The sequence below is a fragment of the Scardinius erythrophthalmus genome (assembly GCF_964197995.2).
Source record: "Scardinius erythrophthalmus genome assembly, chromosome: 1".
NCBI lineage: Eukaryota > Metazoa > Chordata > Actinopteri > Cypriniformes > Leuciscidae > Scardinius > Scardinius erythrophthalmus.
This window is the reverse complement of record NC_138221.1, coordinates 14228774-14300862: the sequence shown is the minus strand read 5'-3', so window position 1 is coordinate 14300862 and position 72089 is coordinate 14228774. Positions and strand designations below refer to the sequence as shown.

Genomic DNA, 72089 nt, shown 5'->3' with positions numbered 1-72089 from the left:
TGCTAAAAACGCACATAAACCGATCACTTGTTTAGCGTTCATGTACGTTAAACACTACATTCAGATTCACCGATTTGAATGAATTCAGTCCGATTGAAACAACACTGTCACGGGAAGTCAAAAGGTGAGGCGAGGATTCAAGTGCAGAAAGGAATTTTAATGAATAAACAACAAAACAGACCAAAAACCAAAACTCCCTCGTGGGGGAAAAACAAGGCAGGCAAATACTCAAAACATAACACAGGGGAAAACAGAGACAACGATCCACACAGACTGCAAACAAGAGGGAACTAATAAAGGGAAACTAATCAGGGGGAACAGGTGGGAGAACTCAAACAATAATCAGATAACAAGTAGGGCGGGGCTAACAATGACACAAGCACATGGCACAACATAACAAACACCCAAGTGCAGAACAAGACAAGACAGACATGTGACATAACCCCCTCCATAAGGAGTGGCTTCCAGACACTCCACTAGAACGGGGGGGACAGACCAGGGCGGGACGGAGGGACAGGCCAGGGCGGGACGGGAGGGACAGAACAGGGCGGGACTGGAGGAACCAACCAGGGCGGGACGGGAGGAACAGACCAGGGCGGGACGGGAGGGACAGAACAGGGCGGGACGGAAGAGACAAACAGTCCATCAGGCGGCCAGGGTGGAGCAGATTGTCCATCGGGCGGCCAGGGCGGAGACTCTCCCTCGGGTGGCCAGTGCGGAGACTTTCCCTCGGGCGGCCAGGGCGGAGACTTTCCCTCGGGCGGCCAGGGCGGAGACTTTCCCTCGGACGGCCAGATCGGAGACTCTCCTTCGGGCGGCCAGGGCGGAGAAGACCCCTCGGGCGGCCAGGGCGGAGAAGACCCCTCGGGCGGCCACGGTGGTGAAGACCCCTCGGGCGGCCACGGCGGTGAAGACCCCTCGGGCGGCCAGGGCGGTGAAGACCCCTCGGGCGGCCAGGGCGGAGAAGACCCCTCGGGCGGCCAGGGCGGAGAAGACCCCTCGGGCGACCACGGCGCAGGAACTGGAACAAACCCCACCGGCTCAGGCACTGGGACTGGCACCACCGGCTCAGGCCCTGGAACTGGCACCACCGGCTCAGGCACTGGAATTGGCATCACTGGCTCAGGCACTGGAACTAGTCCCACCGGCTCCGACTCAGACACCACCGGCCCAGGAACGGACATAGACACAAGAACAGGCACCAGAACAGGCACAGGAACAGACACAGGCACTGGAACAGACACTGGAACAGACACTGGAACAGACACTGGAACAGACACTGGAACAGACACTGGAACAGACACTGGAACAGACACTGACTCCTGTTCAGGAACAGACACTGGCTCCGGCTCAGGAACAGACACTGGCTCCGGCTCAGGAACAGACACTGGCTCCGGCTCAGGAACAGACACTGGCTCCGGCTCAGGAACAGACACTGGCTCCGGCTCAGGAACAGACACTGGCTCCGGCTCAGGAACAGACACTGGCTCCGGCTCAGGAACAGACACTGGCTCCGGCTCAGGAACAGACACTGGCTCCGGCTCAGGAACAGACACTGGCTCCGGCTCAGGAACAGACACTGGCTCCGGCTCAGGAACAGACACTGGCTCCGGCTCAGGAACAGACACTGGCTCCGGCTCAGGAACAGACACTGGCTCCGGCTCAGGAACAGACACTGGCTCCGGCTCAGGAACAGACACTGGCTCCGGCTCAGGAACAGACACTGGCTCCGGCTCAGGAACAGACACTGGCTCCGGCTCAGGAACAGACGCTGGCTCCGGCTCAGGGACAGACGCTGGCTCCGGCTCAGGGACAGACGCTGGCTCCGGCTCAGGGACAGACGCTGGCTCCGGCTCAGGGACAGACGCTGGCTCCGCCTCAGGGACAGACGCGGGCTCCGCCTCAGGGACAGACGCGGGCTCCGGCTCAGGGACAGACGCGGGCTCCGGCTCAGGAACAGGAACAGACATCACCGGCTCAGGAACAGACACCACCGGCTCAGGAACAGACACCACCGGCTCAGGAACAGACACCACCGGCTCAAGTGTGTGTGTAGCCCACACACACCACATGGCTGTGGCCATAATGGCCAGTGTCGCGGTCACTGAGGGCTCAGGCTCAGGAACAGACACCACCGGCCCAGACACAGGCTCGACGGCGGCCATCTTGTCCGAAGACCCAGTCTTGGTAGTGACCTTCTTGTCCGAAGACACAGGCTCTACAAGCGTAACGTGAACAGGTTCAGTGGTGGCCATCTTGTCCGAAGACACAGGCTCAGCAGACGTGACGGGAACACTCTCGGCGGCGACCATCTTGTCCGAAGACACAGGCTCGACAGGCGTAACGTGAACAGGTTCAGCGGTGGCCATCTTGTCCGAAGACACAGGCTCAGCAGATGTGACGGGAACACCCTCGGCGGCGGCCATCCTGTCCGAAGACACCGGCTCGGCAGACTTGACATGAACAGTCTCTGACTGGGCAGACGTGACGTGAACAGTCTCTGGCTGGACAGACGTGACGTGAACAGTCTCTGGCTGGGCAGACGTGACGTGAACCGTCTCTGGCTGGGCAGACGTGACGTGAACCGTCTCTGGCTCCTCCGCAACGGAATCCTCCGGGATATTGGGGAGGCCGGAGGTCTTCCTCCTCCTCCGCCGTCTTCGATGGTGAGGTGCAGGTTCAGGTCTGGACGGAGTTAATGGTGGATGGAGCTCTGGGCTGGGCAGCAGCGATGCGTTCTCTGGGCTGAGCAGCGGCGATGCATTCTCTGGGCTGGGCAGCGGCGATGCATTCTCTGGGCTGGGCAGCGGCGATGCATTCTCTGGGCTGGGCAGCGGCGATGCATTCTCTGGGCTGGGCAGCGGCGATGCATTCTCTGGGCTGGGCAGCGGCGATGCATTCTCTGGGCTGGGCAGCGGCGATGCATTCTCTGGGCTGGGCAGCGGCGATGCATTCTCTGGGCTGGGCAGCGGCGATGCATTCTCTGGGCTGGGCAGCGGCGATGCATTCTCTGGGCTGGGCAGCGGCGATGCATTCTCTGGGCTGGGCAGCGGCGATGCATTCTCTGGGCTGGGCAGCGGCGATGCATTCTCTGGGCTGGGCAGCGGCGATGCATTCTCTGGGCTGGGCAGCGGCGATGCATTCTCTGGGCTGGGCAGCGGCGATGCATTCTCTGGGCTGGGCAGCGGCGATGCATTCTCTGGGCTGGGCAGCGGCGATGCATTCTCTGGGCTGGGCAGCGGCGATGCATTCTCTGGGCTGGGCAGCGGCGATGCATTCTCTGGGCTGGGCAGCGGCGATGCATTCTCTGGGCTGGGCAGCGGCGATGCATTCTCTGGGCTGGGCAGCGGCGATGCATTCTCTGGGCTGGGCAGCGGCGATGCATTCTCTGGGCTGGGCAGCGGCGATGCATTCTCTGGGCTGGGCAGCGGCGATGCATTCTCTGGGCTGGGCAGCGGCGATGCATTCTCTGGGCTGGGCAGCGGCGATGCATTCTCTGGGCTGGGCAGCGGCGATGCATTCTCTGGGCTGGGCAGCGGCGATGCATTCTCTGGGCTGGGCAGCGGCGATGCATTCTCTGGGCTGGGCAGCGGCGATGCATTCTCTGGGCTGGGCAGCGGGGATGCAGGCGGGTCCGATGTATCCCACCGAGCACGATGGTGGAGATACTTAGCGAAACCCGGGAAGTCTAAAATTTCCAGCCCCTTCATCTCCCACTGAGGCAAGGGAACATCCAAACAAATATTAAATACATCTTTGAGGACTATATCCCCAAGCCCGAGTCCCTCTGCAGCCGCGCTGAATTTCCGGGCGAAATCCTTCACCCTGGTCCCCTGCTGTCGGAGGGAAACCAACCCGCTGAGTTTCATGATTCGCTCCAGGTGAGGGCAGGAATCCCTTTGCTGAATCCTCATTCTAGGTGGATCGTTCTGTCACGGGAAGTCAAAAGGTGAGGCGAGGATTCAAGTGCAGAAAGGAATTTTAATGAATAAACAACAAAACAGACCAAAAACCAAAACTCCCTCGTGGGGGAAAAACAAGGCAGGCAAATACTCAAAACATAACACAGGGGAAAACAGAGACAACGATCCACACAGACTGCAAACAAGAGGGAACTAATAAAGGGAAACTAATCAGGGGGAACAGGTGGGAGAACTCAAACAATAATCAGATAACAAGTAGGGCGGGGCTAACAATGACACAAGCACATGGCACAACATAACAAACACCCAAGTGCAGAACAAGACAAGACAGACATGTGACAAACACCTTGTGCATAAACATAATGAATAGCGACGGCAGAAAGTAAAAGCCGAATCCCGGACATTTTGGGTGATTCCGAAATCCAGATGACATGGCCGGGAAAAAGAGGACGTTGCATGGTCACCCTGGAGACATCATACGTGCTTTACATATACTGTCCTGTTTCACACAGGGACGCAAGAGGAAACCCGGCAGCTGATCCACTTTCGATCATATTTTTTTGCCTGTTATGTTTACTTTATTAGCCAATAAAGACAGATTTTTGTTAACAAAGAAAGTGTTTCTGAACATCAGTGACATTCAAAACAGTGATAACTGAAACAGATATCAAAACACCATGCAGTGAGTATAAAAAATATTAGTAACGATGTATGATGACGTAACCAAGTGGTGTCTCATTTCATAGGGGTTTGTTTTCACCCCTAGCGCTTACCACTCGGTTTCGAGGGACAAGGGCTAGGGGTAAGACGAAGGGGTAGGGGTAGGGGAAGGGGTAAGACAGAGAATTGGGATTCAGCCTAAGTGCTATAAAAGTGTCCCCGCGCGCCAGAGCGATTGAGTGCACGCACTGAGACGAGAGAGGTATGTATCAACTCGTCTTGGTTAAGGGAATGACAGTTTAATATGAAAAATCTGTGAAGTATCCCTTTAAGACTCTTAAAGGGGGGGTGAAACACTCATTTTCAGTCAATCTCATGTTAATCTTGAGTACCTATAGAGTAGTATTGCATCCTTCAAATCTCCAGAAAGTCTTTAGTTTTATTATATTTATAAAAGAAAGATAGACTGTACCGAGTCTTTCCGGAAAAAAACGAGCGGCTGGAGGCGTGCCGTGTGGTCGGAGCTAAAGCTGTGCTTATGCGCCGATAGCTAACAACACTCAGACAAGTGAAGCAGACAAGCAGTTTTACTCACCGCCTGCGGTTCCAACGCACGACCGTGAACCTTTATCATTGTGACTGCTCGATCCTTAAGCATTTGACAATCTGCAAATCCGTCGATCTGGGCTTTGTTTATAAAACAATCATCGTCGAAATGCAGGGAGCAAACAAGATCACTTGCACAACTCCGTTGATGCTCTGAAAAAACAAACTCCATCCACTGGTCCCTTAACGCCGGGTTCTTTGGGAATCTGTGCAGGGTTGTCTTGCCCTGGCAACCAAAAACACACTTCTTTGGTGACACTGACTTCCCTAAAGCCTTAGCCGAGCACAGCGCTTTGATGGGCGAACTGCTTTGGCTCTCTTCTCTTTCTGGTCTACGGATGCGCCTTTCTGGGAGAAGTGCCCTTAGGACCCATATAAGGAAATTCCGCCCCAGCTGACGTCACGCAGGCCCAACTGGCCGATACTCGAAAAAAACTTTCCGAAACTTGTGACAAACCGGAAGGAGAATTTTTGCCACAGAAATACTCCTTAAAATGTACAATTTCATTTTTGAAACTTTGTCCAATTCTTTAACAGTGTAAAAAACTCAGTATGCACGAAATAGCACCCCCCCCCCCTTAACGTGGATTAACAAAGAGATACCGAAGAACCAAATTTAGTACACAATATAGCCCTACCTTAATAATAAAGCATACTTTGTAGAGGCAAACAGATTAAATCAGATTATGAACAACACCCATAGAAAACCTTTGTAAAACACTCAACGTGCAATAGTGCATTGCATGTTCAATAAGGTGTATAGGCTACTGAGTTATAATATCACTGTCTTACTGCATTAACGTTAAGCTTTTTCTTTATGATAGGCTCTATGGGAGGAAAACTATATACAGACACACAAAGTTTCACGTTAAAGGCTTTTTCCTTCCTTAGAGCCTGTTAAAAAAGAAAAAGCTCAAGGTTAAAATTCGCAGTTGCGTTCATGTCAAGTCAAGTCATCTTCATTTATATAGCGCTTTTAACAATGTTGATTGTTCCAAAGTGGATTTACAGTGATAATATGAAATGACAGTAACAGGCCAGTTAAACGCGAACCTGTGAGATCGCTAATGGCGTGCACATGCATATTAAGAATGAAGTCTAAAGGTATGCACGTTTGAATATATGTGCTCTTTCCCTACAAATCAACCCTCAACATACTACTTATCTACTACATACATACTTATCGTAATCCAGCACCCGGGAACCTGCTGATTCCTCATTCCATTGACTCCCTTTCATTTCTGCGTCACTTTGACAGGGAATAACTTTACATCTGAGGCGTTTAAAGACTCTGTTTGTACATTGTTTTTTTCTAAAGAAACATGACAATGTATAAAAGGCTCTATTAACTTGTATCTTACGTTATGGCCCCGTAGAAGCCTTTTAAAAAAAAAATAGGCTAATGATTGCGTCATAACCATGTGACTCTCTGTCGTACAGCAGAAACATTACCATATAGACTAGAGGAGAAGCTCGCAGGCAGTCAGGGTGGACGTGGAGGCATAAAGTCCGATAAAGTCAAGGGAGACGCCCATAGAGAGTCATAAAGTTGCTCCTGCTCCTAGCTCATGGACAGCTTCTACTCACGCTCTCCGTCTCTGAAAGATTCGGAAGGGAATGATTCAGATTTCTCTCGGCACAGCTACTAGAAGACTTACAACTGTCAGACAGGTTGCTCACGTCACATCTACGTCGTCAAGCTAAGTTTGAGGCTGTGCAGTACGCTCAGCCATCAGGAAGAGAGTGCTTCTAATTAACTTCACTTTTCTCCATTGAAATCTATGGGGTGCTGTGTCCATTTCTTATACTGTCTATGATGATATCTCTCAAGAGTAGCATGTACAGAGTGAACAGCAACGGTCCTAGTACTGAGCCTTGTGGTACGCCATACTGAACTTGTGATTGATAAGACATTTCTTCATTTACTTCTACAAACTGATCACGGTCAGATAAGTATGATTTAAACCATGCTAGTGCAATTCCACTAATGCCAACATAATTTTATAAGTCTATTTAAAAGAATGTTGTGGTCAATAGTATATCTGCAGCACTAAGATCGAGTAACACTAATAGAGAGATACAACCATGATCGGATGATAAGAGCAAATCATTTGTGACTTTAATGAGAGCTCATATTTTAGGCTTATTTTGATCTAACTACTCTATACATAGTTTACCATCTTTGAAATTTGAACTTGGTTATAGCAGCTGTCTATTTTAATGTGCTTTCACTTCTTTTTATCTCTTTGTATTATTTGGATGAATAATAATATTTTTCTTTCATGTCAGACCTGATGGAAGTGAAGAAGGAGAGTGAAGAACTGAGTGAAGTGAAGGAGGAGGATGAAGAACTGAGTGAAGTGAAGGAGGATAGTGAAGAACTGAGTGAAGTGAAGGAGGAGAGAGAAGAACTGAGTGAAGTGAAGGAAGAGAGTGAAGAACCGAGTGAAGTGGAGGAGAAACATCATGTCAAACCTGGAGAAACACCTTTGAGTCGCTCAAAGACATATTTCACCTGCACTCAGTGTGGAAAGAGTTTCCCAACCAAACGGCGTCTTGATGTTCATATGAGAGTTCATACTGAAGAGAAGCCGTTCACATGCGATCAGTGTGAAAAGAGATTCAAGACCAAACAAAGTCTTGAGATTCACATGAGACTTCATACAGGAGAGAAGCTGTTCACATGCGATCAGTGTGGGACGAGCTTCACACAAAAACAAAATCTTAATGTTCACATGATGATCCACACTGGAGAAAAGCCTTACGCATGCGATCAGTGCGGGAAGAGTTTCACACAATCATCACTGCTAAAGAATCACATGAGGATCCACACCAGAGAGAAGCCGTTTACATGTGATCAATGTGGAAAAACATTTCTTAGGGCATCACAATTGAGGAGACACCTGGCAGTTCATACAAAGGAGAAGCCGCATTCATGCTCTGAATGTGGAAAGAGTTTTTCACTGCTGTGCAATTTAAAAGTACATCAGAAAATTCACACTGGTGTGAAAGAGTACATGTGCTTTGAGTGTGAGAAGACTTTTACTTTAGCGAACAGTTTAAAACTGCACCAGAGAATTCACACTGGAGGAAAACCTTACAAGTGTTCACACTGTGACAATAGATTCAGCCAGTTAATAACTCTGAAATCACATGAGAGAACACACACTGGAGAAAAACCTTACAAGTGTTCACGTTGTGACAAGAGATTCAGTCAGTCTGCAAATCTGAAAACGCATGAGAGGCACACGTCTGATCAGTGTGGAAAGATTTTCTGCCTTAAAAGACAATTGAAGCTTCACATAAAGATCCATGCAGTGGAGAAACCAGATCACCACTGTTTTCAGTCGAGTGAGTAAAGAAGATAACTGAAGGAACCTCTCTCCACATGGATCGGCACAGTTTGAGATCACAGTAAGTAGCTCATCTTTATGTGCTGAGCATTAAAGTCTCTCCTGTGTAAGTTAGTTTCCTAACATCCATGATAAGCAACAGGACATCTTGGTGGTTTCTTGCTATCTGCTTCACATTTTTCACATTATTATGAGATATTGAGTTATAATTATAAGAAAGTATCTCATTATTACGTAAAATTTTCATAATGAGAAAGTACCTCTTCTATTCTGACATGTGTTTGTTATTATTAATTTCATTAATTAGTTGCAGCCCTAGTTTATTTAAGTTGGTTTTGATCAGTTTAAACAATTGACGAAAAATAGTTTGTTGCTGTGGCTTCGACAAAACCTGATTATTCATGTTATACTGCGCGATTTGAAGATTTCGAGTTACAGATGTCACAATTCTGCATGCCCTACTATTTGAACTTATACTAAATATGTGTCCACAAGACTTTTGACTAATGGATGTTGTCACCTAGAGTTTTTACTTAAAAATGATCTGAAAATCATCCTGGCTAATCATTCACATAAAACAATACATTGGTTTAAATTTTGTAAGACACTTTTTGTTTGGAAAGGCAATATGCATGGGGGCGTGAATGATCATGAATAATGATGTGGTACACACCCAAGATGATAATGACCCGCATAATGACCCGCATAATGAGATTTCATTCAAGTGTGTCACTGAGCCACAAGAAAGAATGCAAGGACAAAAGAATATGTATATATATATATATATATATATATATATATATATATATATATATATATATATATATATATATATATATATATTAGTGCTGGGCAACGATTAAATTTTTTAATCGCGATTAATCGCATGATTTTCTGCGATTAATCGCGATTAATCGCAGTATGCGCAAAATTCAATAATGAATTCAAAAGTAGTGTATTACATACTTTTATTTTTTCAAAGTACTGCTATATGAACAAAAGTGCAATAACATTTGGTTTGTCAAAACTTTAAACAAATAAAGTGCTTTTTTTTACAGCAGTTAAAAGTTAGTAGCAGTTAACATATTTCTTGTAAATCTTAACTTAAACATTAATGTAATCAAATTAAAATTAATTATAAAACCAAAACTATTTGCCACTGCCAGGGCATTAACGTTTTGTTTAGTTTGTAAAAAATAAATAAATTCCAGAACCTCGATCATAACATTATAACTAGCCCCTTCCGAACAACAGTTATACAGGTTGAGTGGACAAAATTAACTTCATTTATCCATTCTTCCAACTTTACATTTACTTACTCATCTGCACCAAGCCAGTTGCTAAGACACACAAGGTCATTCACATTTTCAGATGATAAAGAAACTCTCTTCTTCTGTACAATATGACCAGCAAGAGAAAACAACCTTTCACAGGGTACGGATGTTGCAGGTGTGGCCAAGTACTTCTGTGCAATGGAGGCCAGCCTGCTGTGTGAGCCTGCATGTTTGGACCACCACTGTAATGGACAGGCCTCTGTACTGATGGTGGGCTCTTCTCTGTATCGACGCACATAGTTCTCAATTGAGTCTTCCTCGGGTTCAGAATCAGACTCTGATGAAGCAGCCAATAGGGCAAACTTTCTCTTTGGTGGCTTTGATGTTGTTTCTTCCACAGGTTCCTCTGCAACAACCCTCTGTTCCTTGAGTAAGTTAGTGACTGAGGCCCACACCTCACCTCTCTCAGCTCTGGGTATACACTTGAGGTCCTTGAATCTCGGGTCTAATGCGGTTGCAATCTTCAGATATGCAATGTTGGCATTTTCCTTGCGTGTCTCCAGGTCTGTTTTGAATGTAGACTTGAATTTGACCACATAGGCAGGGTCATCATCTGAGCTCGCCATCACCCGAGAGAGATGGCAAAAAGCAGGCAGAACCACAGAGCATGAAACATACTTTTCTCCTCCCAGAAGTTCAGTCACATACCTGCAAAAAGTCAAACCCATTTCACTCAAATGTTTTGCATTCACTTATACACAAAAAAAATGTCCTCATATTCATGCTTACACACACATACAGACACAGTATTTCTCTCTCACATGCACTCAGACAAGACAGTGAGAAATGACGTAAAATATACCTGCAGGGCTCCAGTAGCATTTCCAACCTTTGCAGTTTGTCCATTTCAGCTGTTGTTGGCATGGCGATCTTCGTGTTGTGTGTGGTGAGGACATCCCTCAGTGGCTGTTCGTTTCTGCGGACACTTTTTATCATGTCCAGAGTCGAATTCCATCTGGTTGGAATGTCTTGTATAAGCGACTCCTTCTTCTGTCCAAGTTCAATTTGTTTTTGTTCTAATTCTGCAGCACTTGCTGGGCTGTGTTTGAAATGGCCCACAACCTTTCTGCATTTGGCCAGGACATTGTCAAACGCGCTTGTGGCGAGCAGGACGAGGCCGAGGGCCGTGAGAGGGCGGCACGAGGCCGGTGGCGTGATTGCTGATGAGCGACACCTGCGCGACGCACCGGTCTCGAATCTCTCACGGAGGAGCGGAAGCATAAAGGAGGAGCGACGACAGTGAAGAGAGAGAGAGGACAGGCCTGATTTTTATTTGGATGTGTTGTTTCTGTTTTGTGTGTTGCCAGCAGTCGTCCGTGAGGGGCTGCTGGCTTTTACTTTCATTTTTGTATTTGTTTATTTGGTTATTAAAATGTTTAAGTGTTCGCCGGTTCCCGCCTCCTTCTTCCCGTAACAACATACCTCGTTACACTGGTGCCGAAACCCGGGAAGAAGGAGGAACGCGCTGTCAAAGAGCCCTCGCCGCTGTGGAATCCGCGGTGCCATCGAGCAGGGCGGGCAGTTTTCGTCGCCATGGACGCTCGAGGCGGGGCGCTGGAGTGAGTTGCCGGGGGGATGGACGAGCTCGCTGCCGGCCGCCTGGGTGCTGGAGGGGCGGCTGCCGTCCGTGAGGGAGCGGAGGAGTCGCCGCCGTTCGCCGTGAGCCGGAGCCTGCTGTCGTCCGCCATGATGGGGAGGAGCAGGGAACGGGGGACTCCTGCCGTTTGCCCGTGTCCGGAGGAGCCGTCGCCATCCACCAGGCGTCGGAGGAGTCTCGTGCCGTCCACCGAGGGCTATCCAGCGCCACCGCCAGGCACCGCGGAGAAGATCGCCCAGTTGGTGCAGGGCCAGATGGCAGCGCGTTGTGGGAACCGGACCAAGAATTTTTTTTTTTATTATTTTTTTTTCTCTTCTCTCCCCTCTCTCGTCTCTGTCGCTCCTCATGCTTCCGTCTCCTTTCTCTCGCCTCGTCTGTCCATACCCCCAGGTACCGCAGCCGCCGGGTCCGGTCTCCCCGGAGGAGGGGGAGGGGGGGAGTAGAGCGCAGTCTCGTGGGTACCCCCCGGCCTGCGAGGGGCGATGGGGGTATGTGGCGAGCAGGACGAGGCCGAGGGCCGTGAGAGGGCGGCACGAGGCCGGTGGCGTGATTGCTGATGAGCGACACCTGCGCGACGCACCGGTCTCGAATCTCTCACGGAGGAGCGGAAGCATAAAGGAGGAGCGACGACAGTGAAGAGAGAGAGAGGACAGGCCTGATTTTTATTTGGATGTGTTGTTTCTGTTTTGTGTGTTGCCAGCAGTCGTCCGTGAGGGGCTGCTGGCTTTTACTTTCATTTTTGTATTTGTTTATTTGGTTATTAAAATGTTTAAGTGTTCGCCGGTTCCCGCCTCCTTCTTCCCGTAACAACATACCTCGTTACAGCGCTGTTGTGCAGAGATACTGTGACAGAACGCTGGAGACTGTGCGCGACGCAGGGAACGTGTTCAAAAGGCAGATGTCTCGCAGCAGCGATCATATTTCTTGCACTATCTGTGCTAAGTGTGCTTACTTTATTTGAAACGTCCCACTGCTGTGCAACATGAATAAAATGTTCAGCACACGTTTCCGCAAAATGTCTCTCTTGCGTTTTCATTACAGTCAGAGCATGTGAATGCAGTTCCCATTGTTCATCAATGTAATGCACTGTAACTCCGAGGTAATTATGGTTACCCAGCGATGTCCAGTAGTCTCCGGTGAGGGCAACAGTTGGTGCACATTGTAACGCCGTCGCCTTTATAGTCCTCTCCTTTTCATACAATTCGTGTATTCTTCTTGCGATGGTGCGTCTTGGGGGAGGCTCACACGTGCAGTCATTCGCTGCGATCCTAATAACATTCTTCAGACCGACATCTTCCACAATACTAATCGGCCTGCATTTTGTAGCGACCCACTTCGCAATGGCATTTGTTAGCTTGTCTTTCTTTTGTTTGTCTATAGTTCGCCCACATGCTGCATCCAATGTAGTCTGCCGAAGCCTTCCTCCACTGTTTGTTTGAGGGTGTGATTTGCTGGCATCAACAGTGTGCATTGCATTTAAGTGATACTTCAGACTCGAAGTACTCCGATGATAAGAAAATTCAGCTTTGCAGTGGTTACAAATAGCTTTAGTTCTATCAACTCCACCATGTGGAAGAGGTTTAAAATAAAAATGTCCATTTAAGAGATCGGTACCTTTTTCCATTTTTCTTTCCGCACCAGATATTTTCTGTTTCGCGCTGCAGCTCTCTTAGGCTCACAACAAATGCTTTCATTGGTTGAGACGCGTGATGACACCCATCCAAAGCAGCCAGTAGCTTACTGAGAAACATCCCACCCCTCCTATGACCCATGGTTTGTGTTGTATTCGGTTGTATAGTCTATCTATGGTATGTGTATTCAGACGCAGTGAGCAACGGACTTTCAAAATAATACTAATAAAAAGTACGTTAATGCGCGATAAACTAATTGTCGGCGTTAATTAATTAATGCGTTAACGCGATAATAACGCGTTAACTTGCCCAGCCCTAATATATATATATATATTAGAGGTGGGCATAGATTAATTTTTTTAATCTAGATTAATTTTGAAATTAATCTAGATTAATCTAGATTAAAATGGCTCATTTGAATTCTGCCGAAGGCATTCAGAATATGTGTGCTACCCAAATAATGACTATAAAAGTAAGTCTTTGAGAACGGGTTTCTCAAGCCAGGTGGCGCATTAGACCAGGGGCTCATCTCCTGTTTCCAAAATGCATCACAAACTGCTTAAGAAAGCTGTTTTACATAGACTGTAAAAAGTTACTACTGTACTGTTACTGTCCGTAGGCAACATTAGGTAGGCCTATGTTATTATCAACTACTATAAGCTATAAATTAGGGATGGGCGATATGGACTAAAATCCATATTGTGATATACATTGCAGCCTCTTGCGATAACAATATTATAATAAAACCATTTCAGAACAGGTTACACAGACCCTGCTAAACAACTGCTAAATGTTTTTTTTTTTTTTTTAAAGGGTGCATGTAGTTTTGAGAACATATATTGTGCAAAACTGTAAGTATACAACATAATTTTAAGTACACCTAAGACGCAGGTGTACAACATAATAGCTGCAGAGACTTAAGTAGGTCTAATGTTTATTATGGCTTGGAGCTTATGAAACCCCAAATATAAAATTAGAATATTGTCTAACTCAGTGGTTCCCAAACCTGTCCTGAAGGCCCCCCAACACTACACGTTTTCTTTGTCTCCCTAATCAAACACACCTGATTCAACTCATCAGCTCATTAACTAAATTAATCTGGCTGCAAGTATACTTAGCATTTTTTTTCACCAGGATAGAGCAGTTTCACAGGCTTTTATCATGTATCCTGACTCAAATAATGTGTTTCTAACAGCAAACACTCAGAATAAAGTGAGATGATCTGCTGATGATCCTGAATGGCTTGTTGAATGAGTGTTGATAGTCTGAGGCTCATCAATATTAACAGATCTGCTGAAAACACTCTTTATTTCATGACAATAGTTCCTGTTTTCACCTCATTTATTATGCTGATGTCTTCAGATCTCCTGTAAATTGACACTCAAAGCTCATTTCATTGGTGTCAGCAGACTGATGGTATTTTTTTGCTTACTATATGACTGATTATTTCTGTCTTTTATGCTTTTAAATGTTTTTCTTACAGTTCTTTACTACTTTTCTAGACATATGCCGTTATTTTAACGAAATAAAAACAGAATAATGTTAGAATTTGAAATACAAATTGCTTTACGATAGACAGACAGATATAAATGCTTAACTGTGCAAATTAGTATATGGGTCACCGTCAAATACAAAAAGGGGTTTATATAGCAAAAACAACAACAATCTCTCACTCTCTCTCTCTCTCTCTCTCTCTCTATCTATCTATCTATCTATCTTTCTATATATATACACACACACACATATATATTTATGTTTAATTTCCAGTCATAGACCATATTTAGAACAAGAATCATTTGATGACACATTCAAACACTGTATTTTAGGATCATAGCACAGCCACAAAATTCTCATTAATTTTTAAGTCTTTATACTTTGCCACTATCCTTCAAACCACGTTTTTGTCAGCAATAAGTTTTTAATCATTTAAAAAATAATAAAATTTAGTATGATCTCTTATTCTTTTATACATTTTAAAAAAAGTCAGAATAATTATGTTGTTTCGTTTTTACATACAGATGTTACGCTGAATGATGATCCAACATTATTTCACCTATATTTTGACAGTTTGTTTTCACTAAAGTTATTTGAAACATTTGCATTTACTGGGTTTTCTATGTATACAAAATCACTTTTGTAAATGTAATATCAATCTGACACTAAAATTAAACATCTGGTCTTTAACCCTATTAAAACAAACTCAGTAATTGATATATTTTTGATTTTGGCAGATCAGCTCCTTCCGCAGCTATTAAATCATCTGTGAAGCCCCTCCCACAGCAATTACATCATCAGTGAAGCTCCTCCCACAGCAGTCACATGATCAGTGAAGCTCCTCCCACAGTAATTCTCCAATAAATGCTGTAAATTCCCATCAGCTGCAAGTGAAGACGAGCATCAGAGCATCAGGAAGAGCTGAAACCTGCAAAGACTGAGTTTATTAAAGAGGACAGTGAGAACATGAGTGATCCAGAACCCTGCAGAATGAAACACACTGAAGATCCTGAAGAACAAAGAGGTTGGTGTTTATTCTTCATTCATTCATGATGCTGGAGAACATTCATGTTAGAAACATTCAAGCACATTTAGATAAACAGTTAAACTATGAAATTGGATACATGGAACATTTCAACAAATGTTTTAGTAAAGGGGAAACTTTCATACTGATTGTCAATATCAGGTCAAACGAAATAAAATTTTTGCTCTGGTTTATATTTGGTTCGCAATTTTTGTTGGACATATCTCAATATACGTAGTTTAGTTTTTTTATTACTATTATTAGGGGCCAAGCACCGAAGGTGTGGAGGCACCTATTGTATCTGTTCCTGTTCTTATTCTTCTTCTTTCTGTTGTTCTTTTTCTTCCGACTGGGAGTCTATGGCAGCCCATAGAAACACTTGAGGTAAAGTTATGAAATTTGGCACACACAAAATTTGGCACACACAAAGGACAGTCTGAAAAGTCACCATAGCAAATTTGGAGTCTCCAACTCAATCCCTCTAGCGCCACCAACTGTCCAAAGTTTCACTCATGTTTATGCTAGTAACTTTTGAACCACAAGGGCTAGAAACAAAATCCCTTGGCTCAATCCGATTCGATAGCACCCTATGACGTCATCTTCAGTCATGGAAATTTGTCTGCCATTTTGAATTATCTTAAAAACCTACTTTTTAGAACTCCTTCTAGGCCGATTTTCACGATAATTGAACTAGATCATCTACAGACCATGCTGACAAAAAGTTATGGAATTTATAATAATTGATCAAACCGTTCTCTAGTACTGCACAAATTAATTTTACGTAGCGCTTGCGAACAGTCGTAAGGCTGCATCTCTGTAACGCTTTATCGGATTCAGACCAAACTTGGTACATGTCATCACAAGCATGACCTGAGGCTACATGCTACATTTCTACACAGCACCACCTACTGGTCCGGAGATATCAAAAATGGCTTATTTTGCCTATAACTTCTGAACAGTTTGTCCAAAAATCATAAAATTGTTACGAAACTTGGTATGGGTCATCAGCACGATGTCCTGAAAGAACCTGAGAAGTTTTGAAACAGTGCCACCTAGTGGTCAAAAGTTATAACAAAATTTACAAAAAGGCTGATAACTTTTGAATAAATCTGGCTATTGAAATGCCACTGGTCTTAATAGATTCCTTGAGTCAAGCCGGGAACATAGATACCAAGTTTTCCTTATTTGGTCGAACTTCCTGTCCGCCATCTTGATTTTCATTCAAAACCTACTTTTTCGAACTCCTCCTAGACTGTTTGTCCGATTTTCACCAAAATCCAATCGTATCATCTCCAGACTGTGCCGACTAAAAGTTATGGATTTTGTGTCGGTAGACGAAACCGTTTTCGTACACCGCAGCAGCAAATTTGAGGCATGATGCCAAAAGGACTATTCAGGCTTTATCCCTGCAATGCCTTAACATATTGACAACAAACTTTGTATGTGTCATTGTCACTTCACTCTGACCACATCACATCAGTTTTGTAACTGCGCAACCTATTGGTCGAAAGTGATAATCCATTAAATCATATTTTTAATTATTGTTTATGCTTTTTCAGCCATTTTGCCTAAAATCCTCTTAAAATGCCTTTAATTGCTCATTGTTGCAGTTGGTCTGACACTTTCAGGCAGGTCTTGTCATCTTATTCTGCTTGGCTCCGGTAACTGCTGCTTGCAGCTATATTTATTATTATATTTTTTAAGCAATAAACAGTAAACTGTATCAATTAAATTCAATTTCCAGGATGACAGGGTTGTAAGTGTAACTTAAGCCATATCTGATTATTTGTATAAGTTGTATTAATTAATCATAAATGATATAAGTCATAATCTTTGACTAATAATCATACTTATGAGTTTGTGACCGTGAGATCAGCATTATTGGCCGGGGTGAAACTCTAAGTGACACTGGAATCCAAATGAACCAGTAAAATATAATGTAAAGAGTTATATAGTGTAATCAAATGTAACACTTCTCTTTAAAATACAAACAAAACTTTGATTATTCTAACACATAAAACTAATATCTAACACAATTATCAGATCTTTTTATGTCCTTTCACTTCATATTCCTCTCTTTTAATTATTTCTGTTGTACTGAAAATGAAATCACTTTTTCTCTTTGATATCAGACCTGATGGAAGGGAGCGAGGAGAGTGAAGAACTGAGTGAAGTGAAGGAGGAGAGTGAAGAACTGAGTGAAGTGAAGGAGGAGAGAGATGAACTGAGTGAAGTGAAGGAGGAGAGTGATGAACTGAGTGAAGTGGAGGAGGAACATCATGTCAAACCTGGAGAAAAACCTTTGAGTCGCTCAAAGACTAAAAATACATTTTTAAAGAAAGAAAGAGCCAAAAAATCTTTCACCTGCACTCAGTGTGGAAAGAGTTTATCAAGCAAACAACATCTTGAGATTCACAAGAGAGTTCATACAGGAGAGAAGCCGTTCACATGTGATCAGTGTGGGAAGAGTTTCACACAATCATCAAGCCTTGAGATTCACATGAGGACCCACACTGGAGAGAAGCCGTTCACATGTGATCAGTGTGGGAAGAGCTTCACACAATCATCAAGCCTTGAGATTCACATGAGGACCCACACCGGAGAGAAGCCGTTCACATGTGATCAATGTGAAAAAACATTTCTCTGTGCATCAAACCTGAAGACACACCTGACAGTTCATACGAAGGAGAAACCGCATTCATGTTCTGTGTGTGGAAAGAGTTTTTCACGGCGATGTCATTTACATAGACATGAGAAAATTCACACTGGTGTGAAAGAGTACATGTGCTTTGAGTGTGAGAAGACTTTTATTACAGCGGACAGTTTAAAAAAACACCAGAGAATTCACACTGGAGAAAAACCTTACAAGTGTTCACACTGTGACAAGAGATTCAATCGGTCACAACATCTGAAATCACATGAGAGGATCCACAGCAGAGAGAAGCCGCACACGTGTGATCATGTGGGAAGACTTTCACTAAAAAGTCACTTAAAACTCGCCTGAAGCGACACATGAAGATCCACACAGTGGAGAAACCACATCGCCACAGTCACGGTAAGTAGTACCCCAGCTAACATAATTTTTTTATAAGAACGTTCTCCATATATTCAGAACAAAAAATATTCAGCAAATGTTGGTTCTGGGAACGTAAAAAATGTCCATGTTTTTATGTTAGTTGTTTTTAGTTATGTTTATGTTATGTTATCTTTATTTTAGACCTGATGTGAGAACCAGAGAGAAACCTTACACATGTGATCAATTCGAGAAGAGCTTCACGGATAAAGGAAACCTTAAGAGACCCACAAGGATCCACACTGGAGAGAGACCATACACATGTGGTCAGTGTGGGAACAGTTTCACAAGTAAACGCAAACTTAGGAATCATATGAGGATTGTTGTATTTGTATCCCGCTGTAACCTTATAAATCATTCTAAAACATTCCCATAACCTGTTACAATTATAAATTGCCCTTACCTACAGGTTAAAGAAGATCTAATTTCTAGGGATTGATCAGAAGAATTCACTTCTGGGCCTCTTGCCAATACGACAGCATCCACACCGGAGAGAGACCTCAATGCGGGAAGTTTCACTCAGGCTTTCACTCTGAAATCACATCTTCTAATTCTAAAGAAAGACCATTTATCTGTGATCAGTGCGGTAAACAGTTTCATTGGGCATCAGTCCTGAAGAAACACCTGAAGATTCACACAAAGGAGAAGATTCATTAGTAATATTACAGCAGAAAAGACACGGCGGTGTGTGTTTGTTACAAAGCGACCCCTCCGAAGGTCTGCTTTGGGAAACGTGAGGGTCCGTTTCTGAGAAAATAAATGATGGCTCTACCCACAACAGCACTATTGTGCAAGGTGTAATTTATTGTCAGCACCGAAAGATATATACAAAAAAAAACTCCCAAGATTGCTGGGGTGAAGATATTTACAGTGTGGCTTCAAACCCCCAAAATACAAAGTAACAAAGAAACAACAAACTGGAAAATAAAGATGAACAAATATAAATAAAATATTCAAAAAGGGTATCCTCAGTATACTCGCTTCACTGAATCACTCACGGCACCACAGTTGCACGCTTACGTTCGACTTGGTTAACAAGTCCTAAATGTGAGTCTGGCCTCCTCTTTTATAGGCCAGACTCCGCCCCCTCCATGGACATACCATTGCCTTAGTAATTAAACCATCAGTCTTTTAATTAGACTTTAACTATATAAATAATATATAGTTTTAAATAAATCCTCATACAAACAAAATAAACATATCAAACAAAAATAACAAAACAACAACACATATGTCTGACTCTCTTTCTTATTTGTCAGTCCCCCTACAAACAACAAAAATGGTTTAACCGGACTCACAGTGGTGTGCGCTGACGCGGCGCCAACAGTGACGTCATAAGTGTGCGCCGCTCATTCGATCGGGTTTGCCGGCGCCACCAGTCCGTCCAGCTACAACAAACCCTCGCGACACACGACAAACAAATCACACAATACATGACACATAACAAGATAACAGAGTGTGGTGTACTCTGTATGACCGGAAATATTATAACAGCAGGGGATTGTAGTACGTGAAACTGTCCATGGGCTATCGGGCTGCGTGTGCACCCGCACCGCCGACAACAGAGAAACAGAGAGGAGGGGAAAAGCATGATGGTGAGTATGTGTGTGCGGTACGGTAAGGGAGCATGTGTGTGTGTTGTACCCAGCGGGACCTCTACTTCATCACATCACCTCCCCCTTCTCTTGGCCGCGCACTGTCCGGGTACCGTGACAGGTAGTCGGCAACCACATTCTGTCTTCCTGGCCTGTGCCGTACCTGGAACTTATAGGGTTGGAGGCTTAGGTACCACCTCATCACTCTGGAGTTGTGGTCCTTCATGGTCTGGATCCACGTTAGTGCCCTATGGTCGGTCTCTAGATCAAACTCCCTCCCCAGGAGATAATACCTTAAACTTTCGAGGGACCACTTGATGGCAAGACACTCTTTCTCCACAGTTGAGTACCTGGTCTCCCTGGGTAACAGTTTCCTGCTGATGTAGACCACTGGATTTCCTCCCTGGACCAGGACAGCCCCAACTCCTGTGGCTGAGGCGTCTACCTGGACCAAGAATCTCTGGTTGAAATCAGGGTTTTGTAAGACCGGGCTCGAGCACATCTTCTCTTTGAGAGACCTGAAGGCTGCGTCACATTCCTCGGTCCACTCAATCGGGCTCCTTGCGGCTTTCGCCAGCAAGTTAGTAAGTGGTGTAGCGATGGACGCAAAGTTAGGGATGAACCTCCTATACCAGCCCACCAGGCCTAGAAAGGACCGCATGTCCTTCTTTGTCTTAGGCCTTTGGCTCCTTCGGATAGCTTCCACTTTGTCAACCTGGGGTCTCAGTTTGCCATTGCCCAGGTGATACCCCAGGTAACTGGTCTCCTGCCTGGCCCACTCACATTTCCTGACATTGAGGGTGAGTCCTGCCTCTTGGATTCGTCTCAGGGTATCTTTCAGGTGTTCCAGATGTTCCTCCCAGGAGTTACTGAATATCACAACGTCATCCAAGTAAGCAGCTGCCCACCCGTCACATCCCTGAAGCACTTGATCCATTAGTCTTTGAAATGTGGCAGGTGCCCCATGTAAGCCAAAGGGAAGGACCGTAAAATGGTATAGCCCCATCGGTGTTCTGAACGCTGTGTATTGTCTGGATTCATTGTCAAGGGGCACCTGCCAGTACCCCTTGCACAGGTCCAGTGTGGTAATGTATCGGGCCTGTCCGATTCTCTCCAACAAGTCATCTATTCGCGGCATGGGGTAAGCATCGAAACGGGACTGTGCATTTAGCTTGCGGAAGTCTATGCATACCCGTAGCGTTCCGTCTTTCTTTGGGACAATGACCACGGGACTGCTCCACTCGCTTCTTGATGGCTCAATCACTCCCATTTCGAGCATAGTCTTTACTTCCTCCTTCAATGAATCCACTAGCCTTTCCGGCACTCTGTATGGTCGCTGTCTTGACGGAATTGGATCAGTGAGGTGGATTGTGTGGCGAATTAGCTCTGTTCTCCCCGGCCGCTGGTGGAACAAAGCAGGGAACTGTTCCAGAAGGCATTGCAACTGAACCCTGTTGGGGTCCTTCAGGTGCTCCAGGTTCACCTCAGCTGGTTCTCTCTGTGCTTTTGCTTCGGATTCTGGTTCCTCATCAGTCACCTCCGTTACTTCCCTCACCATCATCGCCGTCCCTTGCTTTACAGATGGCTCCTTCCATTCTTTGAGCAGGTTGATGTGATATGTCTGCTTGGCTTTACCCTTATCTGGATGGTGGATCTCGTAGGTCACCGGTCCCATCTTCCTCACTACGGTGTACGGCCCTTGCCATTTGGCCAGCAGCTTGTTGGTCGACGTTGGCAGCAGTAGCAGGACCTTCTGCCCTGGCTGTAGCTGTCTCTCTCTCGCATTCTGGTCGTACCATGTTTTCTGAGCTACCTGCGCTGCTTTCAGGTTCTCTCTTGCCTGTTCTTGATAACGTTCAAGCCGCTCCCTCATCTCCAGCACATACTGAACGATACCCTTCTCCTCTTCTCTGCAAGCAGGAAGTTCCCAGCTCTTCCGTATCAGGTCCAGGGGTCCTTGAACTTGCCAGCCGTACAGGAGTTCGAAAGGGGAGAACCCGGTTGAAGCTTGAGGTACTTCTCGGTAAGCAAACAGCAGGAAGGGGAGCCATTTGTCCCAGTCCCGTCCCGTGTCTGACACAAACTTCCGTAGCATGTTCTTCAGTGTCTGGTTGAATCTTTCCACCAAGCCGTCCGTCTGCGGATGGTATGCACTTGTTCTGATGGCTGTGATACCCAACTGGCGGTGAAGCTGCCCCATTAGTCGGGACGTAAAGTTTGTACCTTGATCAGTTAGGATCTCCTCAGGGATTCCCACCCTGGAGAACAGCTGCACAAGGGCTTGGATGATCTTTGGGGTGGTAATGGAACGGAGTGGGAAAGCTTCAGGGTATCTGGTCGCGTAGTCACATATGACCAGGATGTATAGGTGTCCCGCACTGCTCCTCTCAAGTGGTCCCACAATATCCATGGCGATGCGCCTGAAGGGAGTAGAGATAACAGGGAGAGGGTACAAGGGTGCTCGGCCCCGCTGGGACACAGCACTGGTTTTCTGACATGTTGCACATGTGTTGCAGTATGTCTGTACGTCAGTGTAAAGTGAAGGCCAATGAAAACGTGAACTGATGCGAGTGTATGTTTTCTGCTGTCCTAAATGACCAGCCCATGGAACGGTGTGTGCGAGGTGCAAGACAAGGGGTCTACAACATTTCGGGACAATTAAACGAGTAACATCATCGGCCTGCAAGTACAACACATCATTCACAATCACAAACTGTTCATCACACAGATTTGACATTTTTCCACTAGCAGTTTTTTTAAACAATGACTTCAACGACTCATCTCTCCTTTGTAATTCCCCAATGTTCTCTGGGATCCTCCAGCCATCAGCTTCGAGACCATCCACTGAGGCCTCAGGGACTGGAGTACCCAGATACTTCTCAAACCGCCGTTGTCGGCGTGATTTTCTTGGGCCCTTGGTCCCGCCCTGCAGCAGACTACTGTGCAAGTCTGGCAGTGGCTGCAGACCTGCTCTAGCTTGAGCCCTGGTAACAACAGGACAGGATTTATGTACAGTGGCAGAGGTAAAAACAGCCTCGGGGTTCATGGTGGCTTGTAGTAATTCATAGAGTATGGGTAAGTCTCTTCCTAAAATCATATCCGCAGGCAAATCATCAACAATAACAACATTCATCAGAAATGACTGTTCTTGGGCACACACAACTACCTCTGCGCGGGGGTACTGCCTTACATCCCCATGAACACACTGGACAGTTGTGGTGGTTGCATAGTCAACATTTGAAACAAAGCCTGGCTTTAGGAGAGACAGGGAACTACCCGTGTCCAACAGTGCTTTCAGCAAATGTCCATCAACAGTTATATCACACAAAACTTGACTCTCCCCTCTAGAGTCATTTTCCTTGTCCTCTTCCCTAGGGACATAACAAAATCCTGTCAACTTCGCCTTTCGCATAGGACACACTGAAGCTTTATGCCCCTGCTGTTGACAGTAGAAACACACCAGTTCTTGTTTCACTGTAGATCTTGGTCTTTGTACGCTGTTAATGCTTCCAGCCGGACTTTGCACAGTACCTTTGAATGGTTGAGAGCGTGGACCCCCGCCGTGAGCATTCCCATACTGAAGAGCCAACTTCGCTGCTGCCAGTCCTGTTGTCGGTTCGTGTTCCCTTACCCAGGTTCGGCTGTCATAAGGAAGCACGCGAAGCAACTGCTCCAAGATGATGGTCTCCCCGATTTCCTCCTTAGTATGAAGATCAGGTCTCACCCACCGGCAGTAAAGGGTCCTCAGACGGTTGTAAGTCTCCGTTGGGGTCTCTCCAACAGGAATTGTGGATGCCCGGAATCGCTGCCGGTAGGTCTCTGGCGAGATGTTGAACTTCTCCAAGAGAGCCTCCTTCAGGTCAGCATACACTCCTGCTTGCTCCTCATCCATTGCCAAGTACGCCTCCAATGCCTGCCCGGTCAACAATGGAACCAGACGATAGCTCCACTCTTCCTCGTGCCAACCCCAAGTCTTGGCCAGGCGTTCGAATCGTCGAAGATAACTCTCGATGTCCTCCCCCTGTTGGTAGGCAGGTATCCTCGGTGGTTCACTCATTAGCCTCGGCTGGCTTGGAGCTTGACTTACTGAGGTGTCTGTGCGGCGATTGGGTGCGGTTCTAGGAGCAGCCGGAGTCGGAAGTTCCATCCGCAAGCTCTCGATATCACTAGGTGTCTCTGCAGGTCTAGCAGACTGCAGAACCGCGTCTCGTAGCCCCCGGAGTTCTAGCATATGCCGCTCCTCCCGTTTCTCTTGCGCCTCCAGGAAATGACGCATCAGGCTCACCAACCCCTCAGTGGATGTTGAACCCGTCACATCGGCTTTAATCTGCGGCGTAGGGGACTTGGAAGACACTTTAGGAAACACCTCCGCTCCTTCTTCGTCCTCCGTTGAATCAGCGGTGTCCCATACCGCATCCTCCTCTGTGACTGCTTTCATCCTTGAGCGTAATCCTTCTCTGGGTTTTTTCCCTTTCGGCGCCGTCTTGCGAGTAGCCATCCCACCGCTGCCACCAAATGTTACAAAGCGACCCCTCCGAAGGTCTGCTTTGGGAAACGTGAGGGTCCGTTTCTGAGAAAATAAATGATGGCTCTACCCACAACAGCACTATTGTGCAAGGTGTAATTTATTGTCAGCACCGAAAGATATATACAAAAAAAAACTCCCAAGATTGCTGGGGTGAAGATATTTACAGTGTGGCTTCAAACCCCCAAAATACAAAGTAACAAAGAAACAACAAACTGGAAAATAAAGATGAACAAATATAAATAAAATATTCAAAAAGGGTATCCTCAGTATACTCGCTTCACTGAATCACTCACGGCACCACAGTTGCACGCTTACGTTCGACTTGGTTAACAAGTCCTAAATGTGAGTCTGGCCTCCTCTTTTATAGGCCAGACTCCGCCCCCTCCATGGACATACCATTGCCTTAGTAATTAAACCATCAGTCTTTTAATTAGACTTTAACTATATAAATAATATATAGTTTTAAATAAATCCTCATACAAACAAAATAAACATATCAAACAAAAATAACAAAACAACAACACATATGTCTGACTCTCTTTCTTATTTGTCAGTCCCCCTACAAACAACAAAAATGGTTTAACCGGACTCACAGTGGTGTGCGCTGACGCGGCGCCAACAGTGACGTCATAAGTGTGCGCCGCTCATTCGATCGGGTTTGCCGGCGCCACCAGTCCGTCCAGCTACAACAAACCCTCGCGACACACGACAAACAAATCACACAATACATGACACATAACAAGATAACAGAGTGTGGTGTACTCTGTATGACCGGAAATATTATAACAGCAGGGGATTGTAGTACGTGAAACTGTCCATGGGCTATCGGGCTGCGTGTGCACCCGCACCGCCGACAACAGAGAAACAGAGAGGAGGGGAAAAGCATGATGGTGAGTATGTGTGTGCGGTACGGTAAGGGAGCATGTGTGTGTGTTGTACCCAGCGGGACCTCTACTTCATCACAGTGTTTCAGTACTGAAGTCCTTTACTACAGAAGATGAACTGAAAGAGTGCCAGAAAATTCACACTGGGAAATAAAAACATTTGAAGGCAAAGTTCGGGAGCTGAAGAAGAGGCCATAACACTTTTAAGAGAGACATAAATCTGATATTATTTTTTAAAATGTTCTTTATAATTTTTTATTAGAAAATCTAGTTTCTCTTCTACTTCTACTCTTCCATGCGAACGGAAGATATACTTTCATGGAAACTAGAAACATATATTTCATGAAACTGGACACTTTTCTTCTATTCTGCTTCTTCTCTTGAGATGCTTTGGCTCTTAAGTCAGTAAAGAGAGAGATTGGTCTCATTCGCTTCCACTTTTACTTAATGTTTCATTTAATTTACTTAATATTTGATTAATGTAAGGATTGATTAAACTCTTTACTCATTTTATCAATCTCATTGTTATTGTCTGTTTATTTTCTGCTCATTCTGCTTGAATCAGGAATAATTTAGTTCTGAAACCCATGAAGTAGCATATTATGATTGCTTTTTGAGCTTTCCATGTTTACAATTTCTCAATAGAGCTTTTAAATAATCATATGAATAGTATTTGACAACTTTTTGATAATCTTCCATTGAATGCCAATGACAATGACGTCATTCCTGAGTCATATAAAAAAATTAATTAAAAATCAAGCGTAGCGTTAGTTCTGGCAGGTCACATTAATCAAGCTCGCATCAGCTGACTCTCAGCTGATCCACATCTACCTATAGGAATATGATGCCTATCACCGCATACATATATAAGCTCCTTCAGTATTATCAGGAGCTATCACGTTTCTCAGGAGCTAATTACCCTCCTCCATCCCCAGCTCCTCCTCTCGCCCAGTCAGGATTTGGCATTCTGATTCCCCTTGAATAAGAAACATTCTCAAAATATGTTGTACTTTCAAATTATAATTAAATATATTTGCAAACTTTCATGTTGGTTCTGTTCTGTTTACCCCATGGGGGTTATTGCTGCTCTCCTTGCTCTTATCCATGCTAGGCTGCATGGATGCGCAGGGAGTTCTCGCCCACAACGGAACCGTTCCGCCAATCCAAACTGTGTGCTAATTGTCAATCGTATTCGACTGTAGTGGTCCTGACAGAAATGAACAAATTGTTCATGACCGACCCATTGTAAAAGTTCTGAAAAACTGTTCCATTTCTTATGCTGTAATACTTCTCCCCACCTCAAGGGGGATCTAGGGAGGTTTCTAAAGGAAGGGCTATCCTGTTAAGAGAGACAAATAAGAGGCTGAGCCTGAAACCGCCAGGCGGGTAATCCATCGACCGGAAGTTGAAGCCGGCCGCGTGCCGCCATCTTGTAGCAGAACTTCACTTGCGTTAGCATTCCCATTGACTCCCATTCATTTTGGCGTCACTTTGACAGCGAATAACTTTACATCTGAGGCGTTTAAAGACTCCATTTGTCCATTATTTATTTCTAAAGAAACACGACAATGTATAAAGGGCTCCATTACCTTCTATATTACATTATGGCCCTGTAGAAACAGTTTTTGTAAAAATAGGCTAACGATTGCGTCATCACCACTCGACTCTCTGTCGCACCGTAGAGAAATTACCGTACAGACAGGAGGAGAAGCTCGCAGGCAATCGGGGGGACGTCAAGGGAGAAGCCCTGGCGTTACATTTTAAATTAAATACCATACAAAATAATTAATCAGAATACTTACTCCTGCTCACTCAGGCCAAAGAACTCTTTGCTCAAGCTCGCCGTCTCTGCAAGATTAACGTTGGCAGTTTGCACGCACGGTTACTAGAAGATTTACATCTGTCAGACAGGTTGCTCACGTCATCAAGCTTAGTTTGGGTCGGTTTGAGTCTGCGCGTCAGGAACGGAAGTGCTAAAAAATCGCTAAAAATGCACTTCATTTGTCTCAATTGAGTTCCAATGAGATGGCTCTGTCCACTTCTTATACTGTCTATGGAAACCGCATACTTCCCCACTATATAGTAGGGAAAAAGCAGTAAGCGAGTGAGTAAATATGTACGAATCCTTAGTATTCATAAAAGAGTAGGGCCGTTTCTCAATACCAAGTTCGCAGATACTGGACTTAAAATGGGCTTTATTATTTAAAACTGATAGAGCATCTGATATATCAGCATTTGCTCGCCTTGCTGGCCATGAGGCACTCCACTGTGCTGCTGGTGCCATCAACGGGTGCCACATCAGGACTGTTCCTCCTGCAGAGTAGGGATGGGACGGTATGAAAATTTAATATCACGATTATAGTGACCAAAATTATCGTGATTATCAATATTATCACGGTTTTGTTAAAACGAGATGAAAGTGTTAAAAAAGAGATGATGCTCACACTGAAGACATTTCAACAAGTTTTAGATTTGAAAATCAACAAACAACAAATAAAACAAGCAGCTCTATGCACTTTTTTTAAGCAAGCTTATATTCTGTGACATTTCCTTCCTTATAATGACCGTCGTCAACAGCAACGCATTATAACGGCGCACATCCATGTATCGCAACGGCTCTCACGTTTCATTCGAATACAACTTGCCGTCTTAAGTCTCCGTTTTTAATTGTATTGAAAATGAAATCAGAGTTGATTTATTATTTACAGAGTTTGATAATATTGTTGTGATCATCTTATCTAGACGATTGTTTTGTACGTTGTACATAATGGATTTATAAACAGGTAAGATTTAAAACATTAATCTCAATTCAATGTCCCTGTAATTATGTGGTAAAAAAAAAAATTGGTGTAATAATCCATTAAAAGGTTAGTTCACCCAAAAATGAAAATTATGTCATTAATGACTCACCCTCATGTCATTCCAAGCCCGTAAGACCTCCGTTCATCTTCATCACAGTTTAAGATATTTTAGATTTTGTTCGAGAGCTTTCTGTTCCTCCATTGAAAGTCAATGGACGGCATACTGTCCATGTCCAGAAAGGCAATACAGACATCATCAAAGTAGTCCATGTGACATCAGTGGCTCAATCTTAAATTTATCAAGCGGCGAGAATACTTTTCGTGCGCAAAAAGTAAACAAAAATAACGACTTTATGCCACTATTCATTTCCTTCTCTCTGTGTCTCAAGTGAGTTCGCGTATTGTTTCAGCGTAGCGCGTCTGTGTTGTACGTCACACGTAGGCTCACTATTGGCCGACGCTGGTCATGTGTGATGCGTGTGACGGACTTTTGGCCCAAAGCCACTTGCTGCAAACTTTTCTTTGAGGAAGCTTCACGTTTATTTCAAGTGAGTGAGATTAAATATTTCAACTCAAAACAACATTTTGTGCCCAATTATTTCCCAGACATAGTTTTGGTATTGAGGTCAAAGTTAACTTGCCTTGCGTTCGCTATACAACAGTGGGTGATGGTCACACTGATGGCAGATTTGAAGTGTTTCTATTGCAGCGACTTTTTCTTGTGCATGTTCTGCAGACAGGGTGACCATCCTCGATTAAGTTGCATTCCTTCTCGAATAAGAAAAAAAAAAAAACAACATTGCGCGCTGCGCCTGCATCAGACATTTTTGCTGGCTGAACAGGATTAATAGTGAGTTATTAAAATCGCGATAATCAAACACGGTTTTAATAATAATTACATTTTAAACTATATTAGCCTACTAACTGTCAGTAGCCTACATTTTATCGTGGTTTATAGTGAAACCGGTAATCGTCCCATCTCTACTGCAGAGCCACAAAAAATATGCAACATAAATAGAAAGATCTTCCCTTCCATCATTCTACAGGGCACATGTGATGCCAAAGGCACATTTATAGATGTGTATAGTGGCAATCCAGGCTCTGTGTCCACCAGCTGGGTACTGTCTCTTGGTAGATGGTGGATACCCTTGCCTGCAGCATCCTATTGCAATCATGACCCCATACCGCCAGCCTGTCGCAAGTAAGAACATTCTTTTTTATGTCAGACAGACACACACACAGAAGATAAACCAAATTGTTACTGTCATGAATGATAATACACACATTTTCTACACGATTTTTGATTAACAGGCTAAGTTGAAGCCCGATTCAACAGGCATCATGCACAAGCACGGAACATCATCAGGCGCACCTTTGGGATGTTAAAATCTCGTTTGCCGTGCAAAATTTTCTTGTGGGTCCTGGAGATCAGGCCACTGTTCGCCCCAAAGGTGATTGGTGCCTGTTGCATCCTCCACAACATCTGTGTGATGGGAGGTGATCTCTGGGAGGAGGAGAGGGAGGAGGAGGAGGAGGAGGAGGAAAGCCAAGGACAAGAAGACAGCGAGGATGGTGAGAATGCAGCAGTGGGTGAGAGGGGCTGACCAGGGAACCGATCAGAATACATTGTTGCTACAACAATGATTTGCCAGGGTTGAAATCGAAACATTTTTTTTTTTATTCAAATCATTTATTTAAATAAAACATTAATTTAGAATTTATTAAAGGTGGTATCAGCGATTTCAGGCCCAAACATAAATGATCACATTCATCTCATATTTCGCTAGCTGCACGCCCCATAAGCATGCTGTCAAAAAACCGCGTCTCTCACAAAAACAGCTGTTTTCAGTCTGTTTGGCCAAACAATCAAAACCCAGACAAAAAGTGTTCCAACCAATCACCGACAGGGGCGGGTGTTGAGATTTTCGCGTGCAGCTGTCATAGGCAGCCGTGCACGAGCGCAAAACCTCACAACACCCACCCCTGTCGATGATTGGTTGGAACACTTTTATTTTGGTTTTGAGTGATGTTGATACCAACTTTTTTTGTGTGCAGATCTTAGAGCCTAGGCTACCTAGAGAGACGCGGTTTTTTGACAGCATGCTTATGGGGCGTGCAGCTAGCGAAATATTAGATGAATGTGATCATTTATGTTTGGGCCTGAAATCGCTGATACCACCTTTAACAAGTTTTTCAATCAGACACAGGTATGTCTCTCTCCTCTTCTCTCACCACTGCTTCTCTCTCCCTCTCCTCTTCCCTCTCTGCCTGTTCTTTTAAAAAGTCAAGAAGAGCCTGTCCCGTCGCCTCTTTCTTGACTGCTGGCTGCTCCTGGCTTCCTCAGAAGGGATAGAAGCTGGTGTGCTGACTGAGCCACCTGTAGTGGCAGTCAGGTTTGATGCAACAACTAGGGGCCGAGTAATTGAGTGCTGCCCCTGGATTGCAGTGTACCACCAGGTGGCAGCAGTCACACTACCAGCCTCTCTACCCCTTTTCCTGTGGGAGGGTCCCAAAGCTCCTGGAATGAAGCAAAATGCTGTCATGTTCTCACCCTCACGTTTTCCACACTTTTAGACATATTTATTTTGCTCTACACAATGGAAGATATTCTTAAGAATTTTTGTAACCTAACAGTTTTGAGGCACCAAAAAATTGCACAAGTCAGTGGTGCCCCAGAATTGTTAGGTTACAAATATTCTTCCTTTGTGTAAAGCAAAAAAAAAAATGAATAAATAAATAGTGTATACAGGTGTGAAACAACTTAAAACAACTTAAACTTTTGAGTGAATAAATGACAGAATGTTCATTTTGGGGTGAACAATTCTTTTTACAGTCTCAAGGCCTGTTCACACGCCGACGTTTAACGCCTCGTGACTAAACAAAGGGCACCAATGTGAGTGTGCACACTGTAATGGAAATTTTACATTTAGATGTGTCTTTTACTTTTAGATGTGTGCAACTTGTGTTAACGTTGAACATTTATTTTTACTCATAAGCATTTAAAGAAATATAATCATATAAGCTAAAGTACATTATTAAAGATATGTAACCAAGTTTTAGAAATGTATAAGTTAAGAAGCTTGCAAGGACAAAATGTTCTGGGTTAGAAGACTAAGTAACAAAGAGACTATGAGTACTCAAAGTGACCTATTGTACTTCAAGTGTGAAAAGTATGTGCGCAGCTTTGATCAAATTAAAGATAGGCAAAATGTGTAAAAAATGAAGCAGCTAAACAACAGGAAACTTTTGCAGACGTGATACTGTTCTGTCTAGATAGAATTTATGTTATGTTGAACAAAGACGTGTTGCCTTTTAAGGTAAACCAAGGCGATCTTTTGAGACAGACCAGGATGTGTTAAGAGTATATAAGCTGGGCAAAAAGGAGAAGTCGGGGCCCTTCTCTTATCAGACTCTGACTGATGGGTGAACAGCCTTTCTTGCAAGAAATAAAGCTGATCTTTGTTAACCTTTGAGATATCCTACTGTCTTACAATTATTGATAAAAGTTGAGAAAAGAATTTCCACAACAACACCGACATGAAAAACGCCATGTGTAAAAGCGTCATTTTTTTAATGAACCGCCTTGGGTTCGTTTTTTTGGTTTGACACGCCGCGTCAATCCGACCAATGAGATTGGCGCTTTTGCTCACGTGTCTGGAACTTCTGAAGTTACAGTAAAACACAACTTGGGGGCGCTCAAAAAAAAAAAGGAATGAGGAGAGGTAGGTAAAGTAGACTTTGTGTTGGTAAACTATATTTACGCACCATAGTCATAATTTTCGATGAGTGCCTTTTTTGTTAAGAGTTTGCACTTGTTTAACAGACCATACTACTCTTTTCATAAGCAGTTATATTAATGTTTTCGTTGTCACTTTTTTTCAATTAATGTTCGAGGGTTTCGAGACATTACTAAAAGAAAACCTTTATTTTTATTTTGTCATTCTTTAAAAAAGAACATTTACTTTCTTCAAGAAACTTACTTAAGTAGCCTAACACAGATGAAAGATTTTGGCAAAATCAGTGGGGGGGCAAAGTTATTTTCAGTCATTGTATTAATCATTCTGGGGGTGTAGCAATTCTTTTTGAAAGAAATTTTAAAGGGAATATTTTGGAATCTAATTTTTCCATAGATGGATTGTAACTGTGATAGAGTTTGGTGATTTTTTGTTTATTCTAGGAAATGTGTATGGTTACAATAATTCTGCTGCAAATAAGGCCCTTTTGCAAGATTTATCAAATAAGATCTCACAGTTAAAAGGTAAATCCCCTTCTGCTTTTTTGATTACGGGTGGTGATTTCAATCCACTCTCTGCAATCCATTCTCTCCGGCTCCTTTAACAGACCATGCTGGTATTTCTTTGCTCCTTTCAAATGCAAAAAAAGACAAATGATAGAAATTTAGGATATTGGAAACTGAATTGTTCTTTTTTAGATCAAGACTCATATATTGTGGCAATAAAAGATATCATTATAAAATTCAAAATAACAGATATATCTACATCCTTAAAATGGGAACTATTAAAAAACGAGTGCAGAAGCTATTCAATTAAATATGGAAAAGAACAGGCTAAAAAGAGAGTACAAATACATAATAACAAAATTAATTACCTTCTCAAAAAACCTCTGCTTAACAAGGAGGAATTAATAAATCTTCATGATTTACAAGAGAATCTTGATAAACTTAAAATAGAAAGAGCAAGAGGAGCCTTTATAAGATCAAGAGCCAAATGGCTTGAATATGGTGAAAAAAAATCCAATTTCTTTTTTCATTTAGAGAAAAATCGTGGTCTTTCAAAAAAGATTCAAAATCTTTTTGTAAACAACAATCTAACTTCTGACAGCCAAATTATACATTCATATATATATTAATTTTTTTTATAAAAACCTTTACTCCTCATCATTCAATTATAGTGAATGTGAATCTTTTTTTGATAGAGTAGATCAGTTTATACCTTAAGTATCTTCTCATAGTTTTAATAGCTGTGAAAATCCTATAACTTTAGAAGAGTTAGATTGTATTTTATCCAAATCAACTTTAAATAAAAGTCCTGGTCCTGATGGCTTGCCATTTGAATTTTATAGAACTTTTTGGAAAGAATTAAGAGAATTGATTTTCACTGTATTTAAAGATTGTTTAGGTTCTGGCGAATTAACAGTAACTATGAAACAAGGTCTCATTACACTTCTGCCAAAACCAAATCAAGATAATCGTTACATTGAAAATGGGCGGCCTCTCACTCTCCTAAATTCTGATTATAAATTGTTAACCTCTTTATTTGCAAAAAGACTAAAACCTTGTTTAGACGATATTTCAATAATACAATCAGGCTTTATTAAGGGTAGACATATTTCTAATAATATACGTCTTGTATTGGATATGATGGACTACTCTGATCTTATTGAAGAAGGAGCCATCATTCTGTTCCTAGACTTCTGTAAGGCATTTGACTCTATTGAACATGAATTTATATATACAGCCTTAGATAAATTTGGATTTGGATTTAAATTTATGAATATGGTCAGAACTATATAAACAGTAGTGTTTCCCTAGCAAAAGGTACAAGTTATTTTTATCTAAATTTATGGATATTCACAGTGTTGAATTCACGGTATATTCGGTGATTCATTTGTTTTTTAAATGTCCTTTTACAGTACCATTTTGGAATTAGATTTCAATGTTGATCTTTACATCCTTTAATAACCTTATTGACATCACTGAAGAAATGGTCCTGTTTTTGTCATGTAACACTGGTTCTGTTCCTTTAAATAATGCTATTAAAATCCTGTGCTTGCTTGGAAAAGGTCATATTCATAAGTGTAAAATTACAGCTTCAAACCCAAATTTTATTGCATTTTGCTCTGAATTAAAAAGTTTAGCTGAATCCCTCAGTAAATTAAATCATAACAAAAAAGCAGTTAAAACATACCAGATTTTAAATAAGGTTTTGAATCACCTGTAAAATGAGATATAATATTTAGATGAGCTTTCCTACCCCCTGCTTGAGTCAAAAAGTAGCTATTTACTTATTTATTTTTTGTCTATGTAGTATTATTATTATAGTCTATGTAGTAGTATTATTATTATTTAATCTTTGATATAATTGTTATTGTATTTTATTATTATTTTATTTGTTGTTTTATCTGGATTTATTTATTTTTATTTATTTTATTCTGTTATTCTAAATCCCTCGGAACAGTTTGTTCTTAATCATTGCTAAAGGCTAACTTTTGTTGGAATACATTACTATGTTTTCAATGTCAAATGTTACTGGAAAATTGTTAATAAATAATAATAAAAAATAAAAAATCATCCACCGTTGGCGGCCGATGACGTCACCGCGCACGCCGTCTTTTTTTTTTTTTTTGCGCGCGCCGTCTCTTCCGTCATTGAGTTTCAGCGTCTTCTGAGGTGAGGAGAGCAGTTCACGGTATTTCTCACATTTTACACTCCATCAAACACACTTTATACAGTTTGATTAAGCGACAGACTCATTTCTGTATTGTTTTCATCGATCACAGCGATACTTGTGCGTCTTTTCTGGCGTCTTCCTTCTGAAATAAACATCTAGTGCAGCAGCAGCGAGCATGAGGAGAATATGATAAGTTCATTCAGACCTGAGCGATTTTGTGTTCGTTTGTGGGACTGTTTCCTCAAGTCGGAAGTCAAAGTCAGTTTGAGATCAGTGAGGGGAATTGATATGGGAATCAATCTCAAATAAGTCAAGTGATCATTTGTGTCCTGATGTGCCTGTTTGCACTCAGTTGCCTACTGGAAATTATGTCACATAAAATTTGATGAAAGTGTTGCTTTTGAAAGCATATTTCTGACAATAAATGAAAGATTTTTGAAATGGCATGTCTATTTTGTCTCGGCGGAGCTGAGATGAGAACAATCGGAACACGGACGTATTCTTGTTCAGCTGCTTAAAGTCCACATGAAATCAAAATTGACCATATTTACTTTGTTTGCCTAAATTGATCGTTTTGTGGTGAACAATTCATCCATGCAAGTCAATCCACACTATTGATGTCCGGTTCGTGAACGAATCGTTCTTTTGAACCGGTTCTTATTAGTGAACTGGTCGAACCAGTACACTAAATCGGACTGAATCGTTCGAAACAGTTCGCGTCTTGCGTCAGCGCTGATTCACAAGTTACTAAAGTTACTCAATTTCGGATATGCCTGAGTCCTGACAGTCCCTTCGACTCAGAATAAACCAATATCCCGGAGTAGGCATATATGTTACTCCAGTAAATCCAACAGTTCACTGAACTGAGACATGTTGTGCTGAGAGAAGTGATGAGCACGAGCAGTTGATACTGAGCATGCGCGCACTACCGAACGTACAGGTATACAGCGGTTCTCGGACCACCAGTACAGAACCGAGAACTGTTTATTTCAGACACGTTCGACATACTGAGAACCGATGAGCTGAGCATGCGTGCATTTTTTTTTTCCAAGGGACGAAATGCATGTTGCTTAAGTATTTTGTTGAACATCAATAAGTGTAACAAAATAAAACATGATAGAAACATGTTTATCACATGGGCTACTGTCTTTTCACTGTATTATTTTAAAGATTGGAAACACAATAAATGGATTGTAAAATAAACATTTATACTAAAAAATTATTTTCAGGAACAGATCATTTAATTTCTAAGTAAATTGATATACATTTTTGATGTAAAATCTTGCCAATGTTTTAAGGGTGCAAAGTAAATGTTTATAATGTGTTAATCAAAACATAACGTAGCCTATTTAACATACTGGAGACATGCATCGACTCTTTAGTTTTGTAGACTGTAGGCTATAGTAAAGTTTCAGCACACACAGGCCTATGCTGCGGTTCTCGAGTCAAGAACTGGTTGTTGCAGCAGTTCTCGGATCACCAGTACAGAACCGAGAACTGTTTCTGTCGGACACGTTCGATACGGAGAACCGATGAGCTGGAGAGACTGCGCGTGCGTGATCGCACCGTCTCTGAACCGAACTTTCTTTTGGTCAACTGATGCTGTGCTGATACATGAGCACGATGAACCAAGGACTTGAATGAGGGCCTGAATTCGGTGAAATGTAAGTTTATTTAATTACAAATAAAATAAAAATGATGAAGGCCAGTTTATTAACTTTAGATCAGGGGTCACCAAACTAAGGCCCGCGGGCCGACTCAGGCCCGCCACCCCCCTTTGACTGGCCCCCCAGCCCCTCTGCCCCCCACTACTTGAACCGGCCCTATGAGGCAATCCCCAAAAGTCGTCATGGACGGTACGTCATGGTACGGGCGTCACAGTTTGGTGCATACATTTACACGGAGAATACACGGTATAAAAATAAATAAAACTTGCGTGCAATTTAATTAATGTAATGCGGAACTACTGTTAGATACACGGATTCTTAGGGACACCTAATCTGTAGCTCCGCCTTAGCTCTGAAGCTCTGAAGCAGGCTGCGGTGTAAAGATTGGAATATGTTGAGAGAGAGGTGTGGGCGCGATCGGAAAGTCGCAAAGTGTTTACTAATATTTGTGTGTGTGTGTGTGTGTGTGTGTGTGTGTGTGTGTGTGTGTGTGTGTGTGTGTGTGTGTGTGTGGAGCGGCCGCGATCGAACAGTGGAAATATAAAAACATACTCCGTCATTTAGTTTATGCAGGACATCATTCAAACTGCAAAGTGTTTAAGTTACTGTTAATTACATTTTTAGGGAAAACAAATATATTAATCTGAAATGTAGCAAATTAATTTTCAATTAATTCAGGTACAATTACCAAACATATCAAGGTATTTTTATTAATTTAATTAATGAACTAATTATATAAAACTATTGTCAGTGCACTACAAATAAACTGGTTCTATGCCTTTACTTTATTAATAAAACTTATATAAAAAAAAAATACAAGGCTTAAGACATTTATTTTTCTTTTGGAGGTCCAGCCTGAGACATGCACAAGCCTTCTGCATTTTTGTTTTGCTTTTCCCTTCATTGTACCCAACAGTGATGTCTGAACCGAGGTATGAACCGAACCGTGACTTCTGTGTACCGTTCCACCCCTAAAAGAGAGTGCAGAGTTTTCAAAGAACAGTGGACCAACGATTATTTGTGAAGAATAACTTTAAATAAAACAAAGTGTGAAGACTCGATTACAACTTTTGCGACAAATATGTGCCAGGAATCTGGAGTAATGAAGTGTTGATATAGTAGTGTGGATATAGTAGTGGGGATGGCTGTGCCAGGCTAGTAATCTCTACTACACAATGAGGCCTGCTGGTGGTCATTTTGGTCTGGGTCATACAATTCTATGTTATATAGCTGACCCGGCCCCGGCCCCCCATCACAGTCAGGAACGATAATGTGGCCCCCAGAGAAAAAAGTTTGGTGACCCCTGCTTTAGATCTTTAAGACATGTAAAACATCCGCGTTTGCGCATCGCCTTAGGCCTACTACAGGGTTTATTTTCAAAACGTAAATATAAGAAACTTATCCAAGATGATTATGACGACGATGAGTACTATTATTTAACTGAAGTTATGATACATGCCTTTATTTGAATGTACATTTATCCGCCGGGACGATAGAATTGACGTCATTACGTGATGACGTAAAAGAACCGGTGAACCGTTTTTTTTAACCGGTTCATTGAAACGAACTGTCCGAAAGAACCGGTTCGCGGAAAAGAACCGGACTTCCCATCACTAATCCACACACAAAAAAATGTTTGGCTTCGTAATGTTTAATCAAAATCTGAAAATGCCCCTCCCCTCTGCATTGGAGGTCCTTTATGGGATCAAATTCCCGCCAAATATATAGCGGTCGCGTATAAAAAAATAATAAGCGTGAATCAAAAATTTAAAAACACATGTAAAAATATATTGCACAAACTGAAAAAAAGAATGCAAAATGATCAGAATAGCAAACAACGTGGTCACGGATCAAAATATAATAAGCGTGAATAAAGAAATAACAAGCATGAATAAAAACTTTAAACACATTAAAAGTTATTTTGTACAAAACTTAAACTTATGGTCATGCTTTGTTAAAAAGTATGGTTTTATTACTGTGTACTTTGTGCTTTCTTGCACTTTCTGCTCATATTTTACTCTTTTGTACGCTTGTGATGTTTTTCTCTTCGCTCTTCTTTCTATGTTCTGCGCTTGCTCTTCCAAATGTTGCAGTTCGAGTTTCATGTAAATTAGGGCGGGCTTAAGCGTCACCATTGGTCCACTAGTTCTAGATTGACAGATACTCCTCCAGCCAATCAATCGAAGAGGGGAGTTGACGTCACACTAATGCGACTCGTGGTACAAGCTGTTTATGTTTGTACAATTTCTTCAATTCCATTATAATATACTAAAATGTTATTTTTCTAATACTTTTATATACTGTTCAATTTCTTATTTGTGCTTTGATATGTGCATTTATTAAATTAATTATTTTCGCTTGGCATACCAGCGTGATTGCGTCACCGCCATAAACTGTAAAAAAATAGGTCACCGCACACTTCAGTGGGTGGTGCGCGCCCGTGAAGCACTTCATTCTGAGTAAATATAACAACAAAGAAGCACTGCTGCACTCTCTTTTATTTCATTTTTCTTTAATCGTTATACTCCTTTTCAGGAGTGCTACACTTACATGAGAATCTTGCGCTGGCCAGTGTTACACTCACTTATACTGACACCTACTGGCGTGCGTCTGTGCAGCATCACGCAAAAATTAAGGTTTACAGTAGCGGACGCGACTGTTAATACGTTATTCGTAGTGAACCATGATAGATTTGTTTCGTGTCTTTCCTAGAATGGGCAGTTTGTGACTTTGCGAGATAAACAACATAAAGTAGCTCTGGTATTACAAAACATTCAGTGGCACATGCCAATCAAATACAGACGTGACACAAATAACACGTTTGAAAAAATATTAATGCACTTTAATTGGTATTTTAAATATCACAAAATTATGCTATTTATTTAGGATTGTGTGCCACAAATACGTCAGTAGGCTATGAGGTGTTCGATTAATCTGTCACTACTGGAGGTGTCGCAACACGGTGACATGTTCCGCGACTCGGTGTCAGTCAGGACATGTCAGTGTCAGTGTGTTGCGATGTCAGTGCACTGCCACAGACACATGCCACTATCCACCACTGGCACATGCCAATAATGTCAGTGACACATGCCACTATCCACTGGCACATGCCAATGAAGACCGGATGTGCCAATGCGCATAGTGACATGTGCCATTGGCTTCTGTGCGTCAGATGCCATGTCACTTAATGTTAATACCGCCTCTCCAATATTACTTGGCTCATGATGTCAATATGTTGAGGCTGCTTGTAAGCAAAACATCCTGCAATTATGAAACACTACAATTCGTTGCAAAAAAAATTTGAATACAGCAACATCTCCATCAGCGATAGGTAACGTTGTTTCTCTAGTGCCGCTGTCCTGCAGAGTTTAGCGTCAACTCCGATTAAAAACCTCACCTGTCTTAAATATCCTAAAGACGATGATTAGCTGGTTCAGGTGTGTTTGATTAGGGTTGAAGGAGCTAAACTCTGCACCCAGGACCGACATTACACATCCTTGTTATTGATTAAATATGAAAGTAAAACGGCCAGTAGGTGGTGGCTGCTCGGAGAAGATCGACGCTCGCGGTGCCAGGTCAAGTGCATTAGAGGTGAATGATGGATCATCAGACAGGCATAACTGTAACAGGTCGTTGTTAGGATGACGAATTTAACTATACCATATTGCCAGGTATACGTATACCGGCAACAGTTTGAGTTGCAGTCCTGTTGATGGTCGTCTTCCCCTGTATAACAAGTAAGCATCAGTAGCCACGAGTCGCATTGGTGTGACGTCAACTCCCCTCTTCGATTGATTGGCTAGAGGAGTATCTGTCAATCTAGAACTAGTGGACCAATGGTGACGCTTAAGCCCGCCCTAATTTACATGAAACTCGAACTGCAACATTTGGAAGAGCAAGCGCAGAACATAGAAAGAAGAGCGAAGAGAAAAACATCACAAGCGTACAAAAGAGTAAAATATGAGCAGAAAATGCAAGAAAGCACAAAGTACACAGTAATAAAACCATACTTTTTAACAAAGCATGACCATAAGTTTAAGTTTTGTGCAAAATAACTTTTAATGTGTTTAAAGTTTTTATTCATGCTTGTTATTTCTTTATTCACGCTTATTATATTTTGATCCGTGACCACGTTGTTTGCTATTCTGATCATTTTGCATTCTTTTTTTCAGTTTGTGCAATATATTTTTACATGTGTTTTTAAATTTTTGATTCACGCTCATTATTTTTTTATACGCGACCGCTATATATTTGGCGGGAATTTGATCCCATAGTCCTTCTCTGATGAAGTAGGTTTGAGGACTTGGGTTGGGAAACGCTTAACCACTCCCCTCAAACCGTTAGTCTGTAATGGGGAGAGATGGAGAGGAGGAGCGCTAGAGTAAAACCCTGCCCTCTGTTCAATATTCCCTTTCACTGGGAAATAGGCTACGTCACAGCACTGGAGAAAAGTAGTTTGCAACTTCCGGTTCACGCGGACTTTAAAGCCACAGTATGTAACTTTTTTGCTTTAAAATTAGCAAAAATCACTATATCTATGTAATATTTTTTTTTTAGTTGTGTACTTACATTATCCCGACTGTGTCCAACAACTTTCAAACCAGGAGAAATTTTAATTTCATTTTTAGACACAGCACGTTTCTTTATTTACGTTTTGTCGCTGTCAATGGCGTCATATCCACGTTGTCCCTGGTTTCCGGTCGTACTGCCATGGTAACCAGTCCAGAGCTATGAGCAGAGCCCTCTGATTAACCAAAGCGACAGATGCAGACAACTGTGTAGTTCGCAATGTCTATTTGCACGCTGTTGTTGTTTCGTTCAAACATTATGGACCATGGCAAGCAGACTTTGGATAAAAAAGGAGGACTAAAACGAGAATCAATATCAGCGCGGTGTTTTTGAGATGCCTAGAGCTCCCATAGACAGTATATAAACGAGAGCTCCACGTCCGAGACTTCGACCGCTCCTACATGTACTTTATTAAACAGGTGAGCACATTTACATAAAACTAATCAATGTTGTATAGTTCAACAATGATAAAATGTTATAATATGATCTGTATGTTATTCTAATGTTGATCTAGCTTACTGCTAGTCTCATAATGTTACAGACAAACTAACACATAATAGGGATGTCAACGATTAATCGACGATCGATTAATTGTCGATAATACATTTAATCGATAAAACTTATCGATCATCGATTAAGCAGGTCTTCATGCGCGTGTGCGCTGCTCAACCGCGAAACATGTAAAGCGAGCGCGCCGGAGTTATGTTTGGGACCATTTTACACCTTCATCATGACTATAAGCTTGCGTGTGCATTCGCAGCCTTTTGTTTTGTGCAAATGTAAGTTGTTATACTTTTTATTTTGTGTAGGCCTATCTATATCTGATTTATCTCATATTGGATGCATTTGGTTAAGAATTAACTCTGTAGTAAAGCGTCAGCTTCAGCGCGCGCAGCTCAAACGGCAGTGCACGACTAATAATGACTATTGGGACTGTAATATTACATAACATTATAAAGAGAACAATATTGTAATAAAACATTGTGAATTATTTGGGTTTAGTTGCCGTGTCGCGTTGCTCCAGGAAGCGCGCGTCCACAACATGAGTAGTTCTGAATGAATAGCACGTAACGTTAACTTAGTTCAAGTTCACTTGTGCATGAATTTGCGTCATTTTGTGCAGATATAATTTGTAATATTATGTTTATTTTTAATATATCTGATTAATCTCATATAGGATGCGTTTCTTTTAGATAAATAACGTGCTAGCAAAGTGCTCCAGTTGAAACGGTAGCAGATTCATTCAGCGCGTGCAGTTGTTCCAGGAAGAGCGCGTCACACATTCTAAGCGCATATGAGGCGGCGTTGGTGACACGTTGTATTAGTAGTTATATTTGATTATTAAATAATTAATTTAATTATCAATCACATCGAAACATTTTACAATCCTATTAGCCCTTTATTTATATTTAAAACCATTCTCATTGATTTGGTGAGGATTATAGCGTTCTGAGCAGCATTTGCACACCCTGTCATGCTGTTGGCCATAGCCACTGCAGTAGACGCATATCGCAGTATTACGGCTAACGATTAATCGATTAATTGATCGTTAATTTAAATGACGATCGATCATAGGAATTTGTGAAAATTGACATCCCTAACACATAACGTTACATTTCAACACATTCAAATGCAGTTTAGTGTGCTAACGTTAGTGTAATGTTAGACCAATGAAACAGCGCTGCGTTACCTCACAAGTTTAATTTGTCTAATAAACTGACCTGTGAGTTGTAATTCTGCACTTGCGTGTAGTTCGGTAGAATTAAATGTCCATATTCCTTTTATATCCGCGGGACTCGCGTCGCGTGTGGAGCTGATAGCTGTCTCTTAGCAATCCCGAACTGTTTCATATCACAGTCATGATAAAAGCATCAATGTATTAAGTCAACCATAAACATTATTAGATCGGTCGGCTTGACGTTGACGACAACATCCATAATTCTTAGCAAATGTTGCGTCATCAAACTACGCCTTTGTTATTGTAAAGAGGTTAGCGACCCCTAGTGGAGAAAAAATCCCATACTGTGGCTTTAATCTCGTTGTCAGTTAACCTTGATCGCGCACCGCTCGCGCATGCCATGCGCATCTAGGCTACTAAGAACTCCAACACGGATAAATGTAGGCAGTAATAATGAATGTTCCTGAGAGATCCGTTTGTGTGGGATGTGGAAGCGCACAAAAGTTCCAGAATCTTCTAACGTTAGCCTACTGCCTTGAAAAAACAAACAAAAAAACTCACGAGCTGCTGGCCGCGGCTGCAGCAGCAGATCAATTTTGTCAAGTTCAGCACAACGCTGGTTGTACAAAAAGTGCTCTGGCCTTGAATGACAAGGTAAGGAAAATATGTTTGGCACATTGTATGGGTCATGATATCATAACAAGGTAATACAATGTGTAGGCCCTAATCAAGTGATGTCAATTCCAGCCTTATGGACATGACATTTGCAGTAAAAACTTAAAATTAATTCTCAGAAAATGCTTTTAATACCAATATATTGAAACTGTTTATATAGCCATACTCCCTTAATAAAGGAGTCCAGACATTAGAAAAATATCAGCCTACACGTGCGTTTTATATTTAATATGAGGGAAATAGGCTACACATGCCGTGGACGTGACACAACAAATCTTTAACTCCTGTGGCAAAATATTTTTTTGTAATTCTGTGAATTACACTGCGCAAACCAAAAGTAATACCCACCGGATGAAGAAGGGTTGGCTCTCTACAGAACATAACATATTCATTTTATTTTATTTTTCATGTTTGCAGAAAGCGGCACTAAAAGACTGTTTAAAACTTTCACTGAGACCTCAAACAGAAAGCACAAAGCCTTTCTTTAAAATTAATTTCGTTTTGTATTAGTTGTATCTTAATTTTAATCAGTGTTTCATCAACCAATTGCCTGGATTTAATAAATATAGCAGACTAGAGGTCGACCGATACAGGTTTTTTCAGGCCGATGCCGATCTTTTGAAATCCGGGTCGGCCGATGGCCAATTAATGCTGCCGATTTAATTTGGCCGATTATGTGCTTGTTTTTAACCTCTATTTGAAAGATAAAATGTAACACAAATAATAATATAGATAGACTAGATTTCTCAACAAAAACATTTATTGAACACTTGACTAATCTGCACTTGCAGCCTACAAAAGACAAAAAGACCTTGATATGTTTGGTAATTGTACCTGAATGAATTGAAAATTAATTTGCTACATTTCAGATTAATATTTGTTTTCCTTAAAATTTTAATTAACAGTAACCTAAAACACTGCAGTTGATGAATGATGTCTTGTATAAACAAAATGACGGTGTACGTTTTTATGTTTCCACTAGGGCTGTTTTTGACTAAGGATTTTCATAGTCAAATCTGATTCGTTAGATTTTGCCGTAGTTGACTGATAGTCGAACCTTTTTTTTTTTTAGATGGCAGCTAGATTTTTTCCATTTCAAACAAAAGAGCTAAAAAAAAATAAAAGAAAAACATGGTGTGTAACAAATACCTTTTATTCATTTAAAGCCGATGAACAAAACATATCACACATATATCATAACATTTCATAAAAATGAGGCGCAACATGAGAGGGAAATTTGGTGATCGTTGTTTAGGTACATTAAACCACGTAAAGCTTTTTCACGCCCATGAGAACCGTGTGGAGTCGGAGTCAACTCACAGCCGCTCCGCTGCCCTGCTGAAAATGTGAAGCAGAAACGCTTAATATTAGATAACGTCCATAATAATTGGACTCTGGGTTAGATTTTTTGACCATTTTCAGTGGTTATGAGGAGCAATATGAGAGGGAAATTTGGTAATCGTTGTTTAGGTACATTAAACAACGTAAAGCTTTTTTCACGTTAGGACTTATAAAGCCCATGAGAACCGTGTGGAGTCAACCCACAGCCGCTCCGCAGCCCTGCTGAAAATGTGAAGCAGATTTTTGAATACATTTTTATTTATTTACATTAGTAAGCTACAGGACATCGTCTTTCAAAACATGACCTGCGCGAAAGCAAAAAAAAAATTTTTGTACCCAGCCCTTCTGAAAATGCGAATGCGTCTCTGTCCCCAGCACATTTCAAACCAAACTGACGCCCATGTATTCGACTTTGAGGTTCATAGTCGAATCAGACCTCTCCGAATCGAATCGTCGAATCCTCGACTATTAGAAGTCAGCCCTAGTTTCCACTGTTCGATCGCATCTGCGCCTCACACACAAACACACACACACACACACACACACAAAAATATAAGTAAACACTTTGCGACTTTAAACACAAGCGACTTTTCGATCGCGTCCGCGCCCCTCTCTCCCTCTCTCTCTCTCTCTCTCTCTCTCTCTCACACACACACACACACACCATATTCCAGCATTGCAATCTTTACATTGCAGCCTGCTTCAGAGCTAAGGCGGAGCTACAGATTAGGTGTCCCCAAAGAACCCGCGTATCTAACAGTAGCTCCGCATTACATGAATTAATTTGCACGCAAGTTTTATTTATTTTTATACCATGTATTCTCCTTCGCCCTAGTCTACAGTGAAATGCAGTCACACATTAACGTTACACTGTTTTGCCGGCATTTTAACAGTGTTTAATCCAGCTACTAGCTAACGGTATGCTAAAGTTAACTGCTGTTACGTTTCTAATGTCCGTTTTGAGCATCCAAGAGAAGCACAGGCATAACAGTAGCACAGAAATGAAGCACAGAAATCCTCATTGATATTCGGTCTGGTAAATAACGGTTGTTAAGGCACCAGTGCCGTATTAGCACCGGGTCTGTCTGTAGCTACCCAACCCTAGCGACGACGCTAGCAAAGCAAAGCCAGTCCTTTACTAACCTATAGTGCGTTGGTCACTTTTTTATTACTTATTTCTCTGCATTGAGTGACAACCCTCTCAAATATAAGACACACAAAACAGAACAAATAAAAGTCCCAGATTCTCTGTCTGTAATTGCAAAATTCTTGCTTACTTATTGTGACATGATAGCAACCCTTCTGCTATGCTAATGCAACCTCAACTACCGTCCTTCGGATGAGACGTAAAACCGAGGTCCTGACTCTCTGTGGTCATTAAAAATCCCAGGATGTCCTTCGAAAAAGAGTAGGGGTGTAACCCCGGCATCCTGGCCAAATTTGCCCCTTGGCCCCTGTCCATCATGGCCTCCTAATCATCCCCATATACTGATTGGCTTCATCACTGTCTCCTCTCCACCAGTAAGCTGGTGTGTGGTGGGCGTTCTGGCGCAATATGGCTGCCGTCGCATCATCCAAGTGGTTGCTGCACATTGGTGGTGGTTGAGGAGATTCCCCCATCTATGTAAAGCGCTTTGAGGTCTCAGAAAAAGCGCTATATAAATGTAACGAATTATTATTATTAATTATTAACTACGCTATCAATATCCAAAGTAGCCGAAACATGTCGCCTATTTTTTCTCGAAGTTGGCAGTAACATATCAAAAGGTTTTAATTAAATATAAAGGAGTTTTCTCCAAGGAACTTAGCTCCTTCCTTAGGCACTGGATGAGGTCTGCTCACTCTGCTGGAGAATGACTCTAGGCGCAGCGTGCGTTGAACACGTGTTCCACAACAACAACAACACTAGGCTGCCCACAGATGCGCCCGCCTAATAATCGGCTTGATATACTGGATATTGGCCGATGCTGATTATGTTAAAAAATGCAAAAAATAGGCCGATTAATCGTCCGACCGATTAATCGGTCGACCCCTATAGCACTCAATAGATAATCATGACACGGAGGCGCTGGCGCGTGAACTGGAGATCAGAAAGCACACCCTGTTTATTTTCTTTATTTAAAAAAAGCACAATGTTTTGATTTGATTGTAAGTGGACACATACAAAAGTAGACATCTCACAGATTATTTTTTTTATATTTCTTTTTTCTGTATGACCATAAATGACGGCGTAATTTAAGTTTATTGTGCTACAATGTGAAGAAAATCCAGCAAAACGCGCGGGTGCGTTTGTCGACCCCAGAGGGTTAAAGGTCCCGTTCTTCGTGATCCCATGTTTCAAACTTAAGTTAGTGTGTAATTTTGCTGTTAGAGCATAAATAATATCTGTAAAATTATAAAGCTCAAAGTTCAATGCCAAGCGAGATATTTTATTTAACAAAAGTTGACTACAGTGAACGGCTCGTTTGGACTACATCCCTCTACTTCCTCCTTTAATGATGTCACTAGAACTGTTTTTTGACTAACCTCCGCCCACAGGAATGCTTCCTCAACTCTACTGGCTACTTGAACACTTCAATAACTTACTGTTTACTCAGCTCTTACGGTGATTTTCTGAAGTAAAACTGACGCTTCATCTTTTGTGTGATGTTCAATAAACTTTATTAAACTCATCAGTATATGTTTGATCATCATTCAGACAGCAGACTTGTAGGCTATTAATAAATAATGGATACATAGCCTACAAGCAGATGACAAATACGTTATAATAACCGTAATTAAACTACTAAACTATGCCTGTTTCATCTCTATACAGCACTCTGACTCTGTAGGCATTATTTTCCGACTCGAAATGAACACCGTTACTGAGAGTTTCTGATATTATCATCATTCCGTGAGAGGAAATTGTCCTGACAGACTGAGCGCGAGCTCATGAGGCTCCGCCCCCTGGGTCGTCCAGCAGCAGCTCATTTGCATTTAAAGGGCACACACTAAAACAGAGCGTTTTTCTGAGCCCCAAAAAATGTCAATTTAAACATGCTGTAAAAAATGATCTGTTGGGTATTTTGAGCTGAAACTTCACATACACACTCTGGGGACATCAGAGACTTATTTTACATCTTGTGAAAAGGGGCATAATACGGGACCTTGAATATTGCGATGACGATATGACTTGCGATAAATATTCAAATGTGAATGTTATACTGTTCCCATGTCTTAGTGCTTTAATAGGTTCTTTGTGAACCTAAACATTGAATAGCCTATTCCCACTGAATAAAGAAATCAAATAGATAATTTTTGACATGCTTTTATTGAACAAATTACACATAAATGAGGCATTCTATAACTATAAGAAATAGGGGTGTAACGGTTCACAAAATTAACGATTCGGTTTGATACGATACACTTGTCACGGTTCGGTACGTTTTCGATACAGCAAAAAGAAAGAAATGCCAGAGAAATTTCCTTGATTTAATTTTTATTCTTTTTTTATCATAAAGTATGATATTTTTTTTTACTTTGAGCAATTCTAGAGCTATAATTTACTCTTTTTATGAGCATATAAAACAGCTCAGCTCCTTGGAAAAAATAAAATGTAATATTGTAGTAGATATAAACAAAGGTTTATTTTAGTTCAGATTAACATTTGAGGGCAGCAATTGTATTCATAATGTAAAAATAAAACCGACGTAATGTTACTTGAAGGCATTATAGCCTACTATTCCTGTCAAACTTCCATGGTTGCAGTTAGTGTTACTACAGTAAATCCATGGTGAATGTTGCAGATCCGAGGACACTGGGCAGTTCATTCATGGGGCGGCACAATGTTTCTTCCTGGTTTCCACGCGCTGTTTGATCCGTTAATAACGGAGAAATGTGAATGTTTCTCACTAGATCTCGCAGCGATGTTATTACTTCTGTGGCGAATTCAAATGCTTTCTTTACTGGATCTCTTAGCGCTGTCTAGTAACAGTGTCGCTTGATCACGATCGGCTAGCGCTGCACTGGTCCAAACTGATAAACGGTCCTTCAACCACACAATAACGAGCAGTTTCGTTCCCCTTGCATTATGTTTGCCATTTGATGTTGGGCAATGTTGTGGTCGCACCGGCGTCTCTTACATTATGAGCGCGCTGGCCACGCACAACGCGCCTACATTTGAAATAACGAAATTTTGGTCGGCAGGAAAAATGGTCCAACGAACAGTTCGGTTTGAAAATGCGTACGGAAAACCAAACCGAAAGCCTCGTACCGAACGTTTCAATACGAATTTGTGTATAGTTACACCCCTAATAAGAAATTAAAGGGGGGGTGAAATGCTCATTTTCACTCAATCTCCTGTTAATCTTGAGTACCTATAGAGTAGTATTGCATCCTTCATATCTCCAAAAAGTCTTTAGTTTTATTATATTTATAAGAGAAAATAGGCTGTACCGAGTCTTTCCGAAAAAAAACGAGCGTCTGGAGGCGGGCCGTGTGGGCGAAGCCAGAGCCATAGAGAATCCGTCGATCTGGGCTTTGTTCATAAAATACCAAATAGCCAAATAGCATGAACGCGCCAACCATGTCTTCAGGGCTAAACGTGATAGGTCAAACGTTTATTACATGCGCTTGGCGCATGTAATAAACTGCCTTCCCTTATTCATCGTGTCAGGCTGTCTGTTACGATGTGTTCATTGCGCGAGTTCATATCGCGACAACGATAAAAATTCAATGCATCGTTCAGCCCTTTTAGAAATTACAGTATTGTCTTTCAATGGAGCAGTTTAATAGTCTTTTATCATGTATCCTGACTCAAATAATGTGTTTCTAACAGCAAACACTCAGAATAAAGTGAGATGATCTGCTGATGATCCTGAATGGCTTGTTGAATGAGTGTTGATAGTCTGAGGCTCATCAATATTAACAGATCTGCTGAAAACACTCTTTATTTCATGACAATAGTTCCTATTTTCACCTCATTTATTATGCTGATGTCTTCAGATCTCCTGTAAATTGACACTTAAAGCTCATTTCATTGGTGTCAGCAGACTGAGGGGATTTGTTGGCTACTATATGTACCTTTATTTCCGTGTTTATGATTTTAACTGTTTTTCTTACCATTATTTATATTTGGAAGTATTTATATTATTTATATTATTATTTCTAGATACCTGTATTTTAATGAAGAAGCAGAATAATGTTAGAATTAGCAATACAAATAATGAATGAATTGTTATTTCTCACAGGGTTATTCACTTGAGCTTGTGTTTCTGGTGTCCCACTTTCACATGCTTATGAATGGAAGTCAGTGCAAGAAAGTCTAGTGTGAACGGCCATTAATTCAAAACGTTTTTAGTAAAATCGATCTCTAAGTTGGTGTCAAAATATGGCAGCATTGTATATTTAAATTTTAATATCATGTTAGATAGTCATTTATCAAATATATTTAATAGTTTTTGCTAAAGAAACATGGGATTCGTGCCTATAATGTTTTAAAAAATAATAATTGGAAGATAATTTACCTCATTCATGAAAAGTTTCAAGGACATAGGCCTATAATCAATTTATAAAAAGCCATTCTGCAAATGATCATAATATTTTAGAAGTGGCATTTATGTGTTGCATAGAAGTGGCATTTAGTACAAAAAACTCAGTAACTGATTTTGGGCAGATCAGCTCCTCCCCCACTAATTGCATCATCAATGAAGCTCCTCCCACATCAGTCACATGGTCAGTGAAGCTCCCACTGTAATTCCATAATAAATGCTGTAAATTCCCATCAGCTGCAAGTGAAGACGAGCATCAGAGCATCAGGAAGAGCTGAAATCTGCAAAGACTGAGTTTATTAAAGAGGACAGTGAGAACACGAGTGATCCAGAACCCTGCAGAATGAAACACACTGAAGATCCTGAAGAACAAAGAGGTTGGTGTTTATTCTTCATTCATTCATGATGCTGAAGAACATTCATGTTAGAAACATTCAAGCACTTCTACACATTTAGATAAACAGTTAAACTATGAAATGGTACAGAATGTTCTGGGGTTTTTCTTCAACAAATGGTCAGTAGAGGGAGGTTTGAGAATTTTTATATTCATTGTCAACATCAGATCAAGCTAAATACTATTTTAACTGTTTTATTTTATATTTTTATATCTGGTTCCCAATTTGCAACAACGTTACCAGAAGTTTAGTCATTTTCAACAGTTTACAAAATTATTTTTTTAGGAATAATCAGTAAACACCAAGTTACAGATAAAGTTGTATTTGTCAAATATCATGTAAGTTATTCATAGTTGTACCATGGTCTGGGTGAATACTCGATTCTGATTTGCTGCAGGGTGTCCATTAAAAAGTGACAGAGGACACCTAATAAATAAACCGTCAGGCGTAACCAGGGAAACGTACTCGGTTCTCTCTAGAAGAGGGAACGAGTACTACGTAATATCTTACGCTACGAGAAAAACACTTTTCCTCGAGATATTGAAGCCAAAATATTATCCTTAATTTTGAAATAATGTAAAACGCGTTGCGGCAGCATGCAGACATAGGCAAGATGGCTCGCGCGCCTATTGGCTGCCCTGCGGCAACTGCAGCAGTCTATCGTGAGAGGCCCTTCGTGATGTCAGATCCAATAAGGGTGCTTCGCGCCCACTGCGTCACATCCTGCCGAAACAGCCGTGGCCTGGGCCTATGAATACAGTTCGACTGGCTGATAGAATCTGGTTTTTCATCGCCGAAGCGAACCAGAGCGTGTTGCAGGCACGGCAAAGATACACCGTACTCGTTCCCTCTTCTAGAGAGAACCGAGGTTACGTTAGTAACCAAGTACGTTGTCTTACGAGAGGTCTCACGTACTGCGTAATGTCTTATGCTAGGGGAACACAGTGTGAAATGCCGTGCGTGCTAAGATCCAACACCAAAGTCCCAAGGGCAGGTGCCCGGGGCTCATATAGTGCATGATCACCAGGGACTCTCAGAGAGTCCGGGAAAGGGGGGCTAGAACAGCGTTATTCCCATAATAAGTAGCACCTTATAAGGGGCAATCTATAGTGTTCCACATTGTCAGGGCGAGAATTTGGTCTGGACAGATGAATATAAGGGGTCTTACACACTGCCCGTTAGAGTTATTCGATTGATCCGCGAGCGGTGCTCGAGGAGTTTCAGTATTCTGAGCCGATAGCATCGGGGAAGACATTGCTGATTTATTGGCCCGAAAGCAGCTTAGCCTGCAAAGCGGGAACCTCTCGGTTATAAAACCTTATAAATGTAGACGGGGAGGCCCAGCCTGCCGCCATACAGATATCCTGCAAGGCAATCCCACTAGACCAAGCCCACGACGAGGCCATGCCTCTAGTGGAGTCCGCTCTGACACCTAATGGGCACTGCAGACCCTTAGAAGTGTAAGCCAGCGCTATAGCATCAACTATCCACCTGGATAGAGTCTGTTTCAACGCAGCTAGTCCCTTAGAACGTCCGATGAACGAAACTAAGAGCTGCTCCATCTGTCTAAAGACAGTTGAGCGAGACACATAAGCCCTTAATGCCCTGACCAGGCAAAGGAAGCTCGCTCGGAACACCACTAACCACTCTGTGAGTTGCAGATTTTTGAAAACGAACGTTAAGGGTTGTTTTAAGGACATTTTCGTGCATGCCCGTAGACAGCCTCTCTGAAGCGGGCAAAGGCGATTCTAAAAAAGTCAAAAAGTCGAGACAGGAACCATCGTCAAAATTTCTGCTTCCTCCACTCTAGTTCATCCAAAACAAACTACAAAATAGACTCAAGGTGTTAAATACCGGAATTATCCTTTAAAGAGCAACTTGCAGGTTAGAAGACCCAACAAGTCAATGTATAGAAAAATAATGTAGGAACTAGATTTTCTTTAAAAAAAAATTATAAATATGCTACAGTGGCTTCTGGAGTCGTTTTTGTGAGAAAATTTTACTTCCGCATCTGAAAATGGGCGTGACGGGCGAGAGTCGTGACGTAGCACGAGGGAGAGCGGTCGATTCAAACAACAGGGAAATATGGATTGCAATGACATTTCGGACGCTGAGGAAATTGTTTACGGACCACAGCCATACAATTATGAGCCTGCTAGGCTGCCAAGAGAGCAGGGACAGGCCAGGATTAATGTTAGACAGAACATATTGGAACTTACAATAACAGAAACTAAGCTTTGATCAGGCGTTTGTCATGCTCATTAATATCCGCCCAGACTAACGTTACGTGATATAACTTAGCGGTTTCTCATCGAGAGACAGAGAGATATTTATTCCTGATACATTTTTTGTTCCATAGGTGCTTGTGTGGGAAATGCGAGGCAATGTTTACAGCTGAGGAAAGTCAGTGTTGCAGGGAGGTGGATGCATACTGGGCCTTAGTGGAAAATGCCAAACTTTCCATGGTTGCAGTTAGTGTTACTACAGTAAAGCCATGGTGAATGTTGCTGATCTATGGACACTGGATAGTTCGTTCATTCATTGCACAATGTTTATTCCTGGTTTTCACGTCAGCGCTGTTTGATTCGTTAATAACGGAGAAATGTGAATATTTCTCACTAGATCTCGCAGCGATGTTATTACTTCAGTGGCGAATTCTTTATTTACTGGATCTCGCAGTTAGGCTACAGTGTTGCTTGATCAGGCTCGCGCTGCACTGGTCCAAACTGATAAACGGTCCACACAAACACAATAACGAGTAACTGTTAGCTCAGTTTCGTTCCGCTTACATTGCGTTTGCCAGTTGATGTTGTGCTCGCGCCTACATCCAGCGGGAGAACCCGAAGATGCGTGTACTGAAGGAACCGCACTAGCTCTGAGTCTCACCTGGTTCTTACTTCGGTATCCCATGTTGAACTCCTTCATATCGCCGGGACGATAATCCTCCGATCTGAAGTGAACGCTACACACGACCGCGTTTTCCGAAGCCGACGCGGAAGAGAAATCCCGTCTCTTCACCTGCACAACCCGCACCCAGGCACGAAAGATAGCACCGTCCTTTTTCCTGTTAGGAAACCGGTGGACTCGATGTCCTGACAGGCTGGAGTTTTTGCGAGCTCCACAAACACATAAATTTACCATGACGATGATAAATTGAAATACAAAAACTACTGAAAACATACTGTCTCACGACCGCTCTTACTGAATACCAACCCACTCTGCACTGGAGCACAGCACACGTCTCCCTCGTGTGACGTAAAATGACGCGATGTTGAAAAAAAAGCGGTTTGTACGAGCAGTCAAAGAAACGCTCACTTTATCTACTAAATTGGTGTCATTATGTCGTTTTAAAACATTTTAAATCCTGCATTATCTTTTCATATGGTATTTTCATACACGGTTATATATTCATTTAGATTTTTTTTTACCTGCAAGTTGCTCTTAATATCATGTTAGATAATTGTGTTATTGATCAAATATAGTTAATCGTTCTTGCTAAAGAAACAAGGGATTTGTGCCTATAATGTTTTAAAAGTAATAATTGGAAGATAAATTAACCATTCATAGAAAGTTTCAAAGACATATAATCAATTTATAAAAAAGGCATCAGATTATTATAATATTTTATAGCAATTGCCTACTTTTTATATTTCTCTCATGTACTGAAAATTTGATTTAATATTTTTTCCGTTCATGTCAGACCTGATGGAAGAGAATGAGGAGAGTGATGAACTGAGTGAAGTGGAGGAGGAACATCATGTCAAACCTGGAGAAAAACCTTTGAGTTGCTCAAAGACTAAAAAGACATTTTTAAAGAAAAGAAGAGCCAAGAAATCTTTCACCTGCACTCAGTGTGGAAAGAGTTACACAGCCAAACATAATCTTGACATTCACATGAGAGTTCACACTGGAGAGAAGCCGTTTAAGTGTGATCAATGCGGGAAGAGTTTCACAAACAAACAAAATCTTGAGCGTCACATGAGGATCCACACCGGAGAGAAGCCGTTTAAGTGTGATCAATGTGGGAAAAGTTTCAGTCAATCATCATCCCTTAAAGAACACATGAGGATCCACACTGGAGAGAAGCCATTCACATGTGATCAATGTGGCAAAACATTTCTCTGTGCATCAAACCTGAAGAAACACCTGACAGTTCATACAAAGGAAAAGCCGCATTCATGTTCTGTGTGTGGAAAGAGTTTTTCACAGTTGCACAATTTACATGCACATGAGAAAATACACACTGGTGTGAGAGAGTACATGTGCTTTGAGTGTGAGAAGACTTTTACTACAGCAAACAATTTAAAACTGCACCAAAGAATTCACACTGGAGAAAAACCTTACAAGTGTTCACACTGTGACAAGAGATTCAGTCAGTCAGCAACTCTGAAAACACATGAGATGATCCACACTGGAGAGAAACCTTACAAGTGTTCACACTGTGACAAGAGATTCAGTCGATCAGCAACTCTGAAAACACATGAGATGATCCACACTGGAGAGAAGCCACTTATGTGTGTTCAGTGTGGAAAGACTTTCTATTTTAAAAGTGAACACAAGCTACACATGCGGATCCACACTGGAGAGAAGCCACACACATGTGATCAGTGTGGAAACAATTTCACATACAAACATAATCTTGATGTACACATGAGAGTTCACACCGGAGAGAAGCCGTTTAAGTGTGATCAGTGTGGGAAAAGGTTCAGTCAATCATCATCCCTTAAACAACACATGAGGATCCACACTGGAGAGAAGCCATTTAAGTGTGATCAGTGTGGGAAAAGTTTCAGCCAATCATCACACCTTAAAGAACACATGAGGATCCACACCGGAGAGAAGCCATTCCCTTGTGATCAGTGTGGGAAAACATTTAGCTGGGCATCAGACCTGAAGAGACACCTGACAGTTCATACGAAGGAGAAGCCGCATTCATGTTCTGTGTGTGGAAAGAGTTTTTCACGGCTGGACTCTTTACATGCACATGAGAAAATTCATACTGGTGTGAGAGAGTACATGTGCTTTGAGTGTGAGAAGACTTTTATTACAGCGGACAGTTTAAAACAGCACCAGAGAATTCACACTGGAGAAAAACCTTACAAGTGTTCACACTGCGACAAGAGATTCAGTGTGTCAACAAATCTGAAATCACATGAGAGGATCCACAGCAAAGAGAAGCCGCACACATGTGATCAGTGCGAAACAAGTTTCTCTGTTAAAAGTCACCTGAAGCAACACATGAAGATCCATGCAGTGGAGAAACCACATCATCTCAGTCTGAACTCACAGTAAGTAGTTTATTTTCATGTGCTGAGCAACAAAGTCTCTTCTGTGTGAGTTAGACACACATCACTCTATAGCCAAATCTCTCCTCTCCACCTATAGCCGGTGTGTGGTGAGCACAGGACATTCTGTTGATTGATTGATGTCTATTAACTCGTGTTCAACCAACAGGAATCTGTAATTTGTCAGTTCAGATCAATGCACAAAACAAATTCGCTCTGACAGTAGGTGGCGCTCATGTAAAAGCAGAATTAAAGCACTATACAGGGCTCTAGACTGCGAGTAGTCTCAGCCTCAGACGTCATGCCCACGGAACGTTGGCTAAACGTCTGATGCATATGGTACACTTAACTGGAAACACTTCAGGAATGTCGAAGTCGTCATCTGATTGGTTGAATTTTATCGGATTTCCTGGGGGCGCGAGTGTCGCGTTTATTTTCGGTCAGCCGGGAAACAAAGCGCAGACGTGTGATTGCGGAAGAAAAACTGTTGTGTTTACATGAGTGACAATGAGCATTTATCAAGATCAGCTAAACGTAGGATTCTCAAAAGTATACGTGCACGAACAGATCAATGACTTACTGCTTGTTTTCTTCTCCTTCTTTGATTTTCTATGCTTACTGACTTGTTTAAGCATTTGAGGAAAATGGAAATACATGCATGACAACACTGTTGTAAAAACTTGTTGGCGATTCTCAGACACCAGAGGCTAGTAGATCAATGACATTAAAGCGGAGGGGACATTCTTTAAAACGTCTTCTTCATTCGGGTTCGAACAGCGTGAGGGAGTGCAATAATGACAGTATTTTAGCAGATTTCTATTGGCCGTAAAGAAATTGTTTACATCGCGAGACCTGATATCACGCGAGATTTCCTGACACGGCGGCCTGCCGGCTCAAAGTTGCAAGTGCGTATTTTCCGCTCACGGGCACCAGGGGGGTGCGAAACGACCACCATTCAACCCGAAATAAATAATATAACCATTCCAGTGACTCCGAAGCTGTTCAGTTAAGGTAAAAAAGTTACTTAGTTCACCTTTAAATATAAGAATGCTACAAAAGTAATTGAAATTACAATCATTTATTTCAATCTCTGCATTTAATAAAACTACTAGTGAGTGTTTTTATCACAGCTTGTAAATGTTTTAAATGAATGTGTATGTGTGTTTTATAATGTATGTTTGAATGTCTTTCAGGAGATTTTAACTCTCCTGTCAAGCTGTTGGTGAAAATAAGAGCTTGTTCTTCAGTGATTTGCCTGGTTAAATAAAGGTTAACAAGTTACACAAAGGGAAATACCGCATCAGAGTAAACAGCACATGCATCTGTATGATGTGTTAAACTGTATGCTTAAGAGTTTATTTTGAAGCGCTGAATATGAAGCATTTTCATGTTTACGAAAACTTGGCTTGGCTTGTTTCAGCACTAGGTAATTTATGTTAGTTTTGTTTATTGTGGTGTTGTGGCTTCAACAAAACCTGATAATATTTTTCCTGCAGCAATTTCATCAATTGGTTGTTGCATTACTAGGTATTTAAAACAAAAATTGTTTGTTGTGGCTTCGACAAAACCTGATAATCTTAAATTACATGATCACGTCACTATTTTTTTTCAACATGTGATTAGCCTTAGTACTTAGTTCAGAGTCTGAAATATGTCATGTCTGTAAGAAATGAAACTTGTTTGTTTTCAGCAGAACTGCCAGAAAGCATCTGGAAGGAGAGGACGGAGAGAACGCCAGTGATCCAGAACCTGCAGAATGAAACATCAAGATACTGAAGAACAAAGAGGTTGGTGTTTATTCTTGATTCCCCTTTCATTCTTCATGATGAAGAACATGCTGATGCTCACCAGATTTACATTGTTTCATGACCAAACTAGTGATTTAGAACACAAATCATCTTCATGACATTAAAATAGATCATAATCGTGCACAGCAGTTGTTGACCAGATTTGATGAGATTAAAATGACTGTTGAACTCATCAGTGATCTTGACTTTGAGCTTCACTTTTCATTTCACGTTTGTCTCTCATTTGAAATCTCACTTGATTTAATGTTTCTTTTAGACCTAAAGGACGCGAATGAGAAAGGAAAAATGTGTGTAAATGTAGATCAAGTCTGAAGGTTCACATCAGGATCCACAACGGAGAGAAACTTTACACATGTGATCAATGCGGGAAGAGTTTCACTCGGGCCTTCGTTCTGAAATCACTTCTGCCTTCTCATTCAGAAGAAGAGCACCAGAAAAATTACGCCGGAAAAAAAAGCTTTCATGTTCAGGAGCTGAAGAAGAGGCCGTAACACTTTTAACAGAGACATGAATCTGACAATAATTTTAACTCGTTCATTGTTTTTCAGAGATCTGTCTTATTAGTTTGAATTTTTATGAATTTTTGTACTTCAAGTAATGATTGATTAAACTCATTATATTTTTTATCAACAGCTTGTTGTTATTGTCCAATTTTATTGTCTGCTGATTCTTCTTGCTTCAGGAATAATTCCATAATTTTCAGTTTCTGAAAGCCAAATATTACGTTTGCTTCTGGGGCTTCCCAGCTAACACAGAACGTTCCCCTAACGTAAAAACGTTCCCCGAACGTAAAACAAGCAGATGTTTTTGTATAATGACCTGTACAGAGCTCTGAAACTAGTTTATGCAGCATTTAATAAAATTGAGCAATTAGTTAAATCCAAGCGCATTACATTGTGAATGTGAAAAGCACAGAAATCATAAATTCTTGGGTTTGTTTATATCTTCATTTACTACTCCTCTGCTCTGCACATCTTCTCCAACACGTGTTGTACACAGTGCAGTGTTTCCGGGATCTACGTCAGAACGCTGCCTCGTTATTGGCCAGTTCTGCGTCAGGATCACACGCATTGGCCGACGCTGGTCATGTGATCAGCACAACGCTTGCTGAGTCTGCGTTCTGATGTAGAACATCTTAAACAGTAGTAACATGTTTTGTTAACCACTTTTGTTCTGGTCAACTGATGTCTGGGTAGGAGAATGACAGCGAAGAGAAGAAATTGAATAAATTTTTTTTGTTTTGTTTATTTTTTGCGCATAAAAAAGGTTGACAAACAGCAGATGGAGAGTATCTCGGTAATCTACTGCTTTTCCTGCAGTTCGGTTGAATTTACTGTTGAATTTGAACCACTGAATTTGTGGAAGCTAATTTGCAAAGCGAAATAAAATGGACCGAAAATTGCCTGTTGAATATTATAGGTTGTATTTTTAAACAGTTTGAACATTTTGGAAGTGAAAAATGAAAGGTGAATATGGATTATTGAATTTTTAATAATGAAAATGTGTTTGAAATGTTTTTAATTGAAATATTCACAGCTTAAATATTCAACCATGTAGAATTTCAGCCCATAAAAATGCAAGCCCTAAAAATACAATGCATTAAAATGCAAGCATGGTTAATGCAATGCCTATTTTTTTCCAAGTAGTGCAATTCAACAGGCTTTTTGTTTCAAAAACATTTGACATTATTTTACTTCCATATAAAACATCCACGTTTGGTAATGCTGATCAATAGTATTGTTGATTGATTAATTAAGTATCCCCAACTGCAAGCAAGCCAAAGGCAACAGTGGCAAGGAACCGAAAAACTCCATCAGGTGACCTAATGGAGAAAAAAAAACTTTGGGAGAACCCAGGCTCAGTTGGGGGCCAGTTCTCCTCTGGCGTTTATGAACTAGAGGTCGGATTGTAATTTGAACTGTAAGATTAAAAGTATTATATAAATGCCTGGCTGAAGAGATGCGTCTTTAATCTAGTTTTAAACTGGGAGAGCGAGTCTGAGCAACGAACAGTATCAGGAAGGCTATTCCAGAGTTTTGGAGCTAAATGTGAAAATGCTCTCCCTCCTTTGGTGGATCTGGATATCCTAGGTATGACCAAAAGCCTCGAATTTAGTGATCTTAAAGAGCGCGATGGATTATAGGGCGATAGAAGATCCGTTAAATAGACTGGAGCTAAGCTGTTTAGGGCTTTATAAGTCAGTAGCAGTACCTTGTAATTAATGCGGAACTTTATAGGTAACCAATGTAGTGATGATAAAATTGGTGTTATATGATCAAATTTTCTTGATCTAGGAAGAACTCTAGCGGCGGCATTTTGGACTAACTGTAGCTTGTTTATTGAGGATGCAGGACAACCAGCTAATAAAGCATTACAGTAATTTAGTCTCGAGGTCATGAACGCATGAACTAACTTTTCTGCATCAGAAACAGATAGCATATTACGTAGCTTAACAATGTTTCTAAGGTGGAAAAAGGCAGTTTTTGTAACATGAAATATGATTTTCGAAGGAGGTTGCAGTCAAGTATAACACCCAGGTCTTTTACCGTAGAGGATGAAGTAACAGGACATCCTACTATGTTAAAGTTGTAGTGTGAGAGGTTTTGTGGGCGTTTTTTTGAACCGATAAGTAGTACCTCTGTCTTGTCTGGATTTAATAAAAGAAAATTGCGCGTCATCCAATCTTTTATATCTTTAACACACTCTGTCAATTTGGATAATTTAGCGTTTTCATCCGGCCGTGATGAAATATATATTTAAGTGTCATCAGCATAACAATGGAAACTAATTCCATGTTTCCTTATAATATTTCCAAGTGGCGGTGGAGGAGAAACATCATGTCAAACCTGGAGAAACACCTTTGAGATATTGATATCGGTATCGGCAAATAGCCAAATCTGCGGCATCGGTATCGGAAGTGAAACAGTGGTATCGGGACATCCCTAGTCTAATTGGAAGACTTCTTGACTAAAATAAGTTCTTCTTATTCCAGAAGGCCCCCCATGCTTGGCCTTTTCGTATTTTGATGTTGGATTCGCTAGAAGCGATGTGGGAGCCAAAGTTCTTGGTCCATTCGATGGTCTGTCCATCTAGCTCTAAATGCTGATGATTGTGTATTGTCATGTCCAGACCAGCGTATTCTTGGTTACTCAGTGCTTCTGTTTTACCTATGTTAACTTCAAGGCCTACTCTCCTGGCCCACTTTGCTGTTGTTGTGAGTTGTTCCTGTGCTCTGTCCAGGGTGTTTTCAAATAGGGCAATGTCGTCAGTGAAATCCAGGTCAAATAGTGATACTTGTGGATTTCTGCTGGATTCTTCTAAATGTGTTACGATTCCGCATGATAATGTGTTCTTTGCATGCACTTGTTAGAAATATATTAAAAGTATGCTTGTGTTAAGCATGTTTCTTAAAACTGTAACTTTATTACCAATGTACTTATAATCCATTTTTTAGAAACATGTTAAAAGTATGCTTGTTTTTAAATATATTTTTAGAAAAAATACTAAAGTACAATTATTTTAAATTGTGTTAAAAGTTGTATTGTAAAAATAGGTAAAGAGCATGATGCTAATATACTTTTAATATATTTTAAGATTTATATAAATAAAAATAATATAAATTGAAATAATAATTTTTGTTAGTATATTTGCAGTGTATTATTGAAAAAGGGAATATATTTCAAATACGATAAAGTAGACTTTTTTCCACCAGGGTTCACTTTATATTTGGAAATTGCTTTCACAAAGTGTTAAAGCGTTGAAAGGACATTTAACATTTTTTGGTGTATTAATCTGCACTGTTATTGAAGACAAAGTGTACAATTTGTAGTATTTGGAATAAGCCAAAGATATCATTGAGCATATACTTTTTACTCAAATATAATACACTTATGCTATATCGCTTGTTTGTTTTGAAGACACTCATTATGAAATTGTAATGTACTTGTTACACAAATAAAGTGCACTTTAATATCACTAACCAGGCATGTAATTAGTCCCTACAGGGATGTACTTAAAGTTCAAATTACTTAAAGTATACTTTTTACGTAAAGTAAAAAAAAAATATACTAAGTATACTTGAAGTTGTTCCAATTTAACACACACATGTACACTAAATACACTTAAAGTTGTGCTCTACTACAATTTAATTACAACAAAAATATACTTGGTACAAAATTAATTGTTCCAAAATAGCACACTTCAAGTCAACTGCACCAGGGTCGAGCAGTTTCACAGGCTTTTATCACCTATCCTGACTCAAATAATGTGTTTCTAACAGCAAACACTCAGAATAAAGTGAGATGATCTGCTGATGATCCTGAATGGCTTGTTGAATGAGTGTTGATAGTCTGAGGCTCATCAATATTAACAGATCTGCTGAAAACACTCTTTATTTCATGACAATAGTTCCTGTTTTCACCTCATTTATTATGCTGATGTCTTCAGATCTCCTGTGAATTGACACTTAAAGCTCATTTCATTGGTGTCAGCAGACTGAGGGGATTTGATGCTTACTATATGAATGATTATTTTTGTCTTTTATGCTTTTAAATGTTTTTCTTACAGTTCTTTACTACTTCTCTAGATATAGGCTATGCCATTATTTTAACGAAAAAATAGAATAATGTTAGAATTAGAAATACAAATTGCTGATATAATTGCTTAACTGTGCAAATGAGTATATGGTTAAATACAAAAAGGGGTTTATATAGCAAAAACAACAACAACAACAGTCTATCTATCTATTTATCTATAGTGTTTATATGTGTTTAATTTCCAGTCATAGACCATATTTAGAAGAAGAATAATTTGATGACACATTCAAACACTGTATTTTAGGATCATAGTGCAGCCCCGAAATACTCATTCATTTTTAAGTCTTTATACTTTGCCACTATCCTTCAAACCACGTTTTTGTCAGCAAGAAGTTTTTAATCATTTAAAAAATAATGAAATTTAGTATGATCTCTTATTCTTTTATACATTTTTTTTAAAAAGTCAATAATTGTTGTTTCATTTTTACATGTTTTACATTGACTTTTTTTTTTCTTCACAAAAGTTATTTGAAACATTACACTTGCATTTACTGGGTTTTCTATACAAAATCACTTTTGTAAATTTAATATCAATCAGACACTAAAATTAAACATCTGGTCTTTGACCCTATTAAAGCAACCTCAGTAATTTATATATTTTTGATTTTGGCAGATCAGCTCCTCCACAGCAATTACATCACCAGTGAAGCCCCTCCTACTTCAGTCACGTGATCATTGAAGCCCCACCCACTGTAATTCTCCAATAAATGCTGTAAATTTCCATCAGCTACAAGTGAGGACGAGCATCAGGAAGAGCTGAAATCTGCAAAGACTGAGTTTATTAAAGAGGACAGTGAGAACATGAGTGATCCAGAACCCTGCAGAATGAAACACACTGAAGATCCTGAAGAACAAAGAGGTTGGTGTTTATTCTTCATTCATTCATGATGCTGAAGATCATTCACGTTAGAAACATTCAAGCACATTTAGATAAAAAGTTAAACTATGAAATTGGATACAGGGACCATTTCAACAAATGTTCTGTAAAGGGGAAACTTTCATATTGATTGTCAATATTAGGTCAAACAAAGTAAAATTTTTGCTCTGGTTTATATTTTGGTTTGCAATTTTGTTGAACATTTCTCAATATATTTTAGTTATTTATCAATTAAATTCAATTTCCAGGATGGCTGACAGGGTTGTAAGTGTAACTTAAACAATATCTGATTATTTGTATAAGTTGTATTAATTAATCATAAATTATATTAGTCATAACCTCCGACTAATAATCAGACTTATGAGTTTGTGACCGTGAGATCAGCATTATTGGCCGGGGTGAAACTCTAAGTGACTCTGTAATCCAAATGAACCAGTAAAATATAATGTAAATAGTTAAATAGAGTAATCAAATGTCTATTTAGATTATGATATAAATGACCAATAATTAATTGGCGTTTCAACTTGAACTGGAATGCAGCGAAACTTGTGTTTCTGGTTTCCCACGTTCACATGCGAATGAATGGGAGTCATTGGAATTAAAAGTCTAGTGTGACTGGACTGTAATTATTAAAAAGTTTTAAGTAAAATAAATTAAATATCAATATAAACATTGGTATCAACATTATGAAACTATTGTATAATTTTTAATGCTAACATTACATTAGATAATTGTTTCATTGATCAAATATATTTAATAGTTCTTTGCCACAGAAACATGGGATTTGTGTCTATAATGTCTAATAAAAATAATTATTAGAAGATCAATTTACCTCATTTATGGAAAGTACTTTAGTTATTACATTGTAAGGGTCTGACAGGTCAATTTAGCTCAAAGGGAATTATTAATTAATTCATTGAGAATGTTGAAAGAATCACTTACAGTTTTTCTAGATTGCTTAAATACTATAACCAGGCTTTTGAACTAAAATTTCAAAACCATAACACCATTTATCAAAAAGCACACCCATTTCACTAAACTATAAACACTATTCCCTGTTTTGACACATGAGTCAAATTTGTTGAACTGTCACTGCAAAACTCTACACACAAATCCCTTCATTTCTCATTGCCTAGACCATGTTGTCATGTATAAAGCACTAGCATTCAATATTGTTCACTCAAGTCAGCACAGCTTCAGCTCAGTTAGCACACAATTACCGAAGTGAAAACACTAGGTGTCAAAATTTAACACACATCAATCAGATCCTTCAATAGATAGATAAGAGGGCCCAAATCAGTTTGAGTTTTGGAACAATGGATCCAGAAAGACATGAAGGAAGAGATCGAGGAGGGATAAGGAGGAGGTGGAGGAGGAAGGGCAAGAAGACAAGCAGTCTCAGATGAAATTCAAGCCACTCTAGGTGCCCATGTCTTAGTCAGTGGTATGAGTATGAGTATGAGGGAGGCTGGGCTACGAGTAAGGCCAAATTTGAGTCGCTTTACCGTCGCCATGAGAACCTTCATGGAGGAGTGCTGGCAAACAAAATTCTATCACTGAATAATAATAATAAGAAGAAGAATAAAAGACAAACATTTCCAGTAGTCTTTGATGAGGTTTATTTTCTTGCAAGAAAAGGCCAGCAGTCGTACAGTCATACAGAGTAACACAGAGTGTGACAGTGAAGGGAGGGCATCCTTTCTCCTTTATAGTCTTGACTCCCATAATGTTATCTTTCTAGGCAAATGATGGTATTTCAACCATGTGTGGAACATTCTTAGACGTGTCCGTCATATTGTATCCTTGAGTGGAGACCCTCCTGTCACGTCCCAACACTCTTTACCATTCCAATACAATTCCATATTAGAATAAGGTTTGTGTGTGCTCTTTTAATGTCATGATGGTCACACAAATCTTACTGGGGGGACCACAAGCAACATAACTTACCAGTTTTGGAAATGTTGTTTTGAATTTATTGCACTAGTGTGTTAGACTATGTTGTAGTGTGTGTGATTATGAGGACTTGTGTGTCTGAGGACAAAGTTTGTTTTTTCAGCAAGAGTGAATGGTTTTGAGTGTAGAGCTTCATTTTGACCTAAAATAGGATTGGGTGAGACGTTATGGATTTGTGTTTACAGTTTTGAGAATATGAGGCATAGTTTCAAGAAATGTGTTTAAGCAATCGAGAAAAACTGTATTACGGCTGAGCAAATGACTCGTCCAGCGTTCAGTATCAGCTCTGCTGCAGATGTAAATGTCCAAACTAGTGAAAACACACAAGTAACACTTCTCTTTAAAATACAAACAAAACTTTATTGATTATTCTAACGCATAAAACTAATATCTAACACAATTATCAGCTCTTTTTATGTCCTTTCACTTCATATTGTTTTTTGTTTTTGTTGAACTGAAAATGAAATAACTTATTCTTTTATGACAGACCTAAAGGAACTGAAGGAGGAGAGTGAGGAACTGAGTGAAGTGGAGAAGGAGAGAGAAGAACTGAGTGAAGTGAAGGAGGAGAGTGAAGAACTGAGTGAAGTGGAGAAGGAGAGAGAAGAACTGAGTGAAGTGGAGGAGGAGAGAGAAGAACTGAGTGAAGTGAAGGAGGAGAGAGAAGAACTGAGTGAAGTGGAGGAGGAACATCATGTCAAACCTGGAGAAAAACCTTTGAGTCACTCAAAGACATCTTTCACCTGCACACAGTGTGGAAAGAGTTTCACAACCAAACAAAGTCTTGAGATTCACAACAGAGTTCATACTGGAGAGAAACCATTCATTTGTGATCAGTGTGAAAAGAGTTTCTCAAGCAAACAATATCTTAAGCGTCACATGATGATCCACACTGGAGAGAGACTGTTCACATGTGATCAGTGCGGGAAGGGTTTCACAGTATCATCAAAGCTTGAGATTCACATGAGGATCCACACTGGAGAGAAGCCGTTCACATGTGATCAGTGTGGAAAAACATTTATTTGTGCATCAGTCCTGAAGAGACACCTGAGAGTTCATACGAAGGAGAAGCCGCATTCATGTTCTGTGTGTGGAAAGAGTTTTTCACTGCTGCAACATTTACATACACATCAGAAAATACACACTGGTGTGAGAGAGTACATGTGCTTTGCGTGTGAGAAGACTTTTATTACAGCTGCACATTTAAAACTGCACCAGATTATTCACACTGGAGAAAAACCTTACAAGTGTTCACACTGTGACAAGAGATTCATTCACTTATCATCTCTGAAAACACATGAGAAGATCCACACTGGAGAAAAACCTTACAAGTGTTCACACTGCGACAAGAGATTCTGCCGATCAGCAGATTTGAAAAGACATGAGAGGATCCACAGCAGAGAGAAGCCGCACACGTGTGATCAGTGTGGAGAGATTTTCTCTTTTAAAAGTCACCTGAAGCGACACATGAAAATCCACACAGTGGAGAAACCGGATCACCATGATCCATGTGGAGAGAAGTTCCTTCAGTTATCTTCAAAAATTTGAAATGTGAAAATCATCCTGACTCCTCGTTCAGATAAGACAATATATTGATTTAAAATTTGCAAGACATGTTTTGTGTGAGAAAGCTTTATGTGAAGAGGCGTGAACATGAATATTTGAATATGAATATTTAATTTCTTTCACACCTGAGAAAGACAAAGACCCTCCATAATGGCCCTATTAGGAGCTATCAGGCCCTATCATCATAAAAAAGAATGGCTTTTTGATTGTTTGGATTTATTTACAACACAACATAATCCAAATATACACAACAAATGACAAAAAAAGCACATTATTTAACACACTGAACTTTAGACAGAGACTTAACCAGTCATACACCTTTGTGCCATTCCTGAAACATAGTACATATCTTTCATTTCCTTTGTGTTTGATTTTTCACTTTACCATGTTCATGTACAGAGACTTATGTGAATGTTGAAGTCAGCAGGACTCCTCAGTGGAGCATCTGATCCCTGAAAAAAAAAAACAACAACAAAAAAACGCTGTGAACGCCATTTTGAGCTATCCGCGTGTATGTTCACGCCGAAACGAACCGTCATCTTCCAAGTGTATGTCTACACCGTTAAAAGTCAGAGTGATTTTGCGTGTATGTGTACGCCGTTAAATGTCCGAGCGAAACGGAGCAAGATGTAAGATCCCTTAACTCTACTCCCACACCTAAACATACCCATTTTTGGACAATATTAAAATGATAAAACGTAATGGACAGATATGTGTAGGAAAATGGCATTTTTATGAACAATATGGCATTAAAAGATAGTTTGAGCTACGAATCCTACCCCTAAAACTAACCATAACCATTTCTTAAAACTACCTAGGCAACAATTATAAAGAAAAACAACAGACAGACGAGTATAATCACAATAATTTATTTATGGTTCCTATAGAACCATAATATAGTAACCTTACAACACAACATCGATTCACAAAATACATAAATTGTATTAGCTTGATGTAATCCAAACCTTCAGAATCCATATATTATTTGCAAGAAAAAGATCCAAACTCAGCCCTTTATCCAGTAATCGTCATCTTGACTGTAAACGTCAAACCCTGCGCTTATGAATTCAAATAAAAAAATTGCGCCCTCAAGAAGCGTTACGACAGGTTACTATGGTTACGGCAGTAATGTCAAACGCTCATTGGCTCTCGCCTTGCCTGCTTCGTCACAGATTGCGTCATGCACATTCACATTTGAAATGAAGCACGCAGCCCTCAGAGCGAACCGAACCGAAGACAGATTAACATTTTCATTAGAGCTGGAACTTTAACGCGTTAATTAAGATTAATTAATTACACAAAAAATAACGCGTTAAACATTTTTGACGCATTTTAATCACACTTATTTTTTCACCGCGGAACGTTTCTCACTGGATGAGTTTTAAGATTAATTAATTACACAAAAAATAACGCGTTAAACATTTTTGACGTATTTTTTTTATTTTTTCACCGCGGAACGTTTCTCACTGGATGAGTTTCGGCGGACCGATTATACTGGAGCACCAACTAGCGTTCATAACTTCACGCCGGTTTAAGCCATAGACAGTATAGCAGCGCATATTTTTTTCGGCGCCCATGTAAACAGATTAGAGCATTCTCACCGCACACAGAGGCGGTGCGGCAGCACGTAGCAGAGCAGAAGCAGCAGTGCCGCGATCGTTTCGGCGCCGAGCCTATTTTTACTGCGGCGCTTACGCTGAATTAAAGTGAGAATGCATTGATCATGGCCAAAAATACACCGCAGTTTTATCCAAAAAGTGCATTGATGATATCTATTGTGTTTTAAACAGTCAATCAAAAGACCATACTTTACAATAAAAAAATACTATACTTTACTATACTACTATACCATACTTTACTAAAAAAAAATATTTATATGCAATTAAAATGCGATTAATTTCGATTAATTAATTCCAAAGCCTCTAATTAATTAGATTATTTTTTTTAATCGAGTCCCGGCCCTAATTTTCATGGATTTGAATTAATAACTTAAATTATGCTCTGTTATCTCATACAAAACCACTGCCAGAGAGGACTGCGACACGTTGTCACGTGAACAACTTTTGGTACCGATTTTGACATTTCTCATTAAATAAATTATTGTGATTATACTTGTCTTACTGTTGTTTTTCTTTATAATTGTAGACTACGTAGTTTGAAGAAATGGTTATAATTAGATTTAGGGGTATGATTAGCAAACGTCCGGGGATAGTGGTACGTGTAAGATTCACGTCTGAGGCTGTTAAACTGTGACATCTACACGTTTTCCAAAGGGGACCAACGTGATTATTTCACGTCTTGTTGTGATACCGGGTTGCAACCAACGGAGCAAAATGTATATCTACATCTGGCGATCGATGTTTTTTTTCCTAGGATGGTAGGGGAAGACTCATAAATGGTATTAACCCCAGTGACGGGTAGGTTTAGGGACGGAGTTGGGGTAGGTCATATATATTTATACAGTAATGTAACGCTAAGTCAACGGCGTTGATAAACACGCTGAAAAGCGATTATGCGTGTTGATAGCACGCCAAAAATGGAAATACGAATTGGAATGCGCCATTTCATGAGATCAGTCTGCTATAGGGCTGCATGATTTGGGGAATAAATTTTAGATTTTTCAGGTTAAAATTGCTTTTTAAAATATACAGAACACACACACACACACATATATACACTCACATAAAAGATTGTTAGGAACACCATACTAATACTGTGTTTGACCCCCTTTCACCTTCAGAACTGCTTTAATTCTACGTGGCATTGATTCAACAAGGTGCTGAAAGCATTCTTTAGAAATTTTGGCCCATATTGACAGGATAGCATCTTGCAGTTGATGGAGATTTGTGGGATGCACATCCAGGGCACGAAGCTCCCGTTCCACCACATCCCAAAGATGCTCTATTGGGTTGAGATCTGGTGACTGTGGGGGCCATTTTAGTACAGTGAACTCATTGTCATGTTCAAGAAACCAATTTGAAATGATTCGAGCTTTGTGACATGGTGCATTATCCTGCTGGAAGTAGCCATCCGAGGATGGGTACATGGTGGTCATAAAGGGATGGACATGGTCAGAAACAATGCTCAGGTAGGCCGTGGCCCACACCATTACAGCACCACCACCAGCCTGCACAGTGGTAACAAGGCATGATGGATCCATGTTCTCATTCTGTTTACACTAAATTCTGACTCTACCATCTGAATGTCTCAACAGAAATCGAGACTCATCAGACCAGGCAACATTTTTCCAGTCTTCAACTGTCCAATTTTGGTGAGCTCGTGCAAATTGTAGCCTCTTTTTCCTATTTGTAGTGGAAATGAGTGGTACCCAGTTGGATCTTCTGCTGTTGAAGCCCATCCGCCTCAAGGTTGTGCGTGTTGTGGCTTCACAAATGCTTTGCTGCATACCTCGGTTGTAACAAGTGGTTATTTCAGTCAAAGTTGCTCTTCTATCAGCTTGAATCAGTCGGCCCATTCTCCTCTGACCTCTAGCATCAACAAGGCATTTTCTCCCACAAGACTGCCGTATACTGGATGTTTTTCCCTTTTCACACCATTCTTTGTAAACCCTAGAAATGGTTGTGCGTGAAAATCCCAGTAACTGAGCAGATTGTGAAATACTCAGACCGGCCCGTCTGGCACCAACAAACATGCCACGCTCAAAATTGCTTAAATCACCTTTCTTTTCCATTCTGACATTCAATTTGGAGTTAAGGAGATTGTCTTGACCAGGACCACACCCCTAAATGTATTGAAGCAACTGACATGTGATTGGTTGATTAGATAATTGCATTAATGAGAAATTGAACAGGTGTTCCTAATAATCCTTTAGGTGAGTGTACATATATATATATATATATTTATATAAAATGAACACCAGGTTTGTTGTGCCTTGTAGGCATAAGCTATGTACTATGCTGCATAAAATAATAATAACAATAGCCTATAAATCGTTAAAAAGGAACACTTCATCACTTCACTGCACTAGAGAAACATATTGATAATCATGTTACTTCAGTCTCATTTCTTAATGTCATAACGAAAATAAACATTTGGAGGGTTTTTACTTAAGTCTTAGTTCTACATTATTCCCCCTAGTGTTACATGTGTTGTGTTTTCTTGTATACTGTATTATTTGTAGCGTACTCTTCTTTTTTTGTTAACAGTATAAAAAAAATACCCCCAAAAAAGAAGGGTTCAGCCTTTGAATTGGGACAGCCTTCATCGCGCCGCTGTGACGCAATCACACTTCAAATGCGCCCACACACACGGGAGGGATGGCCAGACGATTGGATCCTAAGGCGGTTGGCAACAACTGGAATGTGAATGGACAGGAAAATGCTGAAGGAAGTGACAGTTCAGGAAATGAATTAGATGAGATGGAAGTAGGTGGCGGGAATTATGGAAAATGGGATATGGTTAGAAGTAATACACAGAAAAAGAAACGAACGAATAAGTCAGATGAAAGTGATTCTGACAGAGGATTAACTGTAGAGGAAACGGAGAGAGAGCTAACTCTGTAACTCTGCCTGTTTGACTTTAATTCTGTTTTAATAAAGCTACATATGGATCCTAACGTCACTGACTTCTCGTTACAGCAAGGATGAGAAACAGCAAATGAAGGTAATCAAAATGAACAAAATAAATGGAAAGAAAGTGCAATCCTCTAAGACTAATGGTAAAAAAATTGTCAAAGGAGTTATCACAGGGATTCAATAATGATCACTTTTGATGAGGAAAACTCCTGAATAAGGTCTACATTGGATATATACTGTATGTTACGACGTGAGGCTATATATACCCCCACCATTTGGACATGTGGTGGCGGTCTGCAAGGGAAAACAGAGAGGTGGTAAATGCAGTGGTGATCATGAATATGGCAAATGTGAAGAGGGTGCATATCTGAAGTGCTGTAATTGTGGAGGGGAACATAGTTCAGCTTACCGAGGATGTGAGGTTAGCAAGAGGCAGGTGGAAGTGCAACGAGTCAAGGTTGTTCAAGGAATCAGTTGTGCAGAGCCCGCAAGGACGGTGTCAGGAATTGGGACCATGGCTAAACAAACTGAAATTAAGAACAAAAACATTGATAAGTGTCAGAAATGTGATAAATTGAAAGAGGAAACTTTGATTGTGAGTAAAAATGATTTTGTATTGTTTATGGCAGAGATAATAAATTGTTCTGCACAGACCAAAAGCAGAAATGAAAGGATCAAAATAATTGTTAAATCAGCAGAGAAGT

General features: G+C 41.0%; 2 protein-coding genes across 5 annotated transcripts in view; both read left to right on the top strand.

Annotated features, from left to right (window-relative positions):
* The window catches only part of LOC308690717 (uncharacterized protein), a 56451-nt gene extending 36975 nt beyond the window's left edge, over positions 1-19476 (top strand). Inside the window, exons 2-5 of the transcript XR_014030179.1 lie at positions 7479-8603; positions 15336-15622; positions 17755-18677; positions 18840-19476. The gene's annotated coding sequence lies outside the window, so the exon portion shown is untranslated. The remainder of the gene's footprint in view (positions 1-7478; positions 8604-15335; positions 15623-17754; positions 18678-18839) is intronic.
* Positions 19477-34815: 15339 nt separating this feature from the next.
* Positions 34816-67034, top strand: LOC308704351 (uncharacterized protein). 4 transcript variants are annotated; one of them, XR_014031798.1, is made up of 6 exons: positions 34816-34912; positions 50609-50748; positions 54467-56054; positions 57742-57838; positions 63068-63313; positions 65772-67034. XR_014031798.1 is itself a non-coding variant. In XM_081388569.1 (5 exons), the coding sequence occupies exons 2-4, from the start codon at positions 50715-50717 to the stop codon at positions 57809-57811; spliced, it is 1692 nt and encodes a 563-aa protein (XP_081244695.1). In that variant the 5' UTR covers positions 34816-34912; positions 50609-50714; the 3' UTR covers positions 57812-57838; positions 58116-58492. The 4 variants fall into 4 exon arrangements, 3 of the variants coding, with proteins under 3 accessions (XP_081244695.1, XP_081244696.1, XP_081244697.1); XM_081388569.1 differs by lacking the exons at positions 63068-63313; positions 65772-67034 and adding an exon at positions 58116-58492; XM_081388570.1 differs by lacking the exons at positions 63068-63313; positions 65772-67034 and adding an exon at positions 58116-58492 and having other exon boundaries at positions 34881-34931.
* Positions 67035-72089: the final 5055 nt, after the last annotated feature.

What these genes read in the sequence shown, in the direction of transcription:
- LOC308704351 (XM_081388569.1), top strand. Translation starts at nt 50,715, where the DNA reads ATGAAACACACTGAAGATCCTGAAGAACAAAGAG. An exon ending in AGATCCTGAAGAACAAAGAG is followed by an intron (nt 50,749 to 54,466) that starts GTTGGTGTTTAT and finishes CGTTCATGTCAG; the next exon opens with ACCTGATGGAAGAGAATGAG. An exon ending in CATCTCAGTCTGAACTCACA is followed by an intron (nt 56,055 to 57,741) that starts GTAAGTAGTTTA and finishes GTTTGTTTTCAG; the next exon opens with CAGAACTGCCAGAAAGCATC.